The sequence below is a fragment of the Crinia signifera genome, chromosome 9, assembly GCF_055691185.1.
Source record: "Crinia signifera chromosome 9, ASM5569118v1, whole genome shotgun sequence".
NCBI classification, from domain to species: domain Eukaryota; kingdom Metazoa; phylum Chordata; class Amphibia; order Anura; family Myobatrachidae; genus Crinia; species Crinia signifera.
The window spans coordinates 80,143,880-80,215,968 of record NC_139225.1 but is presented as its reverse complement, the minus strand read 5'-3'; the positions used below and the strand labels follow the sequence as shown (position 1 = coordinate 80,215,968).

The window sequence follows — 72,089 nt, the reverse complement described above, 5'->3', positions numbered from 1 at the left end:
CCCTGGTTCATGAAACATTAAAGGAAACTAACATTTTGAGTGTAAAGGGAAAGGATAAGAATAAGTTAGAACCATAGAGACCTGGATTTGGTTATGAGGAGGGAAACAATTGAATTGTAGAATGTTTGAACATTATCAAAATTAAACTAAATTGCAATATGTGTAGTTAATGCACTTTGGTCTTTGTGATGAAAGCAATAGAACCTTGTAATCACATCTCTACCTTGATTGATATGTCTTATAGATGGACATAAGGAACCAGAGTGGTTTTCCTCATCATACAGGTTTAATTATCATTCTTCCAATCTGTCTTGTAAAAACATAATTTCTTTATCACTCTTATAATAGACTTTCAGTAATGAATCTAAATGATCTTCCACATCAGCAATGTGTGAGCCAATTTCCTGTATGTCTTTGTTAATAGCCTGATTGTCCTCCTTGTACCTCTCGGCTCCATGGGAGTCATGCAGATCTTAAAGCTGCACTACAACTAATAAAGGATGGTTCCTATTTAGCCAGAGTCACAGGAGCTACAGTGCTCTATGAAGATACTTGTCCAAAGACTTTTCTATTTCTTTTACATTCCTGGCTGAAAACCTGTGTAGTGGCCTCAATCATAAGCTGCAATCATGGGATTGTAATTGGCTTTCCTTTTCACCCCTTCCCCTTCATTACCATTGAAAGGTGACTCACAAAGTGAATTTACGGCTTCTGGTTTTCTAGAACCATGCGAACCACTGTAAATACTACAGCATGTAGTAGTCCCTTGGGCTCTGCTTGGAGCAAGGGTAACTAACCATGCAGTGGCGCATGCAGGGGGGGTTTCTGAGTACCCAGAAACCCCCCAGAAGTCTAATGGGCCTATGCTGAAAGCTAAGGGCCCTCTCTTTTCATGGGTACAAGAATTGTAAAAATCGGCCCTTGGAAACCGGAGATATCTGACTTCAAATCAGTGGTCCCCATCCAAGTCTGTTAATTGCTCTTCCCAGTCAGATATTTCAGGTTTTGTCTGACTTAGAGTTTTTCTAAGGGTATATTCCAAAAGTTGGGACTCTCCCCCTTTGAAGGACACTAGTAGCTTGTCTCTCCTATTCCCAGAACCAGAGATATCAGCCTTCCAGCAGCTGGTTACTTCTCCAGCTCCACACACCTGGTATGTAGTTTTATATACTCATTGGCAGATTGCTCTGCCTCCTGAAATCTGATCCCTTAGTCCCCAATACTAATTGGTAGGTGGGATTCTCTAGTTTTTAATTCCATTAAAATCTAAGAAATCTATTTCAGGGAACTGGAGATATCTGCAGTCAAGCAAGCTGTCTTCCCACCAGAAAATGATTAATAAGCCCACTCCACTATACACCCCTCCTCTGCATATTAAACATCCTCTACTACCCTGGAAGTTATGTATCAGGGCCCCCTCATTCAGCCCAATGCCCTCATATCCAACCATATGTGCAGTAAAGGGGTAATTAGTGAAAATTACTGATCCAGGCCCTACATGCTGAGTGGTTGATATAATACCCCCTCAACATCAAAGCTTCCCCCACCCCTACCGATGGAGGATTGGTAGGGGACCCAATACATTGCTATGCCCAGGGGTCTACACTGCTGTTGACACCCCTGTATGTGTGTATATATATATATATATATATATATATATATATATATATATGTGCATAATATATATATATATATATATATATTTTTTTTTTTTTATTATTATTATTTATATACATTTGGTCTATTTATAATACTTTAACTGACCCGGCATATACTGGGTCACCTAAGTGTCCATCTCCGTGCTTTGCTCTGCCCCTCTGATAACCCCCTTCTGAAAATCTTGCGTTTGCCCCTGCCATGCCCTACCAAATGGTGGTAGTGCAGTTCTAAACATGGCAGATGTAGCCCACAAGGGCTTCCGGATTAACTCCTTCAAGCTAGGCACACAGTGCCTGATTCAGACCCCATTACATGGCTGCGAATTGGCAGCAAGATCGATTATGGAATGGTACACAGTGCGCAAGCCATCCTTGCAAACCATCGTTGGCCGTTTGCAAGTTGATAGACAGGTGCCAGGTGTGCCCCAGAAAACACAGGTGGCTCCCGGCCGGTGGGATGGAGGGATGCTGATGTTATCAGTGGTCCCGATCTCACCACAGCCATCGCAGCGTCGAGTAAGTCTCATCTTAAGTGGCACTGCACACTGGGGGGGGGGGGTATTTTGATGGTCAAATGAATGTCCCCCTCTTTGCATGGCTGATATTTCATTCGCAACCATGCACATGTGTGGGATTTCACTCACGTGGGGTGGCATTTACTTGATTATTTCTTAAAAAAACAGCCATTTGTGGTGGTGGTGGTGGTGCACTGTTATAAATGACGTGAGACTTGGGGCAAAATGTAATGCCGCCCAGGTTTGGTGGCTGTGCAGAATGCCAGCCAAACATGGACATTCTTTTTAAGGGGCAGTCACTTACAAGTCAAAACCATGCCTTTTAAGTGATTGCCTCTTTAAAAAAACATCACATTTTGGCCGGCATCTCTCACTGCTGCTGAACTTCGACGGCATTACATTCCTCCCAATATCTCTAAAAATGTATAGTTTTACAGAGCACCTTTACGTTTTAATATTATTTAAACAATACATACAGTGAATGCCATATATAGATAAATGGAACACGCAAACATCTGTGCAGTTAGCCGTGACTCATATCAGAAGAAAAACTGTTCACTAATAATACAGGAAGACTAGAAACATTCCTTGTTGGAAATTATATTTTATTGTTGTTTAAACCTGAAATTAAAGCTATTGGCTCTCAAAAGCAACAAGTGTGGCCTGCAGGCCAGAGGAAGGGCAACTGGCCAGTCATGGGCCTTGTGAAGTGTGAGGGTAATAGAATGAAAACAGGGTGGGTAGACGGGCTCGCCACTCCAAACCACCCACTCTGTGGGATGTCATTCTATCCTTCCACTATTTCAGTGCTAAGGAAAAACTTATGACAGCCGTCAGAGGAATCCCTATGGCATCCTACTCTTGATCACAACTTGTTGCAAGATTTTGTCCAATCCACCCACAAGAAGTGTCAAAGTTGATTAATGTAACCAGAGCCCTGCAAAGTCATTCCATACGTATAAATGGGGCTTCCCTTTCAACTTCTCGCTGTTAAGACTCTCACACATCTTATAAATTTGTGGAAATTGCTGGTTCTTTCAAGTATGATGCTGTGCCAAGGAGTCCATCTCTGAATCAGCCACTATATCATTTAAATTTGGAATCCTCCATTTATCACCATTCATGTATTATACTTAAGAGAACATATAGGGGGAAATTACTAATATGTGTATTCTACTTCACATGTGATGTTGCTATGGGCAACCAATCAGAATCTACTTATTTATTTAGCACCCTCTAGTCGTCTAGAATATAGTAGACAGGATCTGACTGGTTGCTCATAGCAACGTCACATGTGAAGTAGAATACACATCTTAGTAAATTTCCCCCATATTGTTAACTGGAAATACAGTGCAACTTTAATATACTGTAACTCTGAAAATGACCTTTTGGGGGAAATTTACCAAAATGGATTCGTAGAAAAAAGGTGTATTCATAGGCAGAAATACACCTTTTTTTTAAGAATTTGTATTTTCGGGATTTACAATCCCGAAAATACAACAATTCGTATTCCTAAAGATGGAACTTTCGTATTTGTATTTACAAATACGAATGTCCTACACCATCGATAGGATACGACAGAAATCACCATTCAAAAGAATGGTGGTTCCTGATGTACTAAGCAGCCGTACTGATAATATGGCTGCTAATTGGTGTCAAACAGGCACGAAAATACGACAGGAAAATACACCTTGCTTTCCCTGTCGTATTTGCTTTAAGCCTGCACGGATCAGTCAGATCCGTGCAGGCTTCAGTGTAAAAAAATAGAAAAATTAAATAAATAAAAAAAAAAAACCCAGCGTGGGGTCCCCCCCCAGCTGTAACCAGCACCAGGCTGAAGGAGACGGGGCCGGTAATTAAAAATCAGGGAACCCGACAAATAGGGGTTCCCCGATTTTTAACAACCAGCCCCAGGCTCCAGGTCCGGGGCTGGTTCCCAAAATACGGGGGACAAAATGACTAGGGGTCCCCCGTATTTTAAGAACCAGCCCCAGGCCAAACCAGCCAGCAGGGTAATGTCACAGCCGGGGGACACTTATGATATAAGGTCCCGCGGCCAAAACATTAACCCTACCGACCAGTCAGCCTGGCCAGGGGCCCTGGGGGAGTGGGGACCCCCCCCCCAATAAAGGGGTCCCCCCCCTCCAGGACTTACCTGACCAGGCTGAAGCCTGGTGCTGTCCTCGATGCCCCTGGGCGGTGGGCATCGAGCTGATAGTGGTGTAAAAAATTGAATAATCTATTGTCTAATACTGGGCTACTATGAGTCCCAGCAAGCCTCCCCCGCAAGCTGGCACTTGGAGAACCACAAGTCCCAGCCTGCGGGGCATTAAAGGGCCCGCTGGGTCTTGTAGTGCCACAGTATTAAAAATAGTAAAATAAAACACACTGAAACACACAAAATAAAACTTTAATACATACAAAGCCCTTACATACTGATACTTACCTATCTTCTTTCCGTAGGTAGCCCTGGTCCTGATGTCTTGCAGTCCTGTTTCGGCGTTCTTCTTCATGTCGACGTCACTGTCGGCGATGGCGTCCGGAGTCCGAGGAAATCCATGGAGGAAGCTGTGGAAGGAAACCATACTCACCTGTCCCAGGGCGACGTAGTCCAGGTAAGGGTCTTTGCAAAAAAACAAACCGAGAACGCGAAACCAGCCGGACAGCAGAGAGCCGCACAGTGTTTGTGTACATCGTGCGGCTCCGCCTCCCGAATGCCGCTATTGGCCGCCTTGTGGCCTAGCGGCCAATCAGGAGCCGCTAGGCCGCAAGGCGGCCAATAGCGGCATTCGGGAGGCGGAGCCGTACGATGTACACAAACACCGTGCGGCTCTCTGCTGTCCGGCTGGTTTCGCGTTCTCGGTTTGTTTTTTTGCAAAGACCCTTACCTGGACTACGTCGCCCTGGGACAGGTGAGTATGGTTTCCTTCCACAGCTTCCTCCATGGATTTCGTCGGACTCCGGACGCCATCGCCGACAGCGACGTCGACATGAAGAAGAATGCCAACACAGGACTGCAAGACATCAGGACCAGGGCTACCTACGGAAAGAATATAGGTAAGTATCAGTATGTAAGGGCTTTGTATGTATTAAAGTTTTATTTTGTGTGTTTCAGTGTGTTTTATTTTTACTATTTTTAATACTGTGGCACTACAAGACCCAGCGGGCCCTTTAATGCCCCGCAGGCTGGGACTTGTGGTTCTCCAAGTCCCAGCTTGCGGGGGAGGCTTGCTGGGACTCATAGTGCCCCAGTATTAGACAATAGATTATTCTATTTTTTACACCACTATCAGCTCGATGCCCACCGCCCAGGGGCATCGAGGACAGCACCAGGCTTCAGCCTGGTCAGGTAAGTCCTGGAGGGGGGGGGACACCTTCATTGGGGGGGTCCCCACTCCCCCAGGGCCCCTGGCCAGGCTGACTGGTCGGTAGGGTTAATGTTTTGGCCGCGGGACCTTATATCATAAGTGTCCCCCGGCTGTGACATTACCCTGCTGGCTGGTTTGGCCTGGGGCTGGTTCTTTAAATACGGGGGATCCCTAGTCATTTTGTCCCCCGTATTTTGGGAACCAGCCCCGGACCTGGAGCCTGGGGCTGGTTGTTAAAAATCGGGGAACCCCTATTTGTCGGGTTCCCTGATTCTTAATTACCGGCCCCGGCTCCTTCAGCCTGGTGCTGGTTACAGCTGTGGGGGGGACCCCACGCTGTTTTTTTTTTAAATTTATTTAATTTTTCTATTTTTTTTACACACTGCAGCCTGCACGGATCTGACTGATCCGTGCAGACTGCCTGTACAAATTCGTATTAGCGGCCGTATATATGGCCAGCTAATACGAATTCCTACGACATCGGTGGGTTACAAAGCAGTCGTATCTGACTGCTTTGTACATTCCCCTCTGGAACACGACTTTGCATACGACTGAAACAGTCGTATGCAGTCGTAGGGGAAATACCAATACTAAAAACTAGGTTTTTCATATTGGTAATTTTCCCCCTTTGTGTCTTGCAACATAAGGTTTTGGAAAACACAGCAGGATGTTGCTCTTTAAAGACACAAAGATAATTGAACTCAAACAAGATCAAGAAAAACAGCAGACATAGCTGCAGCTATTTTTCTCAGATAGTGGAGACATATCAGGTTTGGATAAGTCCCCCTGACAAAGGATTTTGAAAGCATCAATTACAGTATTTTGGAATGCAAACATTTTTTGTTAGTCTACCAAATAATTGAACACCTCCTAAACTAAGTCACAGGAAGTTTGCCCAAGGGCTTATGTGATAATTGGTTATTATTGTAAAGGATGTTAAACTTTATAATGATATATTTAATAAAAAATGTTGAAACCATTTTAAATTGCTTATTCTGTTGCATAGGGATCAGTTGCTATATTTAATATTTGTATTATTTATTTATATGGAGCCACAATGGATCTGCAGCACCCAATTAGAGTACAAAAACAAATAAGCAAAACAGTGACTTACAGCTGAATACAGTAGAGGACAAGTACAGGGTACTGTACATAACCATAGCTGCATCAGCAGAGGACACTGGAATAAGTATCAGGGCCATCGAAGATGATTTAAGTAGAGAAGGAAAAGCACATGAGAGAAGAGGGTGTATATAAGAAATAATGGGAATGGCGGGCAACATAGAAAAGCAATAAATGCTAAGGGGGTATTCAATAAGCCGTTGATGCTTTTTCATCCGAAAAGGGGCGCAATATGGTCATTATTGAGCATTTCAATTACAGACCACTTTTTCGGGTTAAAAATGTCCCGTAAATACAGTACATCAGGGTTGCCTACTTTCAAATTCTCCTCTCCAGGAGAAGCCCAGAGAGGAGACTGTCAGCAGCACTTCGGTGGGCAGGGCCTGATGTAGACATCATCAAGCACCACCTCCCAGTTCTGCAAATCCTGCAATTTGCGGGTGTTTGAGGAGGGGGCTAAATGTCACGATTTGCATCTTTAGCCCTGCCCCTCCCACAAAAAGCTGCAAATTGCAGGAAATTAATGCTGCCGCGTGAAAATGCGAGGTCCGCCGGTATCCAGGAGGGTTGCCCACGTTTCCAGGGGGCTTGGAGGGGGATCCGATTTTCGTGAGCCTTCCAGCCATTCAGGGAGGGAAGGCAACCCTGCAGTATACTTTAATATGTATTTGTGTATACTAAAAATATATAATGCTTGACAAACTTGAAAATCAAATAACCAGCCCTTACTAGTGAGTATTCATAAGCAACAACCCTTTTACCGCCTCATCTACTGAAGTGTACGAGAATACCAGATTTTTGCTAGGAAACAAAAAAAGAAAAACTAAAGGAAATTCAGTAATATTCATAACCAAGGGGATTTTTACTTGTTTCAGAGAGTGTGGATAAAGCTGATCAACTCAAGTCAATGTGATATACAGTAAATATGTAATACAGTATATCATGTGAAAAAAAATTCACTTTTCAATTTGTATTGTTATAGAGCAATACGTATATATCTTTTGGCTGCACATATAGACAAGACTAGGGGTGGATCCAGGATAAAATCACAGGGGGGGGCACCATGATAAAAGAGGATTTGAGTGGGGGAGGGGCGGTGTTAGTGGTGCCAGTGTACATGCTAACAGAGTGGCGGAGAGAGGGTGGGAATGGGATTAAAAAAAGGCCCTGGCGTTTAAAGTATGCAGGCCCACCATGGCGACAAAAGTGAAGGATGTAGTTGTGCGCGCGCCTAAGGCGTGCTCCGGAAAAGGGGGTGTGGCCACTCAACAGGGGGCATGTCCTTGAGTGTAGTGTATCACACCATATACAACTTCCACACATTATGCAACAAAATACTAGACCCCATTATACTTGCCCCTTACACATGATGCCAAATTTCACATAATGCCACATGGATTGAGCCAAAATTCAAATAATGCCACATGGATTGTGTCAAAATTCAAATAATGCCACATGGATTGTGTCAAAATTCACATAATGCCACACGGATTGAGCCAAAATTCACATATTGCCAAATGGATTGAGCCAAAATTCACATAATGCCACATGGATTGTGTCAAAATTCACATAATGCCACATGGATTGAGCCAAAATTCACATAATGCCACGCGAATTGAGCCAAAATTCATAAAATGCCATACGGATTGAGCCAAAATTCATAAAATGCCATACGGATTGAGCCAAAATTCACATAATGCCACACGGATTGAGCCAAAATTCACATAATGCCACACGGATTGAGACAAAATTCACATAATGCCACATGGATTGAGACAAAATTCACATAATGCCACAGGGATTGAGCCAGAATTCACATAATGCCACACAGATTAAGCCAAAATTCACAATACGCTTCATAAACAGGGACATTGTGCGCCAAAGGCGCGCGTTAAACATTTACACCATAATGTCCATTACACGTTAAGTTACACGCCATTATGTCCATTACCTATTATGCCAAACACCATAATGCCTATTAAAAATTATGCTACATAAGTGCTGCTTATCTACATGCTCAATTCCAAGGGTTCCATGCTCATTGCCAGAGGTGCCATGCTCGTTGCCATGTGGGATTACATGCTCATTGCCAAGGGGGAATACATGCTCACTGTAAATGGGGGACAGCCGCCGCCAGGCAGAAGTGACAGCCACTGACAGTGGCAGAGCCTGGCTGTATTCAGAGCACTGCAGGTCCCGGCTATTTGAAATAATACCCCTTTCACACCAGAAAATGCATTCCTAGGTTGGCCCCTTTTACACCAGCCTAGTCCCTGCATTTTCTGGTGTGAGGGGGAGAGAAAACCACCCCTTCCCCCCTTTAACCAGTTATCTCATTTAACCGGCTATATCTTTGGAACCAACTGACCTATTTACATGAGACAAGTATCATATTGAAGAACTTTTGAGTGGGATTTTCCCGGGAAACTGGAACGTTTGGTTCCAGAGTTATCTGCCCTCAAAGAACATGAACAGAAATTAAATTAAAAAAAATTAAAAATAATAATTGTTTACCCGCAATATTGTTTACCCGCAATATCTCTGGAATTGATTGACCGATATGAACCAGCCTGGTATCATATTGAAGGCCCAGCGATTTGGAATTGAATGAGATCAACCACAAGCTTCTGTGATGCCAGGGGAGGACCGGCAGCCGTCGGAACTGGGTGGGGGTCTGAATAAACGGGTCCCATATTATCAAAAATTACAGCTTTGCCAGGCGATATCTCCGGTTCTCGGGGGGCTAGAGACATTTGGCTGGGCTCGTTGGAAAGACCTGGTCCTCAGCTACAAAATAAAATGACAGGGGGGCACGTGCCTGGGTGCCCCCCCCTGAATCCGCCCCTGAAGACTGCTGTAGAAAGAGGGACAGCTGAGCTGGATGATTTACAGGTAGCAGTAAAAACATCCATTTACACTGTAACCAGTATAGCAGCCAATTGCAGTCACACTGTCTCGCTTAAGCAAAAGACATTATGGTACTAGAAAACTTACAGCATTAGCTGGCATGGCATGCTGTGACCTCTAGTTCCACAACATACATACATGACTACATACAGTCAGGGGCGGATCCAGGATAAAATGACAGGGGGGCACCATGATAAAAGAGGGTTTAGGTGGGGGAGGGGTGGTGTTAATGCTGCCAGTATACATGCTAATAGAGCGGCAGAGAGAGGGTGGGAATGGGATTAAAAATAGGCCCTGGCATTTAAAATACGCAGGCCCACCAAGGCGACAAAAGTGAAGGATGTAGTTGTGCGTGCGCCGAAGGTGCGCTCCGGAAAAGGGGGTGTGGCCACTCAACAGGGGGCATGTCCTTGAGTGTAGTGTACAACACCATATACAACTTCTACACATTATGCAACAAAATACTAGACCCCATTATACTTGCCCCTTACACATGATGCCAAATGGAATGAGCCAAAATTCACATAATGCCACATGGATTGAGCCAAAATTCAAATAATGCCTCATGGATTGTGTCAAAATTCACATAATGCCACACGGATTGAGCCAAAATTCACATAATAACATGGATTGCGCCAAAATTCACATAATGCCAAATGGATTGAGCCAAAATTCACATAATGCCACATGTATTGTGTCAAAATTCACATAATGTCACACAGATTGAGCCAAATTCAAAAAATGCCATACGGATTGAGCCAAAATTCACAGAATGCCACATGGATTGTGTCAAAATTCACATAATGCCACACAGATTGAGCCAAATTCAAAAAATGCCATACGAATTGAGCCAAAATTCACAGAATGCCACAAGGATTGAGCCAAAATTCACAGAATGCCACACGGATTGAGCCAAAATTCATATAATTCCACACGGATTGAGCCAAAATTCACATAATGTCACATGGATTGAGCCAAAATTCACATAATGCCACACGGATTGAGCCAGAAGTCACATAATGCCACACAGATTAAGCGAAAATTCACAATACAGTAGAAGCCCATCTCATCAATCTTCAGGCCCCCATACATTAGGCCGACTTGTCCTTAGGACAAGTCGGACCCAATTCTCCTGTGAGCCGCCCGGCAGCTCCCCGGGAGGCTCACCTACAATTTGGCACTTGATGAGCCAAATTTTACATGTGATAAATCCCTTGCGATTTATCACATGTAACGGGGAGCAGGGGGCGGGCGGTGAGGAGCAGGGGGCGGGCGGTGAGGGGCATGGGGCCGGCGGTGATCCTCTTCATGGGGAGCAGTGGGGTGGGCAGCGGGTGTACTGAGCGCTGACCTGACCGGGCGGTGTGGTCAGCAGCAGCGCTCATCAGGGGGACGCCGGAGCGGGCAGCGGGTCCTGGCGGTTTAACTAGCTGGCGGCGCCGGTGTGTGATGACCTGGCCGGGCACTGTGATCATTCACAGATATCATTCAGCAGCGCTGCGGGACAGACGGGGCCGGGCAGTACAGTGGCGGGTATTAGATTTTTAAAACAAACAAAGCCTATGGGCTTCTTACCGCAGCGGTGTGTGAGGGATCCGTCACAGATCCCTCCCAGTATGCCCTGCGGCCGGCACGTCAGTCTGCGCATGCGCAGACGACTCCCGGGTCATAGACCCGGAAGTCAAGCAACGGCGCCGCATCACAAGGGACAGCTCTTATCGCAAGAGCTGTCCCTTGCGTTAATGACCGCATATTTTAGAGAATATGCAGTCATTAGAAATGCGATGCCGGGCGAAGAGGGCTGCGAATTTTAGAGAATCCCGCCCCTAAGCTGCCATACAGGCACACTCTCAGTGGAGGCAGCCAGCATACAGTGTGGGGGCCTCAAAAGAAAAGATCAGGCAAATATCAGGCTCTTATATTGATTGAGGGTGTGGTATACAGACTCTGTGGCCAGAGGCGTAACTACTTTTTTTGCGCCCCCCCGCCAGACATTTCGGGCGCCCCCCCAAATATTAACCCCCTCCTTACCTGTCCCCATTGCCGCCGGCGCTTCTGCCTCTAACCCGACACGCAGATCTGTGTCGGGTGACGGGCAGTCCCCGGCTCCGGCTGCAGTGCTAATATAATAACAGACACTCGGAAAATGGCTGCCCCCATACAGCATTATGGGGGCAGCCATTTTCCGAGTGTCTCTTATTATATTAGCACTGCAGCCGGAGCCGGAGACCGCCCGTCACCCGACACAGATCTGCGTGTCGGGTTAGAGGCAGCGGAGCCGGCGGCAATGGGGTAAGGAGGGGGAGGGCAGGAGTCGGGAGCCGGGACCAGGTGGTAACTATAGTCCCGCAGACCCCCCAGGCGCCCACACCTGCCTAGCGCCTCCCCGCCACCGCGGGGGCTGCGGGACTATAGTTACGCCACTGTCTGTGGCTCACAGACTAGGTCAAGGACAACAGACAGTAGGTTAACATGCACAAGGTGGACATTGACAAAAGGTCAAAACAAGCAAAAGGTCAGCATGGAAATGGATGACACATGAAAAGGTTGACATGAGTTTTAAGTTTTTGGATGTCCATATTGACACCTGAGCTGAGCACCTGACCATGTGGACCCTTAATTAGGGTACCGCATCCCCTTGCATGGTTCGCTTTGCTTGCCTTGGTCCAGGTGCCTTGCTCTGCTAGCGCTGCACATGGATGGTAAAGTATGAAAAAGTCCCCAAAATGGAAAAAAAATTGTGAAGTACGCATGTTGGCCTTTTCCATGTCAACCTTTTGGTGTAGCCTTATGACTGCCGACCTAGAAATTGTCTGTCAGCCATCCGGATACCTATTTTGACCATATCTTCTGCAATTCTGTGACTGACTGAGGGGGAAATGTGTTACAAAAGTGGTGACTACAATGGTTGGGAATGGCAGAAAATTGGCTCTTTATTGTAAGATTTACGTTTACACACTGAACTGTTTTATGTGCCCTTTTAAATGGATACTATTTGCCAATGCAGCCCGAAGACCAAAAATGCATGCCCTAATTAAAGTTTAAATACTTACAAATGATCAGCATTTTAATTATGGTATAAGTTTGTACACCTTGTAAAGAAGTGCTCGTACTCTGTACAGACTAGCATTATTGTTATGGTACGGCAGGGATGACATTTTCCCTGGGTATTTAGCTTTGTAGGAATCCCCCCAGCAAATCATATTCCCTTTTCCAATATATCTTATAACAGTTATTTACGGTTATTTACTAAGATGTGTATTCTACTTCACATGTGATGTTGCTATGGGTAACCAATCAGAATCTACTTCTTATTTATTTAGCACCCTCTAGAAGATAGTAGACAGGATCTAATTGGTTGCCTATAGCAACATCACATGTGAAATAGAATACACATCTTAGAAAATTCCCCCCATTATATTGTATAATGTCCATTCATTGTTTAAGTGCATCATTCATAACTGTTTGCTTATATGTTGCTGTATTACATTAATATTGTCATTTTCTTGTAGGTCTAAAAAACAATGGATTTTCAAGTGATCATCTTACATTCACACCTCCCTGGGAACTAACCTATGGATGGATGTACATTAAGGAAAAAGGGATATATCTACAGGCATATATGTGACACAATGTATGAGGAAATATACAATGTCACCTACTAGCATCCTTTACCTACAGACAAATACACAATATTAAACACTGAGGCATTGTGACCTGCACAGCCATGAATGATAAGCTAAATGTTCTTTCTGTAGATCACACAGAAGTCTTTTGATGGTCTGGTCATAGTATACTACAGGTAACTGTGTACTCACATGTTACAATATTGCACTACTCCACTTTATTGCTGCATTTAAATCACAGTATTCAATGTCCCTTCTTGGACCCTACAATAATCAGTAGATACGTGAATATGGATTTTAAAAACGTGACTGATACCTTACCAACAGTGGAATTTTAACTTAAGCTTGCCCTTGCAGATATCTGCCGTTTCTTTCCCTTTTGTTCCAATGAGGGCCACGGCTGACACACCATCTTCTCTGTCATATGACAATTACCTTGAGGCACTAACGAGACAGAATGTAACAGAAGATATGGAGTTGGAGCTTCTGGATAGCGCTTTGTCCTCCACACTTGTTTTGGTGGTGTTGCTAACTATTATCTTCACCTTGGTGGTGACATCTCTGCTGACTTACTGCTTCCACAAATGGAAGCTCAAAGGCAAAAAATTTGAGAGGGCACAAGAAGAGTATCAAAGAGACCAAGAGAAAGTCATGTCATCATGCCACTCTTGACTTCCAATGCAGCTACGGTCCTGCAATAACTGAGATTCAAAGTGTGCACTTAAGTGAAGACATTGCTTCAGCATACAAAGCTTTGTTTGAGTACTTGGACCAATACCTAGGTATTAGTGGATCATTCTCCAGCAGCTGTACAACATTTTTAGAAACATGGATATGTAATACATGCATTTTGCCTTCATACGATGCTCTATAGAGTATTCATACTATGAACTCTGAGACTTTAGTGTCTTGTTGCAATGCATTTTTTATGTGTAAAATAGAAGAATAATATTCAGACATGCGGATGTGCTACTGGGTTATCATAGACTTGGGTGTAGCGGATTAGCATAGTAAAAAAAAATAAGCGGCATAAGGTAGGTGGCAGTAGGTGGTATAAGGTATGGTGGCTGAGTATGAGAAAAGCCTGTTTAGAAATGACTATATTTCTTATACAAATACTGAAAAATGATAAACAATATTTATTCTCTTTCATATAAATTTGCTAATAATTTGTAAATAATTTCAATGTGCATTATATTGTTTTTGTATATCATGTTCATTTATCTTGTTTCAATCATTTATTAGGTTTTGCCTATGAACAGAGAAGAATATACTGTAGCATACAGTTCTATTTGTAAGCAGTGCCAAATACCATCTGTGCCAATTAAAAAGGCAGACTTGGCCCCTATATTTGCAGTCAGCCCATGTTGACAGACAGCCAGTGTGACTCATTTTATGTAAAGATCAATTTTGCTACAATATCTGTAATTTTAGTAATCATTTTAGAAAGTAGCTATTTTATTTCGCTAGATGAGTAGTCTTTGTTGGCATCAAACAAGGTATTATATTGCTTTTGTGTGAAATGCTTACATTATACAGGAACATACTCTTTTTTGGAACCCTATACGTAGGACTATTATCTGTATTTAGTGCTAAGTACTTTTTTCTGTATACTGAAATCCAGTTATAGGTCACACTATTTCAACTACTCCTCAACAGATTTAGCATACATACACTAAGGTCTGGGGAGAGGCAACATAAACACATAAATGTATGTACATTTCTCATGCATTCATCTATCTGCAATCAAATGGCTCCAATCACACAACCAGATAGATACAATTCACCGTGGAGGTTTTTTTATACACTGTTTCGTAACAAATCTCTTTACCCTCAACCAGCTTTATCTGATTCAGTCGATAAACAGCATTTTTATTATTAAAGTATTCCAGGCCTATCTCCTTATCACTGTAACCTCATCAACAACTCAATAAGTTTAGCACACAGTCCAATAAGACAAAGCATTACTGCATGCATTTCTGACAGTATGGTTACCAGGTCTGCCTTAAAATTAACTGGAGTAAAATACTGTAAATGTTTGGTTAAATACAAGTCTTGTTGTAGGGTTTCAAGAGTACAAAGACTCGCTGATGAGTCTTTGTACGCAGCAATTGGGCTCAAATATGTTAATACTGCAGTGTGTACCTTGTGTTGACACATCCTGATGGATTCTGTTATCTTCTGCTACATCCAAGGATGCAGCATAGGATCTCCTTGTATGACCATCGGTCATTTGAGTAACCTACAGTTTATAAGAGATTTCATGATCTGCATATGTGGCATTAGCCATTAAGACAATCGATATTCATTTATTGCAAGAGATGTGTTCTTCTTCAGCCCATCCTGCTCATGTAAATATGTTGTTTTGAAAAACCTCTTTATGTGTGGAGCTTCAGTATCTTTAGGCATACCCCGCACATCCAGTTAAAGTCTTCAAAAGGTACAAGATTTGAATATTCTGTAACATCTGCCATCCTGATGTGCAAATCCATGCCCACATCCATTTGTATCTGCATATGGCCCATAAATGCTGATTTATAAAGTCGTAATAACATTTGCTGGTTAAGCTTTGAAAATGATCCTCAGTGTTAGAGGAGGTCACCTCCTAGGTGGCATCTAACAGAATAATAAACATCCTGAGGCAATATTGGGCTGAAGAGGGATCCCAGGTATGACCCACTCTGGGGTGTCACTGCACATTTGCCAGACCCCTACAAGAGCAGAGCAAAGGCATACCTTTGAATGAATATAAGCACTGAAGCCTTAGCTGTAGACCTATATGTGTTCAGGAAAGAAAAATAGAAGCCAAGGAGGCTGGACCTGTATCATCTGGTCTAGATGATAATCCATAGCTATATAGTGTGGCGTGGCCATCTCTGGGCTGGTTGAGATTGAGTTGGAGAAGAGAATGGTGCTTAGAGCCCAATCTGTGATGCATTGCTTTAGAAATATGACTGATTGGCACCTGCGGCAGATCTGATGAGCATTTTACTAGTGAAGAAATAGAGTGTAGGGTGGTATATCAGACCACGGAGGAGAGAGAAAGAGGTCAACTCCGGGGGGACGCAAAAAGTCCTATTTACTAGCGTGGTACTTGTGTACTTTCACGGCTCCCATCGCATGCCATCGCCTGCCATATGTAGTGACATGCGATGGCATGCGATTTTTGCAGTTTTTATGCATTTTTGAAAATCGCATGCGATCGCATGCGATTTTTAACAGAAATGCAACCAAATGCATTGAAATTAGTATCAAACATGTTCAATGGCCCCCAAATGTCATTTTTCAGGCTGTACCACCCCCACTATCAACGCGAACCCAAAGCGTGGCGAGCGCAGCGAGCCCGCGAGGGGCGGCGGTACGCGTCCTACGACCTTTTCATACCCCCACTATCCACGTCGGCGTGGAGTTGAGAATAGAAAGTATGGCGAGCGCAGCGAGCCACCGAGCCCGAAGCGTGGCGAGCGCAGCGAGTCCCGCAAGGGGACGCGGACACCTGTGAAGCCCGCGAGGGGACGCATATACCTGTGAAGGTATCCGTGTCCGCACGCCACGCTTCGGGCTCGGTGGCTCGCTGCGCTCGCCACACTTTCTATTCTCAACTCCACGCCGACGTGGATAGTGGGGGTATGAAATGGTTGTAGGACGCGTACCGCCTCCGCTCGCCACGCTTCAGTTCCCGTTGATAGTGGGGGTGGTACCGCCTGAAAAATGACATTTGGGGGCCATTGAACATGTTTGATACTAATTTCAATGCATTTGGATGCATTTCTGTTAAAAATCGCATGTGATGCGATCGCATGCGATTTTTTACTATGCGATGGACATCGTGGGAGCCGTGATTGTCCACAAGTACCACTAGCGTTTATACAGTTGCATTGATCAGAAATTGTTAATACAAAGGCATCATTTAGTAAGCAGGTCGTCTGGACTGGCTTTTGGATGACACATTATTTAGGGGTATTTCAAACATTTTGAAACCCATTCGTCCCCTTTGCCCAGCTGAATGCCAGATTCACTCCCTATGGCAGGGACGGGGAGCCTTCGGCCCTCCAGCTCTTGTGGAACATTATATCCCAGCATGCCCTGCAACAGTTGTGGCATGGCCACATAGCAAAACTGTAACAAGGCATGCTGGGGTGTGTAGTTCTACAACAATTGGAGGGCCGAAGGTTCCCCATCCCTGCCCTATAGGGTAGCAAGCACTTTTGAGTGAGATCCCCACTGCTGTCAAGTGTGGTAATGTCAAACGAGTCCTCCAAATACCTAATTGTCCACCTTTTGTCACCTAAATACATGGCCATGTAAAAAGAATTAGTCATTCTTTTTCAGTTGCATATTTTATGAAATAGATCTTTGTTTAAGGTGTTAGTTAACTGAAGTAAGAATTCACTTTTATCTTCAACACAGTGATTATACAATTCCATCCAGCATTGCTGCAAAGTACAAAATGTACCACTGTCTTTGTGTAATGGAACATTAAGAAAAATAATTTTAATATGTTAAGATTTAACCAGATTGTAGCATCCACTATAAAGTATTCACAAGTGTTTAATAATGAGAACAATTTGACCTCTGCATTGTCTTCTATTGAGGGACCTTTGGATTATTAGTGCACTTTGCCTGTGGCTACATACTGAAAATGGGAACGAGTAAAAGATATTAAACACACAGCTAGTACTAAAAGCTGGCAGACATGGAAAAAATAAAATGCATTTACTGTAACAGAATTGTTCTCTAAAATAAAGCCGGCAGTGTAAAGCCCCTTTCACATTGCAGTTTTAACACGGCATATTGACGATTTTTAACTGCTTTAAAACGGTACCAGCTGCAATATGAAAGCTCCACAATCAATTTACTGGTTACAAAATACCGGTGTTTTGAAACGTGTTAAAAGCAGGATCCTACACCTTTCAGAGCCGTTTCCCCTGCAGTCTGAACAGCTCAGAAACGGTATTTGCTACAAATGATAACCACACATGATCCCCGCCCACAAGCAGGAAAAAAAACATTTAAAATGACATTGTATGGCTTTCTATGGGTGAAACGGGTTGAATCTGAAGGTACAAAAAACGGTATTGAAACTGCAATATACCTTTACAACATGCAATATGAAAGGGGTTTAACTGGCTTTTGACCCATTTAAAAAAACGTTTACAAAAATGAGTTGAAAGCAGGTTTTTGCAATGTGAAACCAGCTTAAGTGTCAAAGGTTTGTCTTGGTGTTGGGAAAGGAGAGTCTTACAGTTTCTTCCAAACCCTAAAAGTAGCGGCTACCAGAACAAAACCTTTTTCACAAAACCTATAATTGCTTCATGAGCACTGGATACAGGACCCTCAGATGCTTTCTAAATCTGTGACCCACTTTCCCTGTGGACATTACACCTCAGCTCTGGAGGATAAAGTGATCTCTAGAAAAAAAAATGAAATCACTGGGATGTTTATTATAGAGAACAACTAAGAAACGCTTATGTACACTGTATATTTCCCTTTTATATCTAAATTTCATAAAATACCACATTGTATAGTGAATGCTCCTATATAGCGATTACAGTATTTAAGATGGTGACATTTATTATTGGAAATGATATATTTTTATGACAATGCACCCTTTCTCATGTACCATGCAGGAGATGATTACTCTATGTGGGTTGTATAAATAGTAATATTTTATAACATTACTGAATGCATTCTAAGTGTAGGTGTTTTACAATGTATTTCAGAACAAACAAAAGAAAAAAACGGATTTAAAAAGAATTTGCTTGTCTATAAAATAGTGTATTCTCCCTCTAAAAAGCCGTGATTTACTGTACATATTGCTTCTGTGAACAAAACACTAAGTCAAACACAAAGAGGGCTATTCAACATGAATGTTTTAACAAGTCAGCTAGAAAATAATAAGCTATTCATTTTACACGTTGTAGTGTCAGAATATTACACTGTTTGAATAAATAAAGCACTTAGTAATTATGTTAATGCTTTTGTTCTTCACAGTAAGGTTCGCTGAAAGCCACGTTGTGAGCCTAACCTTCAATTTATCTTATTATTTATTTGAAAATAAAGAAAATAAAATGACAAAAAAATGACATTTGTTCATGTTGGTTTGGTCTATGGAAAAAAGCAATAAAACAGCATTACGGAGAGATTCTAGCATTGCAGTACATGTTTCCCGAACTATGATATATTGTATTCAGAGCCAGGCCTGGTGCTAGGGTGCTTGGTTCCCCTGGAAAATGATAAAATTGCACCCTCCTTTCCATAAGTAATAAAGGGACCGCTGCTGCAAAAAAGAGGTATCACAAGGAAGGAGCCTAGCCACACCACAGGACTAATTCACACTGCAACACAGCATAATTTTATTCACATTACACCGCAAGCAGTGCTCCTGATTCATATCACACCACATAGTAGTGAACCTTATTCACATTATTACACATGTATTGCCTCTTATCTATGTTATGTCACAGTAATACCTGTTAGTCAAGTTACCCTACACAGTAGCATCCCTTGTGCACATCACTCTACACAGTAGTGTTTGTTACACACATAATGTTCACACAGTTTTAGTGCCCCTTACATATAATGCCCAAAGTAGTGCCCCTTACATATAATGTAAAAAGTAGTACAGTTGTAGTGCTCCTTACATATAATGGCCAAAGTAGAAGTGCCTCTTACATATAATGTGAAAAGTAGTAGTGCCTCTTACACTTAACACCCACAATAGCATTGCCACACATAATACCCACAGTAGTAGTGCCCCTTACAATTCACCCCCACAGTAGTGGCCCTTACACATAATGCCCATAGATGTAGTGCCCCTTACACATATGATCACAGAAGAGATTGTTGGTGGAGCGCATTATAGATGAACCTATATAGCAGCGATCCCCTACTTCCAGGAGAGGATACTCACAACAGCTTCCGGCGCCCATTGCTATGGTAGCAGACCCCGTGAGGCCGTCACCCTGTGCGGTGTATGGATGTTGCTTCCGGGTGATGCACACATGTCAACTTCCGGCATCTGTCTCTAGGGTGCAAAACTGCACTTTTATCCACAAATACAATTATCCTACAATAAGTGCACTACAGCCATGATACATAATAAAATAAAAATTTAGCCGTGAGGCTGTTAGCCAGGTGTGGAGGACTTATTCTGCCCATCGGTACACTTTTGGGATGCCGTGCATCGGTCCCCGGCGCTTGGAAACCCTAAGTAATACTGTAGCGCTGCTCCCCGACATTTACCATAGTTTGAAACATTATTTCAATATCCCAAATTTCCGAAACCGGAACATTGGATAATGCAGCGTTGGATAAGTGTGCATGGCAAGGCACCCAGCCTTCCAATTTGCTACCCTTTTCTTTTTCTTATGTAGTTTACCATTGCAGGGTGAACCGTAATGATGTTTCCTCAAACATTTAAGTAATTGAACTATAAATTATGTACTACTTTTAACCACCCCCACAGGAAGTGACCTCATAGGGGGAGTACTATAAATATCACACTAGAAGTCAGAGGCATTTTTACACCTTTTTTGGAAGGATACATGTCAGAACCCTGAACTCTGGTAGGTTGAACCCTGAATGATTTTACATATGATGGATACAATTTATATACAGTACTACTGGGATCATCCAATCCAAATAGATTAGTACATTATGTTTAACACAAAAAAAATTGTAACAAATAATGTAAAAATGTAATTCATGTGTATTTTCTATGTATTTTCATTAACTATGAATCATGTGGTCATTCATTGCTAAGATCCCTATTCTCTTCTCTGTGTGGGCATGCATACATTTTTAATCCCACATTTCATTTAATTGAGACGTTAATCATCATATACTGTAAATGGCTCTTTTTCCTACCACCTCGAATGTTGCACCCAAGGAAGTTGTGATGATGAAACGCGGCGTTGGGATTTGATTTCTCTATATGTTCACTTCACAATAATGTCAAATGGAATGAAGTGTTCTTCTTATACTACAGTTTTTATATTTTGTATTCAATATGGAAATATTCCAAAGTGGTCTAAATAATTGTATCCACTAAATTGTAAGCTTTCTTTTGATAGTACAGTTGAGTTGGGGGTGGTACACACAATATATATATATAGCGGCTCCCGGCGAGCCATGTGCCATCCACCAGGTTAGGACGCGGCGACAATAGTAATAAACTAAGAATAAATAAGTTATGAAATATAGACAAAATTTATTTTTACATAAATACAGGTAAAAAAAGGTGGAAGTAAATGAGGATAAATAAAAAATATATACATACATGGATGGGAGTATAAAAACACACACTATAAGCGACTACTAAGTATAAAAAATACAATAATATGGCTAAAAATACACACGTGGGATAAAGTGCAATTTATAGCAAGTTATGGGTACAATGTGCGATAAGGGTAAAAGTAGAAATGATGGAATAGTTTAACTTAGGATTTCAGAAGCTGCCCGACATGTTTCATCACAAAAGGACTTCCTCAGGGGGTGGAGACATATTGGTGGGAGCAGGTACTTATACTACGGCAGAGTGACATCACTTCCTGTTACTAATTCCTAAACTAATTCCTGTTACTAATTATCCATACTGGGCACATAAGCATACTTCCATTAAGGTAATCTAGTGATAAGTTCTGTAGGGGACTTATAATAGTCAGTGGTGGTGTTAAAATACATTCATTACTAAAAACCATAGGTAGATATATATACACTTTTAATTGGTATCTGGACTGCGGTGGAGTGAGGCGCGACATCACTTCCACCCCACATCCGCCGTCATGGTAGTTCATATGCGCATGTGCCAGTGTGTGCACACAGTGCCGGGAGATCCTTTGCTTCAGCGCGATCCCCCGTCCTGCTGAATGAGTGATGTGTTTCCTTTTATTGGAGTGCAAGCCTGCGTTCCAAAGGCTGTTAGTGGCAGCATCTTGTGGCCAATATAGAACATAGCCTGCCAGAAAGTTTATAGTTCGTTGTGTGTGTTTATTGGCCTCATTGGTTACAGATGCAGCCGGTATTATGTGAAATTAGTGGCATTTCCATTTGTAAAAGAAAAGAAAAAGGGGGATGATGTTAATGCATACACATCTTAATTCAGTAGATTATGTTGATAAGTCTATATTTCATCTCAGCGTCTCTGCTAACACTTAGCATAAACTACCTATATGAGATTACTTAGACTCCTGCATGTTTGTTTAGGGAGATGAACAACTCAAACAGCCAATCTGATATCATACAAATAAATTAAAATATCTAAGTAAATAAATATCTAAATATGAATCACATGGGTTTATATATTTACCAAAAATAGTGGTAATAATATATTTAGCTGTGGAACATCTGGCGGACGTATATAGTATATATGTAAAATTTGGGTATTATTTTATTTTCACTCATTCAGCAGGACGGGGGATCGCGCTGAAGCAAAGGATCTCCAGGCGCTGTGTGCACACACTGGCACATGCGCATATGAACTATCATGACGGCGGACACGGGGCGGAAGTGATGTCGCGCCTCACTCCACCGCAGTCCAGATACCAATTAAAAATGTATACTACCTATGGTTTTTAGTAATGAATGTATTTTAACATCACCGCTGACTATTATAAGTCCCCTACAGAACTTATCACTAGATTACCTTAATGGAAGTATGCTTATGTGCCCAGTATAGACGCACTTTACAACGGTACTCAAAACTTATTAAAACAGTACTCCTTGATCATAGTTCGTTTCAATATTTGTTGCTCTGCAAATCCCATATGTGAAACAAAGTTTCATAAAGACGTTTGAAAACACTACAGGTCAATAAAAAGGCACAACAAACAAGTGACATATCACAATATCTACACAGGCTACATTTACACCACAGGACAGGATTGTTACAATTTTACTTCTTTAGTATTACTATGATCATCACATAACACCTATTGTTGTCACTATTCCATTGCTTCTGGGGTATCTTTGGATGTTTAACCTTTTTTGGTGATTTATACATGTGGCTGCACTCTGTTTAATTGCGCACTTTTGTGGTACCTTCAAATCTTTCTGTATCACAATAAGTAAATATATAATCGGAAAAAGTTATTATAGATATATATTGTATTTTAAAAGGAGATGACACTTGTATAGAAACAAAGCTACAGGATACTTATAGCAGCTGTCTCCAGACGTGAACACAGTTTTAACTCACTATTAAATATCAGGAATCCTCAATAAAGGGGGTCATTTCATAATTCTCATTTAGGCTGTTAGGCACCGGTGTATTAAGCATCAGGATCCAATATGTCTCCCTTTTTCTAAGGTCTTTTTCACGGTTTCCTCGCCTTTTGCTTTGAAAAACTTGCTCAATTCCTTTAAACCTTAAACCAGATGGATCACTATTATGCACACTTTTAAAGTGACGCGGTATACTATGGTTCATCACCCCATTGTTTATATTTGAAGCATGTTCTAACATTCTGGAAAGAAAAACAGATACCGTAGTAGCTGTTGGGGCGCCTGTGTGAGTTGTGAGGCTAGCAGCAATAAAAAAAAAGGGGATTGTCAGTCCCTATAGGTAAACAAAAATGGAGGGATGTAGATTGCGCTGTATTGATGGCAGAACAAGATTTATCGATAATAATAACAATTTATTAAATACATGTATCACACTAAAATAGGTGCATATATGATAATAATATTAAAAACTAGCTGACCCGCCCGGCGTTGCCCGGGAAAACCTTGGGGTTTCTTTATTTCCAAAATTGCTGAAAAATGTCATCTTACAGTATGCTGTGACAAAGACCTAAGATTGTAATTTGTTATAGATTCCACCATAATGTTAGAATGTGTTTGCATTGATACTCAATGATGGCAATGAAATCAGGTGTGGTGTTGTTGTTTGAAACACAACCCTCCTGAGTTGAAAACTTGTATGTGTTGATGAATTCCACATCCACTCCTGAGATTTAGCACCTACTGTATGACATATCCTCCAACATCTGAGGGTCAGAAATCGGTACAAAATCAGAAAGGGACATGTCCACACCTCAATTTCTATACTTTTAATGGTACAGTTTCTAGGGTGTGTAATTACAGGCGCTGAGTGCGTGGGGTCCGGGGTGGGCGTTACTTACTGCGCCATAATTAATTAAAAATTCACTGCTCCCTGCCACTGCCACTCCCCTCACCGAACCTGCCTGCAGCAGTCTCTGAGGTCTGGGGATCTGTAAAGCACATGCACCGAGCAACTCTAGCAAACAGTGGGGCAGCCCCTGAGTGTGGGAGCAGGTCCGCGGGCCTGGCCACATGATGTCATGACGCGACGCACACTATACGCACCACTGTAATGCACCACTGGGAATGGGTGCAATGGGCCAAATTCTTCCCTACACCCGCCGGGCCAATCCACTGATCCAGCCATCACAATCATCAATGGATGCATTGATAAGGTTTGGAGTTTAAGAAGTTGAAGAATAAGACTGAGAAAAAGAATTGCCATGTTACAAAGTGTACAATTTACTCAATAAATCGTGAAAAAAAGTGTACATAGAAGTACAATCAAGAAATGAAAGTAGGATTAAAAAATAAGTTCTGATTCAAAATGATAATTGTTTGGATGGGGTGGGTTGTGAAACAAATCTATAGGTGGGGGTATGGATATTGTGGGCATAATTGGTGTTTGTTACACCTACAGGGGGCCCTCAATTGATGGGATTTTCACTACAGTGTCACGGTCACAGTGTCACCATAGGGGGATTCCCAATTGGGGTCCAGGTGGTCTTTTAGGGACCCTTTACAATCCTGTAGGTCTCTTCTCCTTGAGCTTACAGTCTCCCTTAATGATAGTCAATCACTGAGGGAGACCGTAGGCTCCAGGAGAAGAGACCAACGGGATTGTAAAGGGGTCCCTAAAAGACCACCTGAACCCCAATTGGAAATCCCCCTAAGGTGACACTGTAGTGAGAATTTCTCATCAACTGGGGACCCCCTGTAGGTGTACCAAACACCAATTATGCCCACAATATCCATACCCCCTCCACCTATAGATTTGTTTCGCAACCCACCGCCATCCAAACAATTCTCAGTTTGAATCAGAATTTATTTTGGTACTTATGTAGTAACTGGGCTGCCGATTTTGAAATCGGGTCCATCGCATCGCATCGCACCCGACCATATCGCATGCGATGCGATGCGATGCGATGGACCCGATTTTTCCATAGGATTCAATGTTAAAATGGACTCTGTCCATTTTAACATAGAATTCAAATGGGAAAAGGGGTCCTTTTCATACCCCTACTATCCAAGTGGGCATGGAGTTGGATATAAACCTGTGGCGAGCGTAGCGAGCCACCGAGCCCGAAGCGTGGCGAGCGTAGCGAGCCCCGCGAGGGGACACAGAATACCGTCCCCTCGCGGGGCTCGCTTCGCTCGCCACGCTTCGGGCTCGGTGGCTCGCTACGCTCGCCACAGGTTTATATCCAACTCCATGCCCACTTGGATAGTAGGGGTATGAAAAGGACCCCTTTTTCCCATTGAATTCCATGTTAAAATGGACTCAGTCCATTTTAACATTGAATCCTATGGAAAAATCGGGTCATCGCATCGCATCGCATCGCATGGTCGTATGCGATGCGATGCGATATCGCATCGCATCGCATCTGATTGTATGCCTTAACTTAAGGCATACAATCAAAAAATCGGCAGCCCAGATACTACATAAGTACCTTTATTTTTTTAATCCTACTTTCATTTCTTGATTGTACTGTACTTCTATGTACACATATTTTTTTTTCACGATTTATTGAGTAAATTGTACACTATAACGTGACAAATCTTCATCTCAGTCTTATTCTTCAACTTCTTACACTCATAACATTCAAACAAATGCATGCAGTGCTCATGCCCATCGACCAAACATTATCTATGAACCAAAAGAGTCTGGGAAACCCTTAAGGCAGAGCAGTGCCTGATATCCAACTGACTAACAGGGTGAGTGCAGTGTACCCACTTTGTATTGATCAATGGGTGCATTGGCCAGGACAAAGATTTCTCAGTGCAACTGGCCGGGGAGCGCAGTGACAGGCTGGAGGACTGAAGAGACGGATATGGGGAACAAAGTAGAAACGGTACATTAGGTACAGTTTTTATTTGCCGGTACAGACGGTTAAATAAACGGCAAATTATTTTTTATGTGTTCTGTGTGTTTGTGTGTGTTGTACTGTTTTTGTGTGTGTTGTAGTGTATGTGGTTGTGTGTGTTGTATTGTATGTATCTGTCCAATGCGTAAGTGTATGAGGTGTGCTACGTATATACAGTATGTGTGTGTTGTGTCTTTGTGTATCTAGTGTGTGTTTTGTGTGTGTCGTACTGTTTTTTGGGTGTGTGTGGTGAATGTGGGTGTGTGTTGTGCTGTTAGAGGTATGTTATGTGTGTGTGTTGTGTGTATCTGCCCTATGTGTAAGTGCGTAAGGTGTGCTATGTATAAATCTGTGTGTGTGTAGTGTGCTGTGTGTATCTGTGCAATGTTTAAGTTTGTGTTTTGTGTATTGTACTGTTTTTGGGTGTGTGTTGTAGTGAATGTGGGTGTGTGTTGTACTGTGAGTGTTGTGTTGTGTGTATCTGCCGAATGTGTAAGTTTCTGATGTGTGCTACGTATATATGTGTGTGTAGTGTGCTTTGCGTATCCTGGCAATGTTTAAGTGTGTGTGTTCTGTGTGTTTGTTGTACTGTTTTTGGGTGTGTGTTGTAGTGTGCATGGATTTGTATTGTACTGCATGTGGTGTGTTGTGTGTGTGTGTATCTGTCCAATGTGTAAGTGTGAGAGGTGCTCTACGTATAAATGTGTGCTATGTGTGCGTATGTGGTGTACTGTGTGTGTGTGCGTGTGTGTTGTGTGGTCTATGTATATCCTCAATTATTTCCTAATTGTTTAAAGCCTTCACCATAATGTTAGAATGTGTCATTCATACTCAATGACAGCAATGAAATCAGGTGTGGAGTTGTTCCTTCGCAAACGGTTTCCCAGATCATTGATCTTTTCCCCAGAACATCAATGAAAGAAAATTACAACTTGGTGTTTTTTAAATTTCTAAGTGAAATTTCCCCAAAACGGCTTCGAGGTGCACACCACCGGGTCCAGAGGTATCTTGTTGCTGAATTTGGTGTCTCTGAGTGCCACGGTGTGTCCGCAATGCGTCGGACACGCACACACACACACACACACGCACACAGACTCTTCAACTTATTATAAGTTACTAATTATAAAGTTACAGTAAAACGTATATGGATTTTTGAAAGGGTTGCATCCAGTTTTGAATGATATCACCTTATTCACAAGTGGATGGAATGGATGGAGATTTGGACGGTGGAATTGTCCTCCAGACACTGGGACGTGGTTACCCCTGTAGTGCTTCCTCCAAACGGGACTGAGGGGATGATGTTGTTCCTCTTTTTTGGAATATCTGAAGCCGTGAGGGATCCACTGTATGACCATAAATGGGTACCTTAGATAGGTGGTTTTCCTTCAAAAGGTTGGTACCATATTGGAATGGATGGTAGGTGGCAAGTCCTGGTCTGGTACTCCGCTGGTGATTTTAAATGGAGAAAATCTCCTGGTTGAGAAGGTGAAATCTGGTAACAGCAGCAAATGGTGGAGGGGGTGGCTGGTTGTCTGGGCCAACGCGTTTCGCTGCTGGGTGCAGCTTTTTCAAGGTGCACCCTTCGGGCGCGCATAATGACAGCTCTTTGGCTTGACTGCCGGTTTTTTATGGCTCTTTACCTCTGACCGGTTGGCCACCCCTGTTATATAGTGTGGCGAGCGCAGCGAGCCAGAAGCGTGGCGAGCGTAGCGAGCCCCACGAGGGGACGCAGAATACATGTAAAGTAATACGCGTCCCCTCGGGGATAGCGGGGATTATATATATATATATATATATATATATATATATATATATATATATATATATAAATAAAACATACATACATACCTACACACACACACACACGAACATACAAACACATCCCGTGGCGAAGCACGGTTATTCAGCTAGTGATACCTATTAAGTAACCACTAATATTAATCAAATAAAAATAATTAGTAGGAGCTATTATATTGGAAGCGTGTAGACTGGCACCTGTGATGGGAGAAGTATGCACTAGAATAAGTGTTTCCATCATGAATTACTTAAGGTGGACCTAATGAAAACTGGTATGTAGCTGGAGCCTGATGAGAATATTTTGGATTGCTGCTGCAGGCATAGGGGACTTTCAGCTCACAGAAGACTGTTCCTTCCATGCAGTACTTCCAGTTGCAGTTTGCAAGTACAGTAAATAAAAAACAGAAAACAAATCTGTTGATATGTATTTCTTTTTACACAAAATTGCATTCATTTCTTTCCTACAAACATTTTTAGAAAGTGTATAAATAAAGGATAATGAATGTAGTAGTTATTTACATATTGTTAGTGAGAAACTCAAGGATATTAGATTTCCTCTAAATGATACAAACCTCATTTTCACACATTATTTAACAATATCACAAATTCATATTAGAAAAGACGATTCTTATTTAACCATTTGCAGCTTGGAAAGCAGATCGGGTGTGGTATGACACACCGACAGTCGGGATTCCGACAGTCATTACTCCGACGTCGGAATCCCGACTGCACAGCGGGGGGAGCGCACTGAAGCCTCTTGCGGGCTCGCTGTGCTCGCCACGCTGCGGGCACGGTGGTGAGCTGCGCTCACCACCTATTTTATTCTCCCTCTATGGGGGTCATGGATACCCACGAGGGAGCAGTCGGGATTCTGACGTCGGAGTAATGACTGTCGCAATCCCGACTGTTGGGGAGCCGTCCAGCACCCAGCAGATCGCTCCCCACACATGTAAAGGGTAGAGCAAGTGGAAAAAATGGCCATCTACTGTATCTCTCTTGGTACTCAAAGAATTAGGCAATAAATAAATACTATATATATATATATATATATATATATACACATATACACACAGTGAAACCCCTGAGTGTTTGAATTTAAACTGAATCTTTCACCAAAAATACATACATATACTGTAGTTTTATTGGTATTATTTAATAACACTCATTTACCACTTGCTGTGTTATTTTCATTAGAACGGTTTTAATATTTCAAATGTTGCATACCAAAGAGGCATTCTCACCTGTGTACAGAGCTTATTATGAAAGACTTGTCATTAGAACATTTACATATCAGACAGTGGGAAGGACCATGATCCAATTTACTAGTGGGGTGGGCAGTGCCAGTGCAAGGCACCGTAGCGCCCCGGGGGGGGGATGCTCTGGTGCTCACCTGCCCCGGGGGGGTGCTCCGATTCGGCCGCTGTACAGGGGAGGCTGTAATTGCAGGGCATGCCGCCGCCGCGGCGTTCCGGGTGGGGGGGCCTATGGCAGGGGTGTCGGGTGATGCGGCGGCAGGCTGCCGCGTCATTTTCCGGGGCGGGGGATGCAGCCACCGCCGCTAAGAAACTCCAGGGGTAGGGAGGGGCATTGGGTGACGCGGTGGCAATCCGGAGGGGGGGGGGGGAGTTGTGGCCACCGCCAGTGCCACTCACCTCCATGGGGGGGGGGGGTAGCCTGCTGCAAACTGGCACCCTCCAGTGGCGGGCACCCCAGGCAAATGCCTAGAGCTGCCTAGTGGTGGCGCCGGCCCTGGGGGTGGGGCAATCTGTCCAGTAGCTGATTGGGATGGCCCATTTAGATTTGATAAGTAAATGAATGCATATTGGTTTTATACTACAGAACTTGCACCACTTAATTATGTGGAAGTAGAACCACTTCACTGTGTACTAGCTGTATAGCTATGATTAGCCTGTTTATACATAAATAGATTTGGGTGTTTTATACAAAACTGGCCATAAGTGTCAGTTTGTGTGTGTGTGTGTGTGTGTGTATACACATCAATCATGACAGAACAAAGAACACAATTGTTGAGTAATGGGGCCTAAATACGTAGCACTGTCTGAGCGATTTAACTACATCGCTCAGAAAATAGCCCTACATCACTCCATGTGTAGGGGCAATAGCATTTGCGATGCTCGGCCCTGCGGGTCACTATCGCCCGGCGATTAATATCCAGCATGCTGGATATTAATCACTCAGGGCCAGTGTTCTCACCAGAGAACACTGGCCCTGAAAGATCACCCAGCACACTTTGCTGACACATCGCTGTGTGCTGAGCGATCATGCTGAAGTGTTCTAAGCAATCTAACATCACTCTAAAATGCTTCAGCTCACTACGTGTGTAGGCCCCATAACACAATGTATTGTGCATAATATATAAAAAATTAAATTGTTTTGTTGACTTCTGAAAATGGTTATAAATTCACTATAAAGTAAAAGGATGGAATTTGGGAATGGTTTTGTCTGCTTTAATTTTAAATCATTCAGAAGTTGTCCTCTGCATTTTGCCATATGTCTTACACAGACAGTTTATGAACACACAATGCTGGTTAGGTCTTGTTAATACTGGCATATAGTTTCTGCCAGATGGTACTGCACTCATCAGATGGTTTCGGCAGAGATTGGTGGATTTCTCCGATACAAGATACCAGGTTCTGTAAAAGGACATTCAAGTGCCGCATTAGTATATCTCAGAATACAAATGACATAACAGATAAATCTGGCAATTAATAATACAGCAAGCCACAATGATAATCTAATATATAGCAGAATAGGTCCACTAATCATGGTTTTATTATAAAACAATATAGCAATCTGTGAGAATAACAGACTTCTGCAAAATGTAATATTCAGTAAGAACACTCAACCTTTTTCACCTTCAAACATAATCTTCTCTGAAACACATTGTGCTAACGTATGGCTTACAGTAATAATTCAATAAGTTTTACTGTGGAAATTAGATTTATGCTGGCTCGGCCGATGACCTCACTCTTCCAGCTGTCATACTACACAATTTATAAGGATGTCAATCTAGGTAACGTATTGCTTTTGTGGTGACTTTATTTCATTTATACACACAAATATGACCTTACTTTGCTGTAAGTGTACTCCTCCATTTTCTTGTGCAGCAAATTGGTTTCTAGTTTTGTCTTCCTCAGCCTAACAAACTGACACTCAGCCAGCTGCGCCTGTTTAATGCGGCAGTCCGGACAGGAAACAGGGTCATGCATCTCAATCTGCAACGCCTGGGAAGAGGGGGCAAAGTGACTACTTTACAAGGGATACATCTCTAAGGCTCTCCCTGAAAGTAAAAATTAGGTCAACATGGGATATCTCTAATGGAATGATTCTCAATATTGACAAAGATGGGAGTTCTATTGAAGGTGGGATGTTGCTACGGGCAACCAATCTGATTCTATTATCTTCTAGAAGGTGCTAAATAAATAAGGAGATTCTGATTGGTTGCTATGAGCAACATTCCACCTCCAATAGAACTCCCATTTTCCTAAATAAACCCCTCAGTGTACTACGGTGTTGTGCAGGATGGGAAGAAGTGACTGTATTGCAGTGTATGGACAGGCCTACTGAGGGGAAATGCAGTGCAAGGTACGCTGAAAAGACAATGTATTATCACACATTTGCCTTTATGTATCTGCAATTATGTAGAAGACAGATTGGTGGATCTGCACTGGAATGAGAAAAAAGACCAGAGGAACCGAATGGAAATTTTTAATAAAATAAAATAATGTAATAATTAAAATAATCATGCATCAGACAATAGGTATTGTCTTCTGGAAACCAGCTTTTAATTAATGCTACCTTTCACTTATAGTACATCAGACCTCATTGGGACATGTCCAGTTATCTTTATCAGAGGATGAGTGTGCAAGCTGTCTGCGTAATTTCATAGTGTTTTTGACACACTACAGAGCCTTTTTGAAGTGCAAGGGACAAACTAAGCTCCCCAGTGGCGAGAGCCCAAACACACTGGGCAATTTTGAGCTGAAAGCAGCTCAGTTTTACCGTTTGATCTGTTTTCAGCTCAAAGCCGCCTAGTATGTACGGGCCAGCGGTGAGCGATAGTATTACCAGCAGAAGAGCGACAGGGTGGACGGCTTTCCAAAGTGTGCCGTTATGGAAAGTTGTCCAACCCCGGGAAAATTACTAAGACAGCTCAGATCACTATTGCTACTTGTAATAGATGCCTCCTGCTGCATCTACATACAAAGATATCCCTGCTGCTTCCAAGGAATCAGCTGTTCTGGAAGCTGATCCCTCAGTGTGTATGCACTGAGCGATTTTCATCCCAGCGATTTTCCCCATCATCGCTGGGCAATTTTACCCAGTGTGTGTGGACCTTAAGACTCCAAATTATGCACCAAAGAAGATGGTGATCCTACTATATGCTATAAAGCAGGCATGTCCAATGTTGGCCCTCCAGATGTTGTGAAACTACACATCCCAGCATGCTTTGCCACAGTTTTGCTATTAGAGAATGCTAAAACTATTGCAAAGCATGCTGGGATGTGTAGTTTCAAAACATCTGGAGGGCCAACGTTGGACATGTCTGCTATAAAGGGTGCTGGATTATCTGTAATGGGGCTGCTCAAAGAGCACAACGCCTTAAAAACACCCTTTTTCGTTTCCTTATAATAATACACAATGTGTGCTTTTATGAAAGCAATTAGCAAGTTATGTTGCTCTCAATAACTGTATTAAGGAGAGCACAAAGGGGTTAATTCAGATTCCAAAGGATGTGCAACACCCATTCCGTGCAAACAGGTCTTGTGAAACACCAAGCAGTATGGCATCACTCTGTTTGGGGGTGACTAAGGCCTCGGATTGTGAAATCTCAGGAATGTTTACACATTTATGGGAGAGGAGAGGGCCAGGATCTTTATTGTTGTATGGAGATTTCATGGCCGCTTATGAAGATCTGGAACGATGATTTTGCAGTGATACAACACTGCATCATAGAATACAGCTCAGATCACTATTGCTACTTGTAATAGACGCCTCTTGCTGCATCTACATACAAAGATATCCCTGCTGCTTCCAAGGAATCAGCCAGTCTGGAAGCTGATCACATATAAAGGCCTGATTCTGAGCAGCCCACAAATTAGCACAATTCTGAACAGCAGATATATTTATCACCTCATGCTAATAGGAGCATCAGCACGGCGTAATGCGAATAATTGCACGCCCAATGCTTTTCCCAACAGGAACAGTCATCATTAGTATTGGCACCTACTTCAGAGTTCCTCTAATGCAGGGGTAGGGAAGCTCCGGCCCGCGGGCCGGATACGGCCCCCGCACCCAGTATGTCCGGCCCGCCCCCTGCCTATATTACAGCCGCCCGCCCGCCTATATTACAGAAGTATCATCCGCCCGGCCGCCTATATTTCATACCAGCCGCCGGGGATGGCTGCTGATGCTGCCGCCGGGGAGATGTGCATAAGACGCGCCCGCCAATCACTGCTGGCGCATCCCCTCCACAGCCACTGTGATTGGCGGGCGCGTCTTCTACACATCTCCCCGGCGGCAGCAGTAGCAGCCATCCCCGGCGCCTGGTATGTAATATAGGAGGGAGGGCGGGCGGATGATAATACATCAGTAATATAGGCGGGTGGGCGGCTGATACATCAGTTATATAGGCGGGCGGGCAGCTGATTAATCGGTAATATAGCCGGACGGGTGGCGGGGGAGATGTGCAGAAGACGCGCCCGCCAATGCTGCTTCTCTCACCCTCCCTTCCCCAGTGACTGACACATCCAGGGGTTGTCATTTACCCCTGGATTCACCCCCAAACAGGTTAATGTGATTATATCTGATTCTCATAATCAGAATCATACATAATCACATTAACCTGTTTGGGGGTGACCCCCCCTTCCTCCACACTGTCACTTTTTATGGTGTCTCTGCCCACATGTATATGTCGCTGCCCATGTGTATAATGCCCACATGTATATGCCGCTGCCCTGTGTATAATGCCCACATGTATATGCCGCTGCCAGTGTGTATAAGCCCACATGTATATGCCGCTGCCCGTGTGTGTAATGCCCACATGTATATGCCACTGCCCGTGTGTGTAATGCCCACATGTATATGTCGCTGCCCATGTGTATAATGCCCACATGTATATGTCGCTGTCAGTTTGTATAATGCCCACATGTATATGCCGCTGTCAGTGTGTATAATGCCCACATGTATATGCCGCTGCCCTGTGTATAATGCCCACATGTATATGCCGCTGCCCTGTGTATAATGCCCACATGTATATGCCGCTGGCCGTGTGTATAATGCCCACATGTATATGCCGCTGCCCTGTGTATAATGCCCACACGTATATGCCGCTGCCCTGTGTATAATGCCCACATGTATATGCCGCTGCCCTTGTGTATTATGCCCACATGTATATGCCGCTGCCCTGTGTATAATGCCCACATGTATATGCCGCTGCCCGTGTGTATAATGCCCACATGTATATGCCGCTGCCCTTGTGTATTATGCCCACATGTATATGCCGCTGCCAGTGTGTATAATGCCCACATGTATATGCCGCTGCCCTTATGTATTATGCCCACATGTATATGCCAGTGCCCTGTGTATAATGCCCACATGTATATGCCGCTGCCAGTGTGTATAATGCCCACATGTATATGCCGCTGCCAGTGTGTATAATGCCCACATGTATATGCCGCTGCCCTTGTGTATAATGCCCACATGTATATGCCGCTGCCAGTGTGTATAATGCCCACATGTTTATGCCGCTGCCCTGTGTATAATGCCCACATGTATATGCCGCTGCCCTGTGTATAATGCCCACATGTATATGCCGCTGCCCTGTGTATAATGCCCACGCGTATATGCCGATAATTGATAATTTTTATATGGCCCCCAAAGGGTTTTCAAATTTTCCAAATGGCCCTCGGTAGAAAAAGGTTCCCCACCCCTGCTCTAATGGAACTCGGTTCCACCTCCATCATGGCCCTGCACTATAATTCTAACAGAAAAGCCTGCCCCACCACCCATGTTTATGGATGATACAGGTGGTGCTAGTGTCACTGATGAGCTGCAGTCACATCAGCTCCATGGTTCTCCGCCACATCAGCTCCATGGTTCTCCTCCAACTGCAGTCTTCTAATCACATTATGTGTCTGTAGGACGGTGTTTGTCCCCTCCTCAGATCTCGGCGGATTCTTTCTTCAGCTCGTGTAAGCTATATTATACCGTCACTTAATTGAATAGCCACAATCAGAAGCTGGCTCTGCATATTTTAAAGACAATGCAAAAGGGGGCTGGAGGGACACACATAGATGGGGAAGCTTCTGAAGGGACAAAAATATGTATAATCGGCACTACTGTGGGCATTGTGTGTATAAGGGATACTACTGCTGTGGCCACTATGGGCCTTATTTCTGACAAATTCCTTCTTAGATGGACAAAACCATGTGCACTGCAGGTGGGGCAGATGTAACTTGTGCAGAGAAAATTAGATTTGGGTGGGGATTTACTTCAAAGTGAGATCTATATTGCAGTGGAAAAATAAAGCAGTCAGTATTTACCCTGCACTAAGCCAAATCTAATTCTCTCTGCAGTGCACATGGTTTTGTCCATCTAAGAAGGATTTTGTCAGAAAGAGTGAACTAGAATAAGGCCCTATATGTATAAGGGGCGTTGCTGTGGCCATTATGTGTATAAGTGACATTTTTGTGGGCATTATGTGTATGAGGCCCTACTACTGTTGGCATTATGTGTATAAGTGGCATTATTACTATGGGCATTATGTGAAAGGGGCTATCTACTGTGGGAATTGTGTATAAGGGGTACAACTGTGGGAGGTAGGGCACAAATTCATAAATCTTTAGCACTGGGCCTGGCCTAATACCCACTATCTAATGGAAGGGGGGCTTAGAGGGCAGGTGAAATGAGTTCCAGCGCCTCTCCAGGAATACTTTAAGCTCTGATCTATGCTGGGTGCAAAAGTGTGATCTAAAACAGGCAGCCCTTTGTCATTCATTAACCTCATTAGCATGTTTATATGTAAATGGTACTTTCATTAAATGGATGTCTGGCGTGCTTTTGCAAGGTAACTGTCCACTAGACATCCAGAAATTATAATTTCATGGGCTGAGAGAACAGGCCACATATGTAGCCTCTGTTTAGAGAAGTGCAGGTTCTGGTTTACTCTGAATTCAAAGCAGGATCTTATTGGCTATCCCAAATCACATGACAATTGTTGACAGTTGATAGCCAATAAGATCCTGCTTTCAAATCAGTGCCTGAACATCTCTACTATTAAGATTCTAAAAATTGATAGATGTGTCTAATTTTGTACTTGCATGCGTCTCAGAACCAAGCCGAAGATGTTAAATTCACTGCCCTATTGTTTGAGCAGAAACACACTCAATAACATTAAGCAGAACTGGCAAGAGGAAAACTGCTACTTAAGGTCCTGTCATAAAATTATATTAACCCCTTCCCGACATTTGACGTATATATACGTCATGGCCGGGATGTACTTCCCGACACATGACGTATATATACGTCATGACTTTAAACTGTCACCGCGTCTAGGGACGCGGTGACAGAGGGACGATGTCTGCTGTCCCTGACAGCAGACATGTCCCAGCATGCCTAGGGGGGGCGGCGATGCCTCCCCCCCGTCGGCGATCGCTGCGATTGGCTGTACAATGTGAACAGCCAATCGCAGCGTTTTCCTGTGTTACCGGCGAATCAGACGCTCGGTAACACAGGGATCAATCACCGCCGGGTGTGAGGGGGCGTGAGGGGGTCACCGGTGATGACCACACCTCACCCCACCTCACCCCACCTGCCCCCAAGGCTGTGATTGGTCCGTCGGACCGACGGACCAATCACAGCCATGGCGCGTGATTTAAACTAACGGTGACTGCGCTGCAGACGCCATTCCGGTCTGGAATTGCGTGCAGAGCGGTCACCGTGCCAATCTGTCGTGATACTGACCTGATCCTTGCCTGATACTTACCTGATCACCGCTGGTAGCGTGCTGCCAGCAGCTGGATGCTTCCTGGATCTTGTGACTTCCTGTGTGCTGCTGCTGCAGTGTCATAGAGTGACAGATAGTGAGAGATAGTGAGAGATAGTGACAGAGAGTGATAGAGAGTGCTATATTTTGTGTCTGCTGCCCCCCCTTTTGTGCTGATCAGTATATCTGTGCTGATCAGCAACTTTTTGGGGGTGCAGGTTTTTTTTTTTATATATATACCTGTCAGTTGCACCAAAGGTTGTGCTGCCTGTGCAACTGACTGCTGCCCCCCCTTTTGTGCTGATCAGTATAAATTAACTGATCAGCAACTTTTTGGGGGTGCAGGTTTTTTTTTTTTATATATACCCTGTCAGGTTGCACCCACAGTTGTGTGCCTGCTGCCCCTCACTGCTAATCAGTGTTGCATCACTGATCTGCAGTTTTTTTTTTTTTGGAGAGTGCAGTGGGGTTTTGTTTTTACACCCACGTTGCTTTTGTGGGTGTCCTGTGGCCGCTGAGCGCTGATCAGTGACGTACATCACTGAACAGCATTTTTGGCACAGGGTTGATATAATTTTTTTTCTGCAGTTTTTTTAAATTGTTTTTTTTTTGGAGAGTGCTGTGGTTTATTTTTTTTAAATTGTTTTTACACCCACGTTGCTTTTGTGGGTGTCCTGTGGCCGCTGAGCGCTGATCAGTGACGTACATCACTGAACAGCATTTTTGGCACAGGGTTGATATAATTTTTTTTCTGCAGTTTTTTTAAATTGTTTTTTTTTTGGAGAGTGCTGTGGTTTATTTTTTTTAAATTGTTTTTACACCCACGTTGCTTTTGTGGGTGTCCTGTGGCCGCTGAGCGCTGATCAGTGACGTACATCACTGATCAGCATTTTCGGCACAGGGTTGATCTAATTTTTTTTTTTTTTATTGGGATCAAATTCCTGTATAAAGTATTTTTTTTTTCTGCACTACATACACACTACACACTACATACCCCCCGTGTTGAAATAAAGTTTGTACCCCCCCTACACTATACACGTGTTGAAACATTACACTTACAGAAACACAAAAATAAAAATGGCATCCCAAATGTCATCCCAAATGTCATCCCAGTCATCCAGAAGAATGTATTCAGCGGAGGAGGCATATGCCATGCTTGCCTCTGACTCTGAAACAGCCAGTGATGCAAGCGGGGAATTTGAAGGATTTGTCTTAAACCTCCTCTTCCTCCTCTAGTGATGAGGGACCCCCTCAAAGACGCCCCCATAGAGCAGCTGAGACCCCCCCCAATGATTGATCTCGTATGGACCCCACCACCAGACAATTTTGAGCCCCAGGTTCCTGAGTTTTTGGCCATCCCAGGAATCCAATTTGATTCAACAGGTCTCAGAGAAATTGACTTTTTCAAATTATTTTTCTCTGATGATTTTATAAATTTAATGGTGGACCAAAGTAATTTATATGCCCAGCAGTTTATTGCTCAAAACCCCACGTCATCATTTGCTAGGTGGACCCCTGTAGATGCAGTAGAGATGATGACGTTTTGGGGTCTGGTGTTACATATGGGCATAGTAAAAAAGCCAGAAATTAGGCAATATTGGAGTACAGATGTTCTGTACAGCACCCCACTTTACCGTATGGCCATGGCTCCGACTCGTTTTGAGACAAACCTTAAATTTTTACATTACACCGATAATGCACAGTGCCCACCCAGAGATGATCCCACCTTTGACCGGCTATTCAAAGTCAGGCCGGTCATTGATCATTTCAGTGCCAAATTTGCAGAGATGTACATCCCTGAAAAATTTATTTGTATCGACGAGTCCCTTATACATTTTAAAGGAAGGGTTAAATTCCGCCAGTACCTTCCCAGTAAGAGGGCAAGGTATGGCATAAAAATGTATAAACTGTGTGAAAGCACCTCAGGGTACACCCACAGGTTTAGGGTATATGAAGGGAAGGATTCAAGAATTGAACCGCCAGAATGCCCCCCCTCCCTCGTAGGTGTTAGTGGAAAAATTGTCTGGGATTTAGTGCACCCCTTCCTGGATAAAGGTTATCACCTCTATGTGGATAACTTTTACACTAGCATCCCCCTGTTTAAGGCCCTTGGTTCAAGAGGTACAGCAGCTTGCGGTACTGTGCGCAAGAACCAAAGAGGCCTCCCAAAAACGCACATTGCCCAAGTACTGAGAAGGGGTGAAAGCAGGGCACAATCCACCGAAAATATGTTGTTGGTCAACATAGGCGTGCGCAGCACATTTTATTAGGGGGTGCACCGTCAAAGGAGTGTGCATAGCTCCACCTATTGGGTGTGTCTAACACCGCCAATCAGGCTTGTCTTCCATCATCTATTGGCACTCGCTACAATATAAAACGTCTCAGCCACACCCTAATCTCCGGCCTATTTCAGTTGTAATCTTCTAATTACTCTGTGTAACAGTACATGCAAATAGAGTCATAAACATATATGGATGACGCAGGTATGTAGCGATAGGACAATGGTCTAGTTCAGTGGTTCCCAACCCTGGTCCTCAAGTACCCCCAACAGTGCACGTTTTGCAGGTCTCCTCACAGAATTAGTGAAATAATGAGCTCCACCTGTGGAGCTTTTAAAATGTGCATGAATAATCTGTGCACCTGCCGGGTGACCTAGGACCAAGGTTGGGAACCACTGGTCTAGTTCAAGTAACAATGCAAACACACACATATAATTGATGGGCACTTCTTTAAATGGAATACAGTTCTAAAAAGCAAAAGTCTTTGGTTAAGGGTATTGCTGATATTGTTATCAGCAGAGGTGTTCATAAGGGTGGGGCACAGCATTAGGGGGTGCCTGTGCACCTCTAACACTCAATGTGCGCACACCTATGTTGGTCAAATATAAGGACAAGAGGGATGTCCTTATACTGACAACAATTCATGGAGACAGTACCACCTCCGTCCCTGTACGAGGTACCAGTACCCACACCTCAAAACCTAATTGTATCCTGGATTACAATAAGTACATGGGCGGAGTGGATCTTTCAGATCAGGTACTGAAGCCGTACAGTGCCCTGCGGAAAACAAAAATCTGGTACAAGAAGCTGGCCGTGTATATCATCCAGATGGCACTGTATAACGCTTACGTACTATTCCGTTCTACCAGCCAGAGGGGGACATTTATGCACTTTCAAGAGGAAGTCATAAAGGGCCTAATATTTGGGAACCAGCAGGCAGAGGGCCCCAGTACTTCTAGTACTGGCCCCCGTATTGTACCAGGGCAGCATTTTCCTAACGAAATCCCCTCCACTGCAAAAAAGGGCAGGACACAAAAAAGGTGCAAAGTTTGCTATAAAAAGGGAATAAGAAAGGATACTATTTTCCACTGTGAAACTTGCCCCGACAAACCCGGCCTATGTATAAAGGAGTGTTTTAAAATATACCACACATCTATGGATTATTAGGTTCATCATTTCACCGTGCTTCGGGGGTCTTGCTAATGCCACATAGCACCCACCATTCATTCCACCAGAATCTGAGCTGCAAAATCCAAAAATCACTCCTTCCCTTCTGAGTCCTGCCATGCACCCAACTGGTATTTTTTGGTCACATATGAGGCATTGCCATACTCGGGAGAAATTGGGGCACAGATTTTGGGGTGCTTTTTCTCCTTCATACCTTATGAAAATGAAAAATTGAGCCAGAACTGCATTTTTGTGTAAAAAATTTAATTTTTCATTTGCACAGCCCAGTTGTATCAAAATTGGTGAAACCCCTGGGGGTTTGAAATGTACACTATACCCCTAGTTGAATTCCCTGAGGGGTGTAGTTTGCAAAATGGGGTCACTTGTGGGGGGTTCCACTGTATTGGTGCTTCGGGGGTCTTGCTAATGCGACATAGCACCCACCAACATTCCACCAGAATCTGTGCTGCAAAATCCAAATATCACTCCTTCCCTTCTGAGTCCTGCCATTTTTTAGTCACATATGAGGCATTGCCGTACTCGGGAGAAATTGGGGCACAGATTTTGGGGTGCTTTGTCTAGTTCATTTCTTGTGAAAATGAAAAATTTTGAGCCAGAACTGCATTTTTGTGTAAAAAATTTAATTTTTCATTTGCACAGCCCAGTTGTATCAAAATTGGTGAAACCCCTGGGGGTTTGAAATGTACACTATACCCCTAGTTGAATTCCCTGAGGGGTGTAGTTTGCAAAATGGGGTCACTTGTGGGGGGGTTCCACTGTATTGGTGCTTCGGGGGTCTTGCTAATGCGACATAGCACCCACCAACATTCCACCAGAATCTGTGCTGCAAAATCCAAATATCACTCCTTCCCTTCTGAGTCCTGCCATGCACCCAAATGGTATTTTTTGGTCACATGTGAGGCATTGCCGTACTCGGGAGAAATTGGGGCACAGATTTTGGGGTGCTTTTTCTCCTTCATACCTTATGAAAATGAAAAATATTGAGCCAGAACTGCATTTTTGTGTAAAAAATTTAATTTTTCATTTTCACTGCCCAGTTGTACCACAATTGGTGAAACCCCTGGGGGTTTGAAATGTACACTATACCCCTAGTTGAATTCCCTGAGGGGTGTAGTTTGCAAAATGGGGTCACTTGTGGGGGGGTTCCACTGTATTGGTGCTTCGGGGGTCTTGCTAATGCGACATAGCACCCACCAACATTCCACCAGAATCTGTGCTGCAAAATCCAAATATCACTCCTTCCCTTCTGAGTCCTGCCATGCACCCAAATGGTATTTTTTGGTCACATGTGAGGCATTGCCGTACTCGGGAGAAATTGGGGCACAGATTTTGGGGTGCTTTGTCTCCTTCATTCCTTGTGAAAATGAAAAATTTTGAGCCAGAACTGCATTTTTGTGTAAAAAATTTAATTTTTCATTTTCACTGCCCAGTTGTACCACAATTGGTGAAACCCCTGGGGGTTTGAAATGTACACTATACCCCTAGTTGAATTCCCTGAGGGGTGTAGTTTGCAAAATGGGGTCACTTGTGGGGGGGTTCCACTGTATTGGTGCTTCGGGGGTCTTGCTAATGCGACATAGCACCCACCAACATTCCACCAGAATCTGTGCTGCAAAATCCAAATATCACTCCTTCCCTTCTGAGTCCTGCCATGCACCCAATGGTATTTTTTGGTCACATGTGAGGCATTGCCGTACTCGGGAGAAATTGGGGCACAGATTTTGGGGTGCTTTGTCTCCTTCATTCCTTGTGAAAATGAAAAATTTTGAGCCAGAACTGCATTTTTGTGTAAAAAATTTAATTTTTCATTTTCACTGCCCAGTTGTACCACAATTGGTGAAACCCCTGGGGGTTTGAAATGTACACTATACCCCTAGTTGAATTCCCTGAGGGGTGTAGTTTGCAAAATGGGGTCACTTGTGGGGGGGTTCCACTGTATTGGTGCTTCGGGGGTCTTGCTAATGCGACATAGCACCCACCAACATTCCACCAGAATCTGTGCTGCAAAATCCAAATATCACTCCTTCCCTTCTGAGTCCTGCCATACACCCAAATGGTATTTTTTGGTCACATGTGAGGCATTGCCGTACTCGGGAGAAATTGGGGCACAGATTTTGGGGTGCTTTGTCTCCTTCATTCCTTGTGAAAATGAAAAATTTTGAGCCAGAACTGCATTTTTGTGTAAAAAATTTAATTTTTCATTTTCACAGCCCAGTTGTACCACAATTGGTGAAACCCCTGGGGGTTTGAAATGTACACTATACCCCTAGATGAATTCCCTGAGGGGTGTAGTTTGCAAAATGGGGTCACTTGTGGGGGGGTTCCTAACTTTTAGCATCTTATGGTGCCTAGAAACCTACATGGTGCCTAAAAAATAATCTCATAAAAAGGAGGCTCCAAAATCAAGTAGGTGCTCCTTCTATTATGAAGCCTGTGGTTTGGTCAACGTGCACACTAGGGCCACATATAGGGCCCTAGTGTAGACACACCATAGGGCCCTAGTGTAGACACACCAGGAGGGGTAAAACAAATGATTGAGGATCTAGGCAGATTAGAGAAATGGTCAAGAGAATGGCAACTACAGTTTAATGCCAAAAAATGCAAAATCATGCACTTGGGTCTCAGAAATCCAAAGACTCAATATAGTATAAATGGCACTATAATGGAAACTACTGAGGAAGAGAGGGATCTAGGTGTCACTATTTCAGGGAACTTAAAAGCAGGTAGGCAATGTAACAAAGCAATGAAGAAGGCAAGTCAGATGCTTGGTTGCATAGGGAGAGGTATCAGCAGTAGAAAGAAAGAAGTAATAATGCCACTGTATAGGTCATTGGTACGACCTCACCTAGAGTATTGTGTTCAGTTCTGGAGGCCATATCTCCAGAAGGATATAAATACATTAGAGACTGTACAAAGAAGAGCAACTAAAATGGTGCATGGCCTACATCACAAAACGTACCAGGAAAGACTAAAATATCTTAATATGTATACTTTAGAGCAGAGAAGGGAAAGGGGGGACATGATAGAAACTTTCAAATATATCAAGGGCTTTAACAAGGTACAGGTGGGAGACATTCTTCACAGGAAGAGGAGCAACAGAACACGAGGACATGCACTGAAACTAGAGGGAGGAAGATTCAGGGGAAATGTGAGGAAGAATTTTTTCACAGAAAGAGTAGTAGATAAGTGGAATAGCCTCCCAACAGAGGTGGTAGACGCAAATACAGTAGTACAATTTAAACATGCTTGGGATAAGCATATTGATATCCTTACAAAAAATAAGGATCAAATATGGTTTGAGGTAACATGTTTAAAAAAAGGGGCAGACTAGATGGGCCAAGTGGTTCTTATCTGCCGTCAAATTCTATGTTTCTATATTTATGAAAACAAAAGAATTGGGGGAATCAATTTTTAGTCACATTTCTCTAGTAAAATCTACTGTGTTCCTTAGAAAAATGTATTAAAATTGAAAATCTGCAAAAAAAATGAAATTTTGAAATTTCACCTACACTTTGTTTTAATTCCTGTGAAACACCTAAAGGGTTAACAAACTTCCAAAATGCTGTTTTGAATACTGTGAGGGGTGCAGTTTTTGAAATGGCATCATTTATGGGGGTGTCTCACATACAAGTCCCTCAAAGTCACATCAGAACTGAACTGGTCCCTAAAAAAATCAGTGTTTGAAATTTTCTTGAAAATTTGAGAATTTGCTATTCATATTTTAAGCCTCCTAGTGTCCAAAAAAATTAAAAGGAGGTTGAAATAATGATGGAAACATAAAGTAGACATATGGTCTATGTTAGTTATTAACTATTTTGAGTGGTATGATTATTTGTCTCACAAGCAGAAAATTTAACATTTTGAAAATTGCTAAATTTTCCATTTTTTTACGACATTTTGGTATTTTTCACAAAAAAACACAGACTGTATCGACCCAAATTTACCACTAACTTGAAGTACAATGTGTCACGAGAAAACAATCTCAAAATCACTGGGATAAGTAAAAGCAAAAAAAAGTTATCCCCACTTAAGTGATACATGTCAGATTTGAAAAAAAGGGCTCTGTCAGGAAGGCAAAAACAGGCTGCGGCGGGAAGGGGTTAATATAATGACTGTACAAGGATAATATTACTAGAATACATGCAGTAGCTCAGTGTCAGTCTATTTCATTGTACCTGCTTCATGGTTTCCTGGATACTTTGTAGCCGTAATCTGTTCATCAGCTCTTGGGGAACATGACACAATGGAGATATGCCTGCAGAAGTTAAGGAATATGTTTCTGGGTAGCGCTTGCTTTTCCTGCGTGTTTTTGGTGGCTGGCTAAGTTGCCGTATCTTTACGGAGCAGTAAGACTGAACGGCATTACTCTTGCTATATGGAGCCTTTTCATCAGCAACTGCAAAGTAAACTTAAGTTAATTATCTTATCGAATGAGACAACGATGATATAACATCAGAACAGCGACAGGTGAATGGTCACAAACCCATACCAGGGACCACGTAGTACTAGTACCATTCTGCTTTTTCAGAAACTTTACATAGAAATAAAATAATAAATGACTGTTATATATTGGAATTGTTTAGTTTTAAGAGGTATAAAACAGAAGTATCCCAGAAAATGAATTTAAAAATATTAATTGAATTAACAAAAAAGAATATGACATAGAAACATTTAACAACCAGATGGCCCAGGTACACACACTTGCCAGGGTCAATATTTGTTGGGAGCCAATTAACCAACCAGTATATTTTTGGGTTGTTGAAGGAAACCAGAGTACTCGGAAGAAACCTACACAAGTACGGGGAGAATATACAACTCTGCACAATTAGGGCCAAGGTAGAAAAACATTCATAGGGTGGAACTCCATTGTTACCACGCAGGCAGCTTGAAAGTTTGAAACGAAAAAATAAATACACAATTTTTCTTTTATCCACCAACTACATCATTCTAACTGAGACAAAATAGCGGGGGGCTGGCAATAGTCTGGCCTTTTGCATGCATAAATATGTTAATAAGCTATTACCTAAGGCCCCCATACACTATCTGATTTTGGGACGATTTCATCCGATTTCGGCACTTTGTGCCGATAATCGGGTGAAATCGGCCCAAAATCGCAGGTGTGTGATATCTGATCCGATCCGATGCGCGGTCCCGTGCACATCGGACCGGATCAGGGAGGTCGGAGGGTCAGTACATACGATCACGTCCGACCTCCCTGTATGCATATGCCTGCCCACCTGACAGGCATATGCATGCAGACACCGGGGGAGCAGTGGGGCGGGCAGCGGGTCCCTGAGCGCCGGGGAGTGCTGACCTGCGCGGCGGTGATGTTCATATATATCAGCAGTGCTGCGGGAGTCGGGAGGGGATGTGGTGCCGGGTGCGGCGAGTGCTGCTGGCTGACCTGGCCGGGCATGTGATAACAAATAACAGCAGCGGGGACGGGACGCGCAGTGGCGGCTATTAGATTTTTAAAATACCTGTCAAATGACCGGCCGTTCTTTGATTGGCTGAGAGCTCTCCCGTCCGCACCCGGCACCATGTCCCCTCCCGACTCCCGCTGCTGATATATATGAAAATTACCGCCCGGCCAGGTCAGCACTCCCCGGCGCTCAGGGACCCACTGCCTGCCCCACTGCTCCCCCTGATGAGAGCACCGCTGCCCCCTGCCCCTCACCGCCCGCCCCCTGCGCCCCGGCATGTGATAAATCGCAAGCGATTTATCACATGTCAAATTTGGCTCATCAATTGCCAAATTGTGTGTGAGCCTCCTGGGGATCTCCCGGGCGGCTCACAGGAGAATTGGGTCCGACTTGTCTTAAGGACAAGTCGGCCTAATGTATGGGGGCCTCTAAAGTCTACTGAAGATGTCATGGAACTTTAAGTCTCCAATTCTCTGATTAGGGGAAATATCTTATTTCTAAGTAAAGAATCTTTTTTTGCTTGAGCAAACAATGTCAAGGGACAACTTTACTGCACCCCCCCCCCCCCACACACACACAAACACATACACACCACCACCATTCATCCAACATCAAAGCCCTTCTAAACCCCCCTTGCTTTATACAATAGCACTACAAACGTTTTTTACCAGCAATTAAGTAAAACTACAATCAGAACTAAACATATAATTGGTGCTTGTCTCTTTCAAAGCAATTTCATAAAATACCACAATATAACGTACACAATAATAAAAAAAAAAAAAGGACCTTAACCTGCATGCTTGAGGACAAGTTAACAAAAAAGGCCCCTATTTCAATCATTACAAAATAATTGTATCTATAAACCGGTTGAAAAGTGAAATTGTTATCTCATTATGTGAACAATGAACGCCTTAATGCGCATAGCTTCATTCTACTTTTAGAAAGCAGCTTTAATTATGCAGCTGAATGTATTAAGCAAGATCATCCTCGGTTTTATGGAAAAACAATTAAGAGGTAATCAAGGCTATTTCTAAGTGTATGAAACAATAAGACAAAGCCCCCAGGGATGACAGTGAAAGTATCGGGAGACCCTGAAATAAACAGATGCTTATTGCACTTGGAAATTGAAGATTAACCGAGTAATTGATTTAGCTTCAATTTAACTCAGCTTTAAAAAAATAAATAAAAAAAAAGTGAATCCAAACCATTTAAGTGAGGGCTAAAATCCATTCCCACAGAGGCGTAACTCTGGGAGGCAATGTAATCATCTGCCGCCGGGCTCCTGCTCTCAAAGGGGCACCTCTTATGCCCTGCAAGTTTTAATTAGTTAATTGAAAGCTGTTGATATCACTTCTGTGGCTGACTCCCCCTCCAAACATCATTTTTGCAAGTGTCACACCTTGTATTAGACCCATCACCTGTCTTACTGGTGACAGACACCGTGCTGATTGAGGTATTTGGGGGGCACCAAAATTTATCCTGCCTCCGGGCAACTGGGACAAATTTACGTCACTGCATTCCCATATACATAAATGTGTCATCCACACCCTGTGATTCATGTGTGTTTCTTACCTGATGAAGATCGGATCTTAGAATGTACATGCTGAGATGTCTACATTTAAGTAGCATAGAAAAAGTACAGCTAATAATAGGTATTTTTTGTTTATTTGGGTATTTTATTTGCATATTGCAATTTTTCTATTGGGTAATGTATAATGGAAATGTAATTTGATCAAACTAAAAGGGAGTTTACAGTAACTTGTTTTAGAGATACTATCAACTACATTCAATCACCATCTCCTGTACGTTTGTGTGTGTGTGTACTGTATATATATATATATATATATATATATATATAGTTAAGTGTTGGTCCTGACGAAGGGCGTCAGCCCAAAATATATATACACACACACACACACATATACTCACATACACATACATGACTTACGATCAGGAGAAAATACTGTGGGGGTAAGACACCACTAGCAGCCCTTGGGGTGAGGGTAGGAAGGGGGTGGCATGTTGGAAGGTCGACACAAAATATGCATGAGAATGGGCAAAATATGCAAATATATATGCGAGGGGACGCGGTACACTTAAAAGGTATCGACATTCGGGACAAAAAATGTGCAAAACTCATGTTGACCAATTGACGGTCATCCTTCCCATTGCGATCTTCGGACCTTAGCCATGCCACTCTTCGCAGGCCGAATTCAGACATACGGCTGCGAATGGACGTTTTACATTAACATCCATTCGCAGCCTATGGGGACACACCCACATGGTTGCCAACCATCGAATGATGTGGAGGGTACACGCAAAACTAAAACACTCTAAGGTGTCTTAGTTTTGTGTGTATTCCTAAGGGGAAAATGGCGGGCAGCTGACATCCGGTGATGTCAGCTGCCCGCACCCGGCACCCACGTCAAAGGGTGTTTTAATGTAAATATGACTGCTATACCACACACAGTAATTTGTAAAGACTGAACCGTAGAGTATGGACACCTGAGCACTGAGAAGTAACCAGGACCAGACTCGCTTACAGGGGTACAGGGGAGACACCAGGTCGGCCTCATTTCCTGAGGCTCTTCCCTTCTCTAGGGATCAGCTTCCAGACTGTGCATTTGAATTATACATATTTTACATTATACTGCACAGGACAACAGTATGATGCATTGTTATTAATTTGGTATATTATCATGTATACAGTATTTACTATATATATTTATCAAGAGTCTCAGACCTTACACTTTCTAATGGTAAGCCAAGCCTCTGTGGTGGCAGGCCACACCGCTAAGCACAAGCCCCTATTACAACATTCTCCCGGTGAGCCCTTTATGCCCCAGTCCGACACTGGAAGCAACCCCTGCTTAATGCCAACACAGGACCTTGTACTTTGTCCTTATTTTTAACAGATTAGATATAGTATGTTCTGATCAACTCCTTGCAGCATAATGTGTGGACTGTTACTGTCCAGGAATCACTGAAACGGACACACAGCAAATGGACCGATTGTCAGTAAACGTGTGTGAACAAGTACATGGGTTTGATTCCCACCATGGCTCTAACTGTGCAGAGTTTGTATATTCTCCCCGTGCTTGCGTGGGTTTCCTCCGGGTACGCCTGTTTCCTCCCACAATCCAAAAATATACAGGTAGGTTAATTGGCTCCAACAAAATGAACCCTAGAATGAATATGTGCACGTGTATATGTGGTAGGAAATATAGATTGTAAGCTCCACTGGGGCAGGGCCTGATGTGATTGTTCAAATATTCTCTGTAAAGCGCTGCGGAATATGTGTGCGCTATATAACAAACGGTTAATAAATAAAGTAGATTTGCTTATAAAACTTTTTGTACCAAGACTAAAACAAATTTCACAAGCTTTAAAAATAAGCACTGGGATTTCAATGTCCATGCGTAAAGGCACTTCTAGTCATGTAAATAGAATGAAAGCTGAAGTACACATTACTTGCTGCAGCTGGTATATGTAGGAAGTTGTCGCTGACATAACAACACCCAGCTATACATAAAACACAGATGCCTCATATTTTTTACATATGGAGCAATAGATTGCCTGTTACACATCACACCAATTGTACTGCCTATGTCATCCCACTGATCCAAGATGGAGTTGTAGGGGGCAAATACGTGGTGAACTTATTGACAGAACCGCACCAAGGCCCTTATTCAGATCTGATTGCAGTACAAATGCTGGTGGGGCAGATGTAATATGTGCAGAAAGAGTTACATTTGGGTGGGGTGTGTTGAAACTGAAATATAAATTGCAGTGTAAAAATAATGCAGCCAGTATTTACCCTGCACAAAAGCAAAATAACTCACCCAAATCTAATTCTCTCTGCACATGTTACATCTGCCCCACCTGCAGTGCACATGGTTTACCCATTTTCCAAACAAATTTGTACTGCGATCAGATCTGAATAAAGGCTCAAATGTCCCCACCTATATAATTGCATACATTCTAATGAAGAGACAAAAGCACAACCCATTAAACAGATCAGTACTACATATTCAAAATGCATAAAATGACCTCAGGACCTAAACTGAAGATTTACACAATTTGCAGAAAATGTTACTGTCTAATTATGCCCTTCATCAATAAGAAATGGCAGGAACATATAACTGCGGATAATTCAGTGCCTACTGCAAGTGTGGATTCCATGTCCTTGCGTAGCCTATCGACAGTCCTGAAACATCTGCTAAATGGTCAGTTTTAATCATAAGTTCCCTCTGCATTGTGTTATTTCTATATACAATGATTTGCAAGCCACAGGGCATCCACAGTAACTGTTCTACTCACCGCTTTGAAATTGGTGTCTAGATGAATTAGCTGCCTGGTGCTTCCCATCAACAAGAATCTTCATCCATTTCTGAAGCAAGCCCATTCCTACAATGAGTCCACGAGGTCATATAGTAAGAGGATTGGACATGTATTACTCTGAAAAGCTATCAGACTGGCAGGATCATTCACTAGAAGGCAATTCTCACTGATAAGCCCAAAGTGTACAAGTTAAAAAGAACATAAGAAATGTGAACAACGTCATTCACAATCATATCAGGGGAATTAACCTGCCAAGAAGCTCGCAATATATGGGCCAGTATGACTATTTCCTGACCCCAGTCATGTTTTGCATACCTCCTAGCTGGTGCACAGGTGTATTCATTACTAGCAGCACATATAAAAAGATCCAGCTAATTATTTACATTTGGATACTGAGGAGATCTATAAAACATGCACAGTTATGGGTGGGTCTCCGAGGACAGGAGATTGGAAACACTGATATAAGTGGTTAATTCAATTAGCTATTGACATATACAGTAGCCATTACATCACCAGTATTCCTGTGCACCTCCATGGGTGTGAAGCAAAGTCAGGGGGTTTTGCAAAGTGCCCTTCCACAACTGTTTGCACATTGCAATAACTGCATTGCTGCATAATAAGGGAAATTAAATGATAGTATTTTTGGCACGGAACCTGTCAGGCTACTTGCTATCAGGGCCCGGCACTGCATGTGTGTTCTCCTCTTACAATTTCTGTCTCTGCAGTCCCCCCTATATCGGACTTCATCATTCCAGTCCTGCCTTCCCCAGTCTCTCTCTCCCCCATCTCTGTTCCCTATATATCTGTCGCTCTCTTATTTCTGCACTCATGTTACTCCCCCATTTCTCATGGCCCCTCCCCATTTTTGTCTTCTGTCTGACACATCTATCTCTCACATCTCTACCCCTCCCCCAGGTGCTCTCAACTCTCCCATCACTCTCTGTCTCTCTCTCATCTATGCACCCCCCACTCCCCATCCAAGCACTGTGTCTGAGCTGCAATCATTGAGTTGTGATGATTGGCAAGGTCTCAAGGCCCCCATACACTAGAACGATTTTGCACGATTACGACCCTTCGGGACGATATATTGTCTGAAAAGTGCCACATCATTTGTGTTTTCCATCCGGTCCAATCTGATGCGCGGTCCCGCGAGTGTCGAATAGGAGCCCCTAGGTTGGTCGGTCTGCACCTGTGATTTATCGGAATCGGGTGGAAAAAGGATTGCTTTTTGTGCATGCGATATATTGCAGAAAGTTTGACTGACGTTTCTAGTCCCTCTATCCCAATAATCCAGCTCAGATATATTGTATGGTACAATTGTATACCATAAGATATATATCATGCAATTTATCTCGGCTTGGTCAATCGAAAGATATATATCTTATGCTATAATGACACCAAAACTGTCTGGAATCACTCCTGGGAAGGTCCAAGGGGAGTTCAAGGGGAATACCATCCAACTTCAGCTTCAGAGATATCTTTGTAGTGGGGCCTTCACTGTATCTCATCCCTAAGGGGAAGGGACCGTAACTCAGCACTTGCAAGAATATAGTAGATGGATATTTAAGCCCATTATAATATACATTTTTTCCTATTATAGTATATCCCTATTTTTGGGTTGTCTGCAAGGATTTGCTTGTTATGCAGTTTTGTAACTAATATTATATTGTGATAAATAATGTTAAAAAACTGCACTTCCCCAACATATCAAGAGCCATTGGTCCCCTACCTCTAAGTTAAATAAGTTTTACAGTGTTTAAATTCCTCTTTAAAATAAAAATCTTTAGAAGTACCTTGATCATTCCTCTCACAATCCGCTAATGCTTCAGACATGCTTGTCTCAGATAATGATTCTTGATGAAGGTTACGTTTGGAGGACAAGGAATCAAATGAATCACTTTCATGGTTCCTGCCAGATTTATCTATAGTGGATTCAAATGAATCACTTTGACAAGGTTCATTTGTAATAGATTCAAATGAATCACTTTCATAGTTCCTACTAGATTCATCTGTAATGGACGGATATAAATCCTTTTCATAGTTTCCACTTGTATCATGTGTAAAGGATTCAAATGAGTTGGTGGAATAGCTTGATGCACTGCTCGGTGTCCGTGATTCCTCAGAAACAGGTCTATCTAGACTGCTAGGCAGTGGCTCCATCACAGCCCTGGAAAACAATATACAGTATGCAGGGTTATTGTACATTATACCAGAAAATATCAAGGACAATTCCTCGCTAAACAGACCACTGTATTAAGTCTCTCGTTTTCATTACTGAGAAAGGCAGGATGCTGGAGGTGGGGGTCAGGTAGTAGCTCAGGCAGTGCTAGAAAAAGGTAGCAGTTGGGAAAAAGGGGGGCAAGAACTGGGGCAGGGAGGAGTTAAGGGTAAGCAGTTGGGGCAGTTCCTGGGGCAAGGAGAGGTTAAGGGCACGTAGGGTAGTGCTAGGGAAGGGGGACCCAGTGTCACCAGACTCTACATCCCGATAATGTCAGGCCAGGGGTCAGGGAATAAGAACCATAATATTGGCAGGTGGGTAGGCGATGAGTGCCCCAAAATTGTCAGTACAGGAGGTAGGTCCTATGTACTTTAATACGGTTGCATGATGACCCCCACAAACACACACCTGTGCCCAGGATAAGGTGCCACACACACACCATTACCTTTTAACCCCTTCCCGACATTTGACGTACATGTACGTCATGGTCGGGAAGTACTTCCCGACATTTGACGTACATGTACGTCATGACTTCTAACTGTCACTGCGTCTAGAGACGCAGTGACAGTTAGGTGATGTCTGCTGTCCCTGACAGCAGACATCCCCCCTCGCCGCCCAGGGGGGGCAGGGGTGCCCCCCCCGGTCGGCGATCGCTGTGATTGGCTGTTCAAATCTGAACAGCCATTCACAGCGTTTCCTGTGTTACCGGCGGCTAAGCCGCTCGGTAACACAGGGATCGGTGGTGATCGGTGCTGTCAAGTACAGCACCGATCACCACCGATGTGCAGCCCCCCCTCGAACCCGCCGGGCACTCACCCGGCAGCAGCAGCAGCTCCCCCGGCTCCCCCGGAGCGTCTGGAGCGCACGTCTGGAGCGCACGCAGCGCTGCCCTCCTCCCCCCTCCCCCCCGCAGCAGCAGCATCAAGCTGCAGAAAAAGTTAAAAATCAAATATATGCACTGAAAAAATATATTTATATATATATATATATATATATATATATATATATATATATATATATATATATATATATATATATATATATATATATATATATATACACACACATATATACATGTCCTGTTAATTTGCGGGGAGTGCCGCACCTCCAAACTACTGTTTATTCCATGATTCCAGTGGGGGCACCCAGCAAAGCAGAAATCTAGCGTCTGAGCCAGTGAGTGTGCCGGTCTGCTGCTCTTTCTATATATATATATATATATATGTATATGTGTGTGTGTGTGTGTGTGTGTGTGTGTGTGTGTGTGTGTGTGTGTGTGTGTGTGTGTGTATATACCGCACCGATTACCACCGATCGCCAGCCCCCCCCCCCCTCCCACCCGGCAGCCCCCCTCCCTCCCACCCACCCGGCTGCCGCAGCGCCAGCACCCCTCCCACCCCCCCCGCCAGCCGCAGCGCCAGCCCCCCTCCCAAAGCTGGTGACTAAAATGGGGTCACTTGTGGGGGGCTTCCACTGTATTGGTGCTTCGGGGGTCTTGCTAATGCGACATAGCACCCACCATTCATTCCACCACCAAAAATCACTCCTTCCCTTCTGAGTCCTGCCATGCACCCAACTGGTATTTTTTGGTCACACGTGAGGCATTGACGTACTCGGGAGAAATTGGGGCACAGATTTTGGGGTGCTTTGTCTCCTTCATTCCTTGTGAAAATAAAAAATTTTGAGCCAGAACTGCATTTTTCTGTAAAAAATTAAATTTTTTTACACAAAAATGCAGATCTGGCTCAAAATTTTTCATTTTCACAAGGAATGAAGGAGACAAAGCACCCCAAAATCTGTGCCCCAATTTCTCCCGAGTACGGCAATGCCTCATGTGTGACCAAAAAATACCAGTTGGGTGCATGGCAGGACTCAGAAGGGAAGGAGTGATTTTTGGATTTTGCAGCACAGATTCTGGTTGAATGACCCCCGAAACACCCATACAGTGGAACCCCCCCACAAGTGACCCCATTTTGCAAACTACACCCTTCAGGGAATTCATCAAGGGGTATAGTGTACATTTCAAACCCCCCGGGGTTTCACCAATTTTGATACAACTGAGCTGTGAAAATGAAAAATTAATTTTTTTCATTTTCACTGCCCAGTTGTACCACAATTGGTGAAACCCCTGGGGGTTTGAAATGTACACTATACCCCTAGATGAATTCCCTGAAGGGTGTAGTTTGCAAAATGGGGTCACTTGTGGGGGGGTACCTAACTTTTAGCATCTTATGGTGCCTAGAAACCTACATTGTGCCTAAAAAATAATCTCATAAAAAGGAGGCTCCAAAATCAAGTAGGTGCTCCTTCTATTATGAAGCCTGTGGTTTGGTCACCGTGCACACTAGGGCCACATATAGGATATTTATGAAAACCAAAGAATTGGGGGAATCAATTTTTATTCACATTTCTCTAGTAAAATCTACTGTGTTCCTTAGAAAAATGTATTAAAATTGCACATCTGCAAAAAAAATGAAATTTTGAAATTTCACCTACACTTTCTTTTAATTCCTGTGAAACACCTAAAGGGTTAACAAACTTCCAAAATGCTGTTTTGAATACTGTGAGGGGTGCAGTTTTTGAAATGGCATCATTTATGGGGGTGTCTCACATACAAGTCACTCAAAGTCACATCATAACTGACCTGGTCCCTAAAAAAATCAGAGTTTGAAATTTTCTTGAAAATTTGAGAATTTGCTATTCATATTTGAAGCCTCCTAGTGTCCAAAAAAATGAAAAGGAGGTTGAAATAATGATTGCAACATAAAGTAGACATATGGTCTTTGTTAGTTATTAACTATTTTGAGTGGTATGTTTATTTGTCTCACAAGCAGAAAATGTGACATTTTGCAAATTGCTAAATTTTCCATTTTTTCACGACATTTTGGTATTTTTCACAAAAAAACACAGACTGTATCGACCCAAATTTACCACTAACTTGAAGTACAATGTGTCACGAGAAAACAATCTTAAAATCACTGGGATAAGTAAAAGCAAAAAAAAGTTATCCCCACTTAAGTGAAACATGTCAGATTTGAAAAAAATGGCTCTGTCAGGAACGCAAAAACTGGCTCTGTCAGGAAGGGGTTAATATCAGCTCCTCATAGTCCACATAAGAGCCATCACTGGGTTGTGTGCTAATGCTGGGCGCTGTGTAAGTATAGGGGGTGTGTATGCTGGGCATGGCAGATGGAGGGTGTATTCAGGCACTGTTTGCTCATGGGGAGTGTATAATGGGTACTGTGTGGGGAAAGGGAGTGTGTAAAAGCTAGGCTCTGTGTAGGTATGTGGGAAGTGTGTAATGGGCTCTGCCCCATTCCCCACCACCTGCATCATTAACCACTGTCACACCAAGCACCCTCTTACTTATGTGAATCCTCCAGGCTAGTGGATACAACTGCATATGCAAAGAAAGGTGCCAACTGCTGGCTCCTCCTCCAGGCAGCCTGGTTATTGGACAGGCCTGGAAGAAATTACAGGACCCACAGAAATGGTCACAGGGCGTGAGAGAATACAGGAGCCACAGGATTGGCTGCTGTACGATGACCGACCCATCCTCTAAAAGAGAGTCCGCTGGCCTAATTTTAGGATTAAATAAACACTATAGCATGTATATCGGATCCCTGGAAATGTGTACATGTGCTTGTGTAAATAGATGACACATGACTGCTTCTGTGATCCAATGCTGCATCCGGGGAAGGTTTAAATTGCATCGGGTGGAACAAAAGCTTTAATATCAATAATTACTGGAGAAACTTTTTTCTTTTTCATTTTGTTTCTGGCAAGAACATTTACAGTGCCTAATGGTTTATACACAGCTTTGGGGGAATAATAATAGGAAAACCTTTGTCAAACATAACATGACCTGGTAATATCATCAGCCACTTTCTGCTGCCTAATATTCTACAGTTATTTGGCTTGTGTATTCTGTAGCAAAGCACAATATGGCTATTATGCTCAATGGAGAATCATTTCAAAGATTGTCCTGTGCAATACACAAGGAAGCACATTGCAAGGCACTCACTCTACTAAATGAATTTCAGAAAACAGAAACTTTGCAGGTCACAGGTCTAAAGCTGGGTTCACTCTATACAATGTGTTCCCAGGACGACATTGGCAGTGGCAGGACATGGCATCAGCAAATGGAGAGCGACTAAGTGGTGGTGGGGGCCATGGTGCATCAGCTACATGGCCCTTGCTAATGATATCCCCCTGTCGGCCCCGCATGTAGGGTTGACAGTGGATGGCATTGATGACAAATGACATATTGATCACACACTAGACCAATGGTTCTCAACTTTGGTACCCCCAACAGTGCACATTTTCCAGGTCTCCATACAGAATCACAAAATAAAATAATTAGCGCAACCTGTGGATCTTTTAAAATGTGTCAGTGAATAATGAGTGTACCTGGAAGATGTTGGTGTGACTTGAGGTCCAAGGTTGAGAACCACTGCACTAGACAATGTGCCCAATATGTTGGGCCGTTCCGTTGGATCTGACAACATATCGCCTAGCTTTATACATTTAGGGGAAAACTCACTGTACTCCCTTGCCCATCACAAATAAGTGTCAAATATTTAAACACTTCGTACTGTGTTCTACCAAAAATAACACGCATAGTATAGAATCAGTGGTACGGTTACAGTCGTGTCCCTTCACATTACTTGACATGCACATTGATAAGTACACTGCTTTTTCTCTTTAGTATTTTTGGGGCTGTAATGTAACTTTACTTTGCTTCTATTATTTTGAAAACATGAAAATGCAAGACATACTTAATGATTAGTAATATATTTCATCATGTTTTCCATGTGTTTTTTAAGCGTTGTGATAGACCTACCAAAATCACAGTGTTTGTCATTAATGCATAAAAATAAACTGTCCATCAATCTAAAGCCAGTGGCACAATCGGCAATTAATCAGACAATACATCTTTCTGATGTGTTTCGGAACTTTATATCAGGCACATCGCTCAGTGTGTATCCACGATCCCGTGTTCCAGCGAGTTGTTCCCTGGGTTCTCCTGGCAGGGATGATACTGGGAACAACGGCATACAACGATACATCATTCCGGCATCTGCTGCACCGCGCAGTGTGTCTACGGACAGTGCAATGTGTTGTATCTTCACTGGGTACACACATTGGGCCTAATTCACTACTGCTCGCTAAGCAGCAGTTGTTCACACCCCCACGCCACCAGTGCCGCCCACATACCCTTGGTAACACACGGGGAGATGACCACATTCCTTCGCAAATGACCGGAGGGAAGAGAAGACAAATAATTCGATGGTCGCCGACCATTAATTGATTTCTCTCCCCTTCAGAAATAAAAGTCAGTCTACACTGACTTATTTCTGTCATAGTCCGCCGAAGGAAGGGGGGGCGCGCTGATGTCATGGGACATCAGCTACATCCAACTCCAGGGGAATGCCCAGTCCACCACCCCTACCTGTGCGAACACCTTGGTGAAGGTGTTTGCAAGTCAGCCCTGCACATGCGTATAATCCGCCATGCGCATGCAAATACGCCGGGTACCGATCCAACATGAATCAGGCCCATTGTTTAGGGAACATGGGTCCTGACCCTAAAGTGGGTCCCGACCTTTTCAGCATGGGGTCGCGACATGTTGCTGACCATCAGGCTGATGACTTTTCTAATCTCAGTCAGTGATTCAAGGAGTCTGAAAAATCTGATGAGCGGTCTGTTATTTTAGACTCCTCCCATCATTTGGTGCCTCCACAATGCTGCCATGCATGTGCTGTCTGCTGCCTACACGTGTCATGTGATGACCTTCTTCAGTAAGTAACTTGCTGGGGTCCAGTCATTATTTTTATTGTCTGATGGGGTCCCAGAACAAATTAGTTTGAGGACCCCTGGTTTAGGGTGTACCCAGCTTCCAGCTCTAAATGTTGCCTGAAAATAGTATTTGAATGGTTCCTGCTGCACCAAATATGCTTTATGTGCTGTTACATGGGAAATTCATTTCTCTAACATAGCAATCATTCCAAGTGTATACATATAGGCAGTATACTGTAACAATTAAGAAAAAAAATACGTCTACATTTTGAAATTGATTGTTGTGGTTTTACAGAAAAGCCTCTGACGGTACTGGCTACAGAGGGTTGGATACAGTATGCTGTTATGGAGCCAAGTTCTACCACAATGATGGCTCCATACTGTGCTCACTAATAAGCTTTACAAAGGTCATGGAAATCAGGGATTAACATTAATCAATCAATCTGATGGCCCATGCTGTACCAGGAAAGTGAAATAAAAATTACCTTTAAAAAGATCTATTAAAAATTAAAGCCTAATGACTTTTGGGACAGACAATCATCTTGGAGAGATCTATTATGAACAAGTTAAAAGCCATGTTGCCAGAGGAAATTTTAGGGAAGCATAAAGGGGGTTATTCAAATCCTGATTACTGCTGTGTGGAATGGCAGAGGCCTGCAATCAGACAGTCGCTGTCCACACAGAGTGGAAACCTGCTCTGTGCAAGTCTGGGAATGATCGCCGGCCAGCTGCAAATACATACACCCTCACCGTCTCATTATTTTTAGTGTGCGTGCTGTGTACACATGGTCCGATTTCCTTTCCGATGTTGACGATATCGTCAACATGGGATGGGCATCGGATCAACATCGGATGCAGATCGCAAGGGTTTTAACCCTTGCGATCCCGATCCGATCCCGATGCGCGTTCATGTATCGGAAGCCAGAAAGTCTTGTCTGCCTTGTCTATATAGTGCAGATCTGCACTATATAGTCAAGATAGGATGCAAATCGGATGTGCCTTAAGATCCTATCCACGATCCTATCTGATCAGATCGTGGATAGGATCTTAAGGCACATCTAACGTGTGTACACAAGACTGACCCTTCCACAGCTCTGCGACAGAGACAGGCTGACTGAGGCTGGAGATGACGTCACACACCCTCTGTGAAAATGGCAGGTTACCGCCCCCAAAAACTCACTTCCTGTCAGTCAGGTTGCACAGATATTACAATTAGAGTCATCCCTGATTTTTGTCGCTGTTTCACCTCGCGCATGCATACTATGATATATACATATGTGCAGTCAGTTGATAATCGATCCGCTTGAGAATTCGCACAACAGTGATCAGGTGTGAATGAGCCCAAAGATCCATAATCTCCAATTTATGGGCAACTCTGCATATTGGCGATCAATAGGGGTCTCTATATTTATCACTAATCACTAAAAAAGGGCTCTGTTGTGATCATCGGTCATTGTACCTGTATAGTGGACTACTAAGAATTTTACTAAGGTGGGAGTTCTATTTCAGCTGGGATGTTTCTATGGGCAACCAATCAGATACTATCTATTATCTTCAAGAAGGTGCTAAATAAATAAGTAGATGCTGATTGGTTGCCCATAACAACATCCCATGTGAAATAGAACGCCCATCATACAAAATGTATTAAACAGATTATTATTGACTCTACATCGTGTAATGACCAGATGACTCAATTTTATTTAATTCTATCAGAGAATGCTCAGTGGCTTTATTACAAAATAGCTAGCCACATCGATTCTTATCCAGTGTTTTGACCACATGGGTGCAAAAAAAATGACATAGGTCCAAGCTCACTGATACCCCAATAACATTGCCATGCAAATTACTGGGTCAGGCACTTCTAACCGGTAATTTGCCTTTCAAAGCAGGTCCTTTTCTAGTATGAAAGGGTCCCGGGAATAAAGCAATGGGTTGACCCTTTCACACTGGAAAAAGACCCGTGTTGAAAGGCACTGCACCGGCAAAACACCCAGCTCCTAAATGCTGGAATTTTGAGACTATCAGGCCCTTGATCTTGTTCACTCACAAAGGCAAATTCCTTCTCAAATTGACAAAACCGTGTGCACTGCAGGGGGGCAGATGTAACATTTGCAGAGAGAATTAGGTTTGGGTGAGGTATTTGGGGTGACATTCTATGGAGTGAGATAATCTGACTTTGGCGATTTTTTTCGCAAAAACGGGCGAAATCGCATTTTTTTCCATTTTCGCATATTTAATGAGCTGCGAAAATGTGAAAAAAGTGCGATTTTGGCCAACAAGTTGGACACACTGGAAATGCGATGGCTGCTTTTCGCAGCACATCGCATCCAGATGTTTTCACATTAAAAAGTATACAAATCGCATATTTAATGGTATGCGATTTGTATAAACTGTGTCTATAATTCGCCCAAAAATCAGACCAGGTTCTGATGGGCGAATTAGCCAGAACCCTGCACAGATCATTGCGATCTGTGCAGGGCTCTGGTGTAAAAAAAAGTTTAAACAGTTAAAATAAAATAAAAACGAGCGCGGGGTCCCCCGCCAGAGCATAACCAGCCCCGGGCTCATTGAGACGGTGCTGGTGACATAAAATCAGGGTCCCCGACAAATAGGGGTCCCCTTGATTTAATGAAACCAGCACCAGGCTCAAGGTCCGGCGCTGGTTCCCGAAATACGGGGGACAAAATGACTAGGGGTCCCCCGTATTTTAAGAACCAGCACCAGACCCAACCAGCCAGCAGGGTAATGCCACAGCCGGGGGACACTTATTATATAAGGTCCCGCGGCCAAAGCATTATCCTACTGGCTGGGGGGGAAAGTCGGCTTCAAAGTGTAAAAATAAAGCAGTCTGTATTTAAAAGTAAACCCCAAAACATTTGTCCCTACAGTTTACCGTTTCCCAAAAGTGTTATGGAGAGTACACACTATCGGCTTTTTTTTATTTACAGTATGCACAATAAATATATTATTAATTATATTATCGTCCATATCGTCAAGTCTGTACGCTATACATCATTAATGGGCCCACGTCACCTGTGCATGCAGTCAAACCCAGACTATGGGGGTTATTCAGACCTGATCTCTTCTCTGCTAATTTGCATCCCACCCTGTACAACGCTGCAAAAGGTTTGCGAAAATATTGTAGATCAGCTATTAGCTGCAACTTGATTCACAACTCACTCACCATCAAATGATTTTTTCACTATGTGCAGTCTGTGCCTAACGCAGGACCTACACAACCAGTGCGATAGACTCAGGCTGATCAAGGCCGGAGTTGATGTCACCCTCCCTGAAAATACTTGGGCACACCTGCATTTTTCCTGACACTCCTGTCAATCAGCTTGCAAACGGCGAGTAAATTATCGCTGGGTGGTCTCGCACATGCGCGCTATGAGCCGTACGCATGCAGCACAGATGTTTGATTACTGCCTGGCCTGCCAATTCACAACTGTGTGATCAGGACAGAATAATCCCCCATGTTGGAAGCCATGTCAGGATGACATCACTGAACAATATCAATAATGTTCAGTGTGTATGCACAATATCATTCACCTAACAACATCACTAACACTGCAATATACAACCTGACCACTAACCTACCGGTAACCATCAACATCGTTGTAAAGTAGTTGCTCTTACAAAAAAAAAAAAAAATAGCTTAGTATGCATACACACAGGGTGTTTTTACCCAGCGTTTATGAAATGTGATAAGGAAAATGGCTTTTTGCCCATCCAATCGATTTTCCTGGGGGTGGACGACTTTCCATAGAAGGACGCTAGAGAAAGCCATCCATACCATTGCTCATCAGATGAGCGGTGGCAGCCAGGGATGATGCGAGAGCGGAAAGTAGCCCAAATGGTAAAACTGAGTTGCTTTCAGCTCAAAATAGATTATTTATTAAGAGCACATAAATTACAGGGTACTTGTGTAGTTTCACGGCGCTACCTTACACTACACTGTCAGCGTAGCCCAATGACAGCCTAGCATAGTCAGTGTAGTGTCCCCGTCAGGCAGTGTAGTCACTGTACTGTCCCCGTGAGCTGCAGCTCTGTCCCCGGCAAGCCTAGTGAGAGCCTCCCACACAGCACCGGTAACCGCCAAATCCCCTGCGCTAGCGGATGCTGGTGGAGAGGCAATCATGCGGGTGCCGGCGGAGAAGCGCTTCATCTGCCGGAGACGCATGAGCATCTCATACGCAAGTGCGTCTCAGTAATTCATGCGGCAGGGTACGGCAACCCTGCTCGTGTCCGCTTCAGGGAGACGGTCAGGGTTACGGGTTCGGTAACAAGTGCGTCTTGTGCACAAAGGGGGATGCGGGTGCAAGTGCATCTCATGCACAATAAAGGACGCAGTGCTCCATGCAGTGGCGGAACTCCCGGAGGCAATGGAGTCATCTGCCGCCGGGCGCCAGGCTTAAAGGGGGCACTGGCTCCATTGCCTCCGATGTTCATTAGTGCCGCTGCCTATCGCAGCACAGTGCGGGCGCTGTGTGCCCCCCCCCCCCAGCCTTGTGCGGCGTACATCCCCGTATGTGCAGGGTTCATTCCGGTGGGCGGGTGCGGCGTGCATCCCCGTGCGTGCCCCCCCCCCCTCCCCCATACCCGTGCGTGCAGTGTTGCGGGTGGGCTGGGCAGGCAGCTCCCCCCCTTGTGTGTAGCTGCCGCGTCGCCGCTCCTCCCTGCCGCCTGGCAGCGCGGCAGAAGTCACCTGAGGACTGAACCAACAGCCGGGAGTCGGGCCGCGGAGACAGCCCACCTCACACAGCCAGTGTGCGTGTGAGATGACTGTCACTGAAGGTGGAAAGGGAGACGCTGCAGCGCAGAAGGGTGAGTCTATGTCTTCCTGACAATGATATTCTCTCTCTCTCTCTCCCCCCCCCCCCCTCCCTCTAGCTTTGTGTGTGTGTGTGGGGGGGGGGGGGCACCAATTTTAGTCTTGCCTCCGGGCTTTTTCTACAAACTTACGCCACTGGCTCCATGTTACATACTGGCAAATGGCTCCATTTCAAACCCCCATTATCCACATCAGTCCGAAGCGTGGCGAGCACAGAGACGCGGTACGCATCCTCCTGACCTGTTCATACCCCCACTATCCACGTCGACATGGAGTTGATTTTATAAAGTGTAGCAAGCCACCGAGCCCAAAGTGTGGCGAGAGCAGCGAGCCCCGCCAGGGGACGCATAAAACGAGCCCGAAGCGTGGCGCCGGGACGCGGAATACACGTCAAGTAATCCATGTGCGCTCGCCACGCTTTGGGCTCGGTGGCGCCGTGAAACTACACAAGTACCAATTACATTTATAAGTTCTTAATTATTAGATTGTGCATATACTTTTACATAGCTCTACATCCAAAGTAATTTAATACTTATGCATTGGTGGTAGAATAACAAATACCAAAACAAGCAGGTCTGTTGTGCCATTACTACATTTCACATTACACCACGCTGTATACAGAACACATGTAACTGTGTCATTGGTATACTGGAAGATCAGGGGACTCGGGGAGCACACAAAAATAAACATGTAACCCCAAACTTTGCTATATAAAGCTCTGCCCTGTGAATTCGCTGCTAACATGATCATTCTTCTCATTGCCTGCTATGCCAGGTTAATGCAGTGGTCAATAATATTTTTCCATTATACTCAAGTATGAATGTCCTATGTTAAAAATAACCAAAAGTTCATGGGATAGTTTTAATGCATAATATATATGATAACTGAACGGGCACACATGCCAGAGCATTATAAGGCATTTCTGGTACACACAGATGACAGCATGATAGAACTCACGTGATGTCCCTGGAATGTGGACCGGGGCAGCAGGAGAGTACGGGGGCCGGGGTCAGATACACAGGGATCAGCAGCTCTGCAGTCACTGCTATAGTCTACATGATTATACATGCAGCCACCACTTGACGAACACTGTCTCCCTGGTTACTGGTTACACACTGTGCAACACAGTATAGGGTCCGCAGTGTAAAGGAACATAAGACTTTAGTTCCTACGGAGAAAATTATTTTCCCCCAGAAAATTAAAAGCTGCAGCAGTAGCTAATTAAACTCTTTCAAACTTAAATTCTTGCTGTTGCTGATCATACATTCTTTCCATTTGTTTTTGTATAGTCTGACCGTTGAAACTAATGACATATATAATATGAGCAACTTAATTCCTTTGGGTTGGTTGTAATATATGTTGACATTTGTGTTTGTATAATCTCATAACTCCCAACATGACCTTCTCCTGTAGGGACACAATGATCTGTTTCTGGACTTCCCTCATTATGTATGATTGCCATCACCTGTTTTAAACAGGTTAATTGATAAGAAAGGCGCTTGGTAATCATATGGTAAGAGGGAAGTCCAGGAACAGAGCATTGTGTCCCTCCTGGAGAGTATCATGTTGGGAGGGATGGACTGAACATCAGCTGAAAAAGATTATGCATTTATTATTTTAAAAAGGTTCACATTTAATAATTGCTTTAAGAATTAGTTTGAATAGCAACAGAAAAGCACATGTATTTTTCCTGTGGTAACCTCATATACGGTCCTGGAAATGTTTGGGCTAAGCATTGTTATGTATTTCTCAGGGCTACTTCCTTACATTGTTTTCTAATTGATCATTTATAGTCTTTTGGCCTGATTCATGTTGACTTGCTGCTTACCGAGCACTTAAACGCCGCCCCCGCCGGACGAACAAGCGAATGCCCACAGCAGCATGCGTATGGATGTGTATTCTGACGTACAGTGAAAAATGATTTTCTAGCCGCTCACAGATAAAAGTCAGTCTGATCTGAATTCGGCACGCCTTCGTTCACATGGTGATGCCCAGCGCTTTTCTGGACACACCGACCATTTTTGTGGCATGCTAGGCATCCCCATGGTTTGGCCCCTTGTCCGCCCACTACCCACCCTCTGTTCACACTGTTGTGTGTGCGAACCCCTTGGCGACTGTGATAGTCGCTGTAGGTGTTCACAGAGCCGCAACATTGGTTGCACCAGAGACCAAGCCAACGTGAATCAGGCCCTTTGTGGACAATACCTTCTGAGCTATGTGCCATTGGAACAGCATAGGAGTGCTCGAAGGGTGCCACAGTGAGAGATGTTTGGCTACTATAAATATTGGTGATGTGTGCAGTCACTCATTGCCACCCAGAGGCGGCACAGAACCCATCACCCCGCTGTACAGCAATGAGCAACACCCATCACCCCTCACACATAGCAATCCTCATTTTGATGCCAAAAGCATTGGCACAACCACCCTCATTGTTTTAAAAAGGCAGCGTGCTCCAAAGATATGTGGATCATGAAAGGGTGTGTTAAAATTATGCCTCACAGTTATGCAACCTTCTTCACATTATATCATGCAATTTTGTTCCTTATTCATGTTACATCTCACACACGAGTAAATAATTTTTCAATTTACTGTACACTATATCGTATTGCTCCTCATGGCATAACACCATGCCATATTGCTCCTTATCCACACTACAACATGCCATATTGCTCCTTATTGACATTACACCACACCATATTGGTACTTGTTCACATTACACCACACCATATTGCTTCTTATTTATATTATACCACACCATAATACTTCTTATTCACATTACACCACACCATATTGGTCCCTATTCACATTACACCACACCATAGTTCTCCTTTTTTATTACAATACACCACACCAGATTGCTCCTTTTTTACATTACACAACCCCTTATTGCTCATTATTCACATTGCACCATGTCGTTTTGCATTACACCACAATGTACATATTCAACTTGCACCATGCCGTATTGCCTATTATTCACAATACATCACCCCAAATTGTTCCTTATTCACATTACACCATGCTGTATTGATTCCTATTCACATTATACCATGCTGTATTGCTTCTTATTCACACTACAACATGCTGCTTTGCTCCTTATTGGCATTACACCACACCATATTGCTCCTTATTGGCATTGCACCACACATATTGGTACTTATTCGCATTACACCATGCCTTATCTCGTCTTATTTGCATTACATCACACCATATTTCTCCCTTTTTGCATTACATCACGTTGTATTGCTACTTATTCACATTACACTAGACTGTATTGCTTCTTATTCACATTACACCACACAATATTGCTCCTTTCACGTTATTCACATTAAACCATCCCACATTGATTCTTATTTACATTACACTGCACCATATTGCACACTCGAAGCCACATTGCACAGCCCATTCACAGACACTAACAGCCCCACTAACACAGAACACTCACAGCCATATTGGATAGCCATTCCAGTAACATTGGATAGAGTCAGTTCAAGATGAAAATGAGTCTCTCTTCTAGCAAGCCGCAGGGTCCAAGTGTCCTGTTACTGTCTTCTCCCCATGTTCCCTGGTGATTGTACTGCAGTCTGTAAGAAGCTTGCTATTGCTGTCAGAAGAGACCAGGAGCTGCGAGTGGTTGGGCAGACTGCAACAGATAGGAGATGGCGCCATACCTTGCATACAGCACCATGAGCCAGATGTATTAAGCGAGTGATAAAGTGGAGGGTGATAAAGAGTGAAAAAGGACCAGCCAATCGGCTCCTAACTGTCATGGTGCAGGCTTTGTTTGGAAAAATCACAGTTGGGGGCTGATTGGCTGATCTTTATTACTCTCAACTTTATAACTTGTTAAGGATTAATACATCTGGGCCCATGTCGGGCTGCATTCAGGAATTTGCAAAGAAGGGCAGAACAGATAGAGTTATGGGAGCAGAATATCAGTCTGGATGGGCCCTGCAGGATGAATTGAAGTAAGTTAAGTTAGGGGAATGCCAGTTAGGGGAATGTTGTCAGTGGCGTAACTATAGCACCGCAGCCCCCGCCACCACGGGGGGCGCTGTGCACATGGGGGCGCCGGGGGCTGCGGTGCTATAGTTACACCTCCCCCCAATCCCCCGCAGGCTTACCTATTTCGCTGGTCCCGGCGGCTCCGTTCTTCTGCTGAGGACCACCACAAAATGGCCGCCCCCATATAGCACACAGTTCTCTGAAACTGTCTGCTGTATGGGGGTGGCAATTTTGTGGTGGTCCTCAGCAGAAGAACGGAGCCGCCGGGACCAGCGCGAAAGGTAAGGCTGCGGGGGATTGGGGGGGGTTTGAATGGGCGGCGGGGGGCGCACCCCTAACGGCGGGGGGGCACCCAAAACGTAGCTACGACGCTGAATGTTGTGGTACCAAAGATTGGGGATGCTGAAACATGGATAATACATTGTGGTGGGAGATTGCCTCCAGTGGAAGTCAGCTGCACATGAAGACTTTTGCAGGCAGCAGGTCTGTTTGGTTTTCTTTGATTGAGGATTGGTGGTAAGTGCTGAAGCAGGTGTGTTATTGTACAAAGTGGGCAATTCTGGATCATTCGCAATGAACTGAAATCTACATTATACATGCAGCCACCATTTGTGCTCATGTGCAAACCCTGATTGTGAATGGCCTTGACGATAAACAATGTCGAGGGCCATTTGTAGCGGGGAGGTATGGAGGTGGTGGTGGTGCTGGGACATGGGATTGCCCAGCGTTTTATGGGCGTCCCCATGAGAATGCTGGGTGTTCCTATGTAAATGCTGGCGGCTGACATCTTCGTCCCAGCATCCACAAATATAAGTGAGACACCACTGATTTATATTTGCGAGCCCTTGAGAAATCCAGCTAACCATCAAATGATTTTTCCTGCTGCAGGTACATGCGATTGATCTGGTTTACTCTTTGGACCTGATTCTAGTTGACCTGGTAAGCTGACCAAGTTCCACAGTGCCTGCCCCGCTGGAAAAAATGTGACGGGGGGGGGGGGGGAATTTTTTCAGCGGGGTGATGGGGCAGACACGCTCGATAAGCAGCTTACCAAGTCAACTAGAATCAGGTCCAAAGAACAAACCAGAATAATCGCATGAGTCAACTAGAATCAGGTATAAAGAGCAAACCAGAATAATCGCATGAGTCAACTAGAATCAGGTCCAAAGAGCAAACCAGAATAATCGCATGAGTCAACTAAAATCAGGTCCAAAGAGCAAACCAGAATAATCGCATGAGTCAACTAGAATCAGGTCCAAAGAGCAACCCAGAATAATCGTATGAGTCAACTAGAATCAGGTCCAAAGAGCAAACCAGAATAATCGCATGAGTCAACTAGAATCAGGTCCAAAGAGCAAATGAGATCAATACAGGAAGGCAGCAATAGGAGAAAGGAGTAGTTGTAGTGGATTGAAATGAGAATACGTAGATGTTGCATTTGAGAGCAGAGATAAGCAAAATCGGGTAAGTTGGAGAAAGTAGAGAAGGAGCAGAAGCCAGAGTAGTCAGGGGTGTCTCCATCACAGTGTGGGAGATGAAGCGAGCTGGGAGATAAAAAATTAGGGAGTAAATGAAATAAGTTTAGCGTCAGCAGAGACAGAAGGTATGTTAAAATTAACTACTATGCAGGAGGTCGAAGCTTTGCACGCCAACTAAAAACCGCCCGTATGAATACCTCCCCTCGTACAGCGGACCAAATCATTCGATGATCATCGAATGATTTCCCAAGAGTTCGCAAATTTAAGTCACTCTCTGGTGATTTGCAGCACGCTGCTACGTGAACAGGGCGGCAGCTGACATCCGGTGATGTCAGCTGCCCACCCCGGCACCCACGTCAGGCGCCATTTGCATGGGAATGCCTATAAAATGCTTAGCGTTCCCATGGGCATGCACTGTGCCCCCCCCCCACGCCTCAGTGTGAATGGGCCAGCGACTGCACAAGTTGACTTGTCCATTCACAAGCAGTGGCTGCACATGCAGATAAATGGTTATGCGAATGCGCAGAAGCAAAACATTGCTCCCCTTGCAAATGCGCAGGGAGAAAATAGATCAGAATGACCTCTACAGTGTGTAGGCAAATTATGGAAAAATGTGCATAATATCCACAAGGAAGCAGTGAAAAAGATTGATGAGGAACAATAAATTAAGGTACTTGAGATGCTTGCTTTTTTGTCACATACCTAGCTGGGGTCATGAAGTAGTCAGCTCCAAAATGTTGAATACATCCTTCTTCTCAGCCTCCGTACAGGGACTAGCTACAGCAGGATAATGGTGAGGGAAAAACATAATACCCAAATGCAGGGACCCACCTAGGAATATCAGGGATCATGCCGGGGCATTCCCAGGTTGGCCCCTTTCACACCAGAAAAGTCCCTGCATTTTCTGGTGTGGGAAGGAAGCAGGGAGGAGGTGTCCAGGAGATGGGCAGGTGGCAGGATGGTGGCGAAATGGCGGTGGAGGCAAGCGGTGGAGATTGCTCACCCAGGGTTGCTGGTCCTCAGTGCAGGCCAGGGATCCACACAGGCGGCGGTTGTGGATGACCGTACAGCAGGGGCGAATTTAGGGGTCAGGCCGCCCCTAGGCACAACATTTTTGGCCGCCCCCCCCCCCCCTATTTTAATGTAATCATTATTAAGGTATGAGTCCTAACTTGCCAGTATACTGTAATAGTAAAATGCCTAGAGATAAAACCTTTTTCAATAATTTTCAATAATTTATATATAATAATTTATATATATATATATATATATATATATACATATGTATATAAATATATATAATATATACACATACTAGGTGATTCTTCGCGCCCTATAAGGCGCTCTTCACACCGTCGTAAGGGGCTCCGCCCCCTTAACATGTAAATGCTTAATGGGCAGGGTAGACGCTGAGGGAGGGTCAGGGTTGACAATGAGGGAGGGAGGGTTGACGATGAGGTAGGGAGGGTTAGGGTTGACGGTGAGGGAGGGTTAGGTTTAGACATTGGGAGGGAGGGCGGCTACATAGTGGAAGGGAGGGAAGGCGGGCGGCTACATAGTGGACGGACGAAAGGGAGGGAGGGCGGCTACATAGTGGACGGACAGAAGGGAGGGAAGACGGCTACATAGTGGATGGACGAAAGGGAGGTAGGGCGGCCACATAGTGGATGGACAGGAGGGAGGGCGGCTACATAGTGCACGGACAGACGGGAGGGCGGGCAGCTACATAGTGGACAGAAGGGAGGGAGGGCGGGCGGCTACATAGTGGACAGAAGGGAGGGAGGGAGGTCGGGCGGCATACATACTGTAGTGGACAGGACGGACGGAAGGGAGGGCGGTTATCCTATCCCCTGGCGGCTCCCTCCAGACGCTTGCGCCTGCTGCCAATCCTGCTGTGTGGCAGCGCAGCAGTGTGACGGGGGCGAAGTGGGCGGCTCTGTGCGAGGGGCTTGGCGTTATACACACACTTACACACATTGTTCTTATATATTTAGCTAGTGTGTATAACGCTGGGCGGGGTGTAACTCCGCCCAGCGTTATATACACACACACATGATTGACACATGTGGCTAAATATATAAGATATATATATATAGATATATAGATAAATATATATCTATATATATATATATATATATATATATATATATATATATATATATATATATATAGATATATATTGTACAGAGGCTTGGCACTCCCAGCAACTTAGATATCTTGTGTGCGGTGCCTTCACAGTGGGATAATGTGATGCATGAAGGTGCGGCACTCGTACGGCTATAACTGTAATCAAATAATCACTCGGCAAACAAGTTTGCAGATCAACGTTTCAAATGTATTCCATTTGTCATCAGGATGACAAATGGAATACATTTGAAACGTTGATCTGCAAACTTGTTTGCCTAGTGATTATTTGATTACAGTTATAGCCGTACGAGTGCCGCACCTTCATGCATCACATTAGATATATATATATATATATATATATATATATACGAAGGTGCTTAAAGCCGGCACTCCCAATAAACAATGTCAAAGTGCCCCGGGTGCCTTCCAAATGATGTGTAGAATAGGAAAAACAGGCGTCACTCCTGGGGTCTTTCAAATAGTTAAATTTTATGGGTGAAACAAAAAATCAATGCATGCTCATCGCTGCCGAAGCAGTCGACGTTTCAATGTCACACAGACACTTTTCTCAAGACACGATGTGCATGTGAATACACATCGTGTCTTGAGAAAAGTGTCTGTGTGACATTGAAACGTCGACTGCTTCGGCAGCGATGAGCATGCATTGATTTTTTGTTTCACCCATAAAATTTAACTATTTGAAAGACCCCAGGAGTGACGCCTGTTTTTCCTATTCTATATATATACACATACACATTACATGTACAACATCCTTGTTTTAAGAAAGTAAGCCTTAGCAAGGCCCTTACTTTGGTGCTGGCACAGAGACAGGCTGTCAGTAGAGTCATTCTGGAGCCAGGAACTGGAGGACACGCTGCCCATGAACAGACAGTCACAGGACAGCCGCCGACCAAGCTGCTCCCTTACCTCCCCTGTTCTGATGCCACTGCCCACACATACATCCCGGTGCCCGCACTGGGAGCCGGAGCCGCAGCCGCTCAGGCCACACTGCAGCAGCTGCTGGAAAACTCCACACGGCCCTGGCCGGGACAGAAGCAGTAAGAATCTGCTATGATCCCGGGAAGCGCCCAGGCTGCTCTACTGACACGCCGCCCGCCCAGCTGACACAGGTACTGTTTTATAGCCTCCCTTGGCGCTGTCAGTCGGCCCGGGTGCCAACAATGTACTGTGTGCATGGCAGAGCGGGAGGGTAGCGGCGGGTAACGAGCGACGCTGCCGCTGACATATGATGAATCATGTCAGCGGCGGCACC

The 72,089-nt window shown here is 43.8% G+C and overlaps 1 protein-coding gene across 2 annotated transcripts; it reads right to left on the bottom strand.

The window, feature by feature from the left end:
- Window positions 1-30,572: 30,572 nt before the first annotated feature.
- On the bottom strand, window positions 30,573-64,324 carry C9H8orf48 (chromosome 9 C8orf48 homolog). 2 transcript variants are annotated; one of them, XM_083159294.1, is made up of 6 exons: window positions 64,167-64,324; window positions 52,152-52,525; window positions 50,338-50,424; window positions 44,770-44,990; window positions 31,213-31,365; window positions 30,573-30,774 (listed from the first exon to the last, which is right to left on the bottom strand). In XM_083159294.1, exons 2-6 carry the CDS (start codon window positions 52,516-52,518, stop codon window positions 30,670-30,672), a joined length of 933 nt encoding a protein of 310 aa, XP_083015420.1. In that variant the 5' UTR covers window positions 52,519-52,525; window positions 64,167-64,324; the 3' UTR covers window positions 30,573-30,669. The 2 variants fall into 2 exon arrangements, with proteins under 2 accessions (XP_083015420.1, XP_083015421.1); XM_083159295.1 differs by lacking the exon at window positions 31,213-31,365.
- Window positions 64,325-72,089: the final 7,765 nt, after the last annotated feature.

What these genes read in the sequence shown, in the direction of transcription:
- C9H8orf48 (XM_083159294.1), bottom strand. Translation starts at nt 52,518, where the DNA reads ATGGAGCCACTGCCTAGCAGTCTAGATAGACCTGTTTCTGAGGAATCA. An exon ending in TCCAGGAAACCATGAAGCAG is followed by an intron (nt 31,366 to 44,769) that starts GTACAATGAAAT and finishes CCCTCTTCCCAG; the next exon opens with GCGTTGCAGATTGAGATGCA. An exon ending in AGGAGTACACTTACAGCAAA is followed by an intron (nt 30,775 to 31,212) that starts GTAAGGTCATAT and finishes GTCCTTTTACAG; the next exon opens with AACCTGGTATCTTGTATCGG.